This window comes from Polyodon spathula, chromosome 25 (genome assembly GCF_017654505.1).
Source record: "Polyodon spathula isolate WHYD16114869_AA chromosome 25, ASM1765450v1, whole genome shotgun sequence".
Classification (NCBI taxonomy): domain Eukaryota; kingdom Metazoa; phylum Chordata; class Actinopteri; order Acipenseriformes; family Polyodontidae; genus Polyodon; species Polyodon spathula.
Genome location: NC_054558.1, coordinates 13951737 through 14023825, shown reverse-complemented (window position 1 = coordinate 14023825; position 72089 = coordinate 13951737). Strand labels below are relative to the sequence as shown.

At 36.8% G+C, this 72089-nt stretch overlaps 1 protein-coding gene across 4 annotated transcripts; it reads left to right on the top strand.

The window, feature by feature from the left end:
* The first annotated feature begins 28279 nt into the window (after positions 1–28279).
* Positions 28280–61079, top strand: LOC121300291 (T-box transcription factor TBX5-like). 4 transcript variants are annotated; one of them, XM_041228796.1, is made up of 9 exons: positions 28280–28380; positions 33550–33716; positions 35227–35321; positions 37037–37156; positions 37656–37803; positions 43643–43795; positions 53814–53905; positions 54206–54429; positions 56949–61079. In XM_041228796.1, the coding sequence occupies exons 2-9, from the start codon at positions 33573–33575 to the stop codon at positions 57521–57523; spliced, it is 1551 nt and encodes a 516-aa protein (XP_041084730.1). In that variant the 5' UTR covers positions 28280–28380; positions 33550–33572; the 3' UTR covers positions 57524–61079. The 4 variants fall into 4 exon arrangements, with proteins under 4 accessions (XP_041084730.1, XP_041084734.1, XP_041084731.1 ...); XM_041228797.1 differs by lacking the exon at positions 28280–28380 and adding an exon at positions 30104–30169; XM_041228799.1 differs by lacking the exon at positions 28280–28380 and adding an exon at positions 30230–30383.
* Positions 61080–72089: the final 11010 nt, after the last annotated feature.

Here is a 72089-nt window from a genome sequence, read left to right as displayed (position 1 = left end):
ATTATACTCTCCCCTCCCAGGTTTCAGTGCCTGGTATTGGCTTTACATCTATTGGAGATGCTTGAATACTGAACACGGACATAAAATTTATAGTTGAATTTCAACAAGACAAATAATATATATGATAATACCAAGACATTTATTATTCCCTGTCATATATGGCTAAAAGTATATTACATGAAATGACGAGATTATGAAAAGCCCTATCATTTTCGGACCCTGTTCTCAGTTGGTATATGCGTTATTTATGTGCTGGTAGAAGATCTCACCACGTAAATATCGCTTAAACCAAGTTAGAATAGGGCCTGTCGTGAATAATTATCTGGCCTATCTACAACACTAACATAATAGTTTAATACATGAAGCAGTTAAACACAGCTGTTAGTTAATCAAGTGTCAAATAATTCTGATAGAGTAAATACTTATGAAATATTTTAAAAAGTAATCTATAAGCAAAATTAAGGTACATAAATATTTTGATCTCTTTCATTTGCTGAGCAAGCGAGCGAGCAACAGGGGTGGAGTGGGATGGAAATTTTAGAATCCGGAGTCTACCTTACGTTAGGCATGTAGGGTAGGGTGGGGTAAGGGGGCCCCTTAAGGAAAATTCCTTATTTGTCATATAAACTAATATACATTTCTCCCCTTTTTATGTTCTAAACAAACTTATATGCAACCTCCATATTTGAGCAGGAGTCTAGTGAAATCACCCATGGGGGCTTCTTACCCCCACATGCCACTCCAATATATGTTCAACCAAAAACACACGTCACTCAAACGTTTTAACAATTTTTTAAAAGATCTTTTATTAACAGCATTTTAATTCAAATAACACCAACAAGAAGGGCTATTTTTCAATATTCCTTCGTATATGATGACTCTCTGATGTTTTTTTCTTCTTTTCTTTTGTAGGTTCGAGGCATAGTGCTGATTCTGGAGGAGAAATATAAATACAATCAATGAGTAATGGTATAGCTTCTGAGTGCTACCATTGTGACACTGCTGTGACTATGAATTAAGTCTTTCAGCATCCATCTGAGATGTGGGAGAGTTTGAAACGCTCCTTTTTTAAAAAAAAAAAAAAAGTAAAAAGGTATAAAGATTTTAATCTTGGAGACTAAAATACCAAGATCACACATGGAAATGATTGATAATAATGATAATAATAATAATAATAATAATAATAATAATAATAATAATAATAATAATAATAATAATAATAATAAATCTAGGCTACTTAGTATTGAACAATCTCATTTATTACAATTCCGTAACTTTAACTTTGTTATTCTTCATTGTACAAAGTTATATCTATAGCTGCCCTTGACAAACTTAAATTAGGTCCTAGCTAGATAGTCACTTACCAATATGATACAAAGTGTCAGAATTTCTTTAAAAACCCTCCTAGCTTGCAATTTACTTCATCATGGGATAAGGGGGATGGGCTTTCACCCAAAAGGCAGACTTTTTGTTTTCATTGTTTTAAGGCCTATGGATACTTAGCACCTACAGAAACAGAACATTATATTTTATAATTTAATATACCCCTAATTGGAATATACCCCTTTGAACCTGCAAGCCTCACAGTGTTCACGCCATACAACCAAATAAAAGTAAAAAGTTTGAGAAATTCTCACATGTCTGTTGAGCTGCACCAACTGGCAGCAGGTGCATCTAGAGGCGTCAATCACCCGAAACTGATCATGGCTGATTACAGAGTTTTCTGTTAGCACCAGGACAAAAAGGCATTTTACCCCACGTAGCCTCTTACCCCATCATACTCTACATCTGACCTTTAAACCATGAGCAGAGTTGCTGCCTTTATTATAAATGCTTTCATGTTAAAAATGTACTGATGGTACGGCGCATTTGCGATATATAATATAATAATAAAGTCTGCTTTTTTTATTGGTCTGCATGTGTACCTGTGAACCCCTGTCTAAAAGGCATTGTCTGATCTGCCTGGCACTTGCAACATCTGCAACCTCCATCACTGGTGCTTCACGTTCAGCGTCTTCTTCCCTCAAACCCTGCAATCTTTCCTCTGTAATTTCAGCATCCATTATGGAGAGCTGTGGTGTGTAAAACACAAGCCAGAATGATACTGCTAACCTTCACATTTTGAGGATTCAAAATTCAATTACAGTACGGGCACATTTAAAGGTACGACTTCGGCTGGGATCGTGGGGTTGAGCAGCGGTCTCAGTATTCACCGCTTCCGTGGACACTCGTTGTCCCCTATCAACCAGCCTTTCAGACAGTTATACCGCTCAAACGCAGCTGCCACCAACGAATTAGCGACGATAAACAAGTCAAGAGAGGAGCAACGATAGTTTGCATACACATTTGTGATGTAGTTGTTTGCATCACAGATCACGCACTACTTGCACGTTGACAGGTCCCCTTACGATTTACGTAGAGGTGCCTATTCTGTGTTGGTGCGGGTACTTTAATGCTACACACAAACACTGTGCTCTCCACATGTTTCCTTCCAGGTCAGCCTGAAGCAGTTGGCGGGTGTCAGTGATTGTTTCTGTGTTGCTGCATACATTGTTTGCTAAATCACTACATTTGTATTTAAAAGAGGACACTCCCCAAGTTCAGCGCATGCCAAGTGCTGACGCTAACTTGCAGAGTGCGTGTTACTAAATCACATAGAGGAGAGCAAAGTCTGCTTATGTAATAATAAATAATAATAATATAATAATAATAAATAATAATAATAATAATAATAATAATAATAATATGTAGGTCTGTTTTTATTTCACAAACTTTTTTCTTTCTCTTTTTTTAAATGTAAGATGCGTCACGCTGTTGAATACACATCGTTCAAATGCGAAATACCTCAAAACTCATTGTAAACTAGTAAACACAAAACTAGCTGCAATTTCAAATTCCTCTGAAACAAAATTACACACACACACAAAACACATGAAACGAATACATGAACAAATGAACAAAACTGATATATACAACAATCATATTTCCCGAGTTCACAAAGGGATATATGTATGTTTGCACTGCGGTGGACATTGTTACATTTAGACTCCATTAATGTTGTCATTTGTGCACTGATAAGTCGATGCATTGATGTAATCATTTGTGTATTGATAAGTCGAACGGCTTGTCATTTTTACTTTCAAATCTACGTGCTTGTAAAGGCACGGACACAACATATATAAACGCTGCAGTTTGAGTTTATTTTTTTTTTTTGTTTTTTGTAGGCAACTTCATTTTATTATTAGACTCTTATTAGAACATGTCAGTTATTGTCGGGACTTTCTTTTTCTTTGATGTAACGAATAGAACATGTCTGTTACAGAAACAAACAAAAACAAAGTTTTTAAGAAATCAAAAAAACCTGATTTGTTTCACTACTATATATATATATATATATATATATATATATATATATATATATATATATATATATATATATATATATATATATATATAATAATGAACATGTTTTTAAAATCGTCTTTCTAAACGTGTTTGTTTCTAGCATATGTATATTTTTTTAAACAATCACGTTGAATATGCAACCTCGACAGGCTTGTCAGAAGCGTGATTACACAATACTTGCATTGTCTTCGTTTTGTTGGCTTTTTCGTTTTTGTCTCCCTTAAATCCATACCAGCCAAATGCTTCAGCATGCTAAGGAAAGCTGTGTCAATCAGAGGCATAGAGAGCCATGAGCATGCCTGGGAGCTGTCAGTGCAACCGCTGTCCTGTCAATAGATAAATATCACATCTCGCTTAGCAGTGTGCACTGACAAAATGCAGACACCGCGGTAGAGCTGTTGAGTCTTGCAGACCAGCGTGCGAACAGTGTCGCCCACAGGGAGAGACTGATGGCTAGGGTCTTAGCTAAGTTAACAGTTGCTGCTTCTAATGGCATCAACCCCCGTTATTTGACAGTGCAGGTCACCACTGAATTTTATTATTATTATTATTTTCATATTAAATGTGTCTATGGAAACTGACATTACAATCTGGTGTGGGATACAAGCCTGCCAGCGTTGTAAGTCTTTAGACTCCATTGTTTTCAGACAAGCAATGTGTCTGTGCGCGTAGCAACAGTGCGTATTATTATTATTATTATTATTATTATTAGTAGTAGTAGTTATTATTATTATTATTTAGTAGTAGTAGTAGTAGTAGTAGTAGTCACAGTTATGTGAATAGCCCGTTGTTTGAGCTCTGAGAAAACTTGAGAAAGCCTGCAGCTCACAGCCCTTAAAAATTGCCCTGGAGCCTTGGTAAAAGTAAGAGGAGACAATCCATTCACTTAACATTCATAATTGACTAAATCTTTACACACGGTTCCAGACACCTGAATTACCAATATTAATTAATGTATGTACCGTTTCTGCATGTAAGGAAAAGGCGTTTGAATCAACACCACTACATTTCCAGGAGCTCGACATATTAACAATGATAATCACATTGCTGAAGACGTCGCCATCTGTGAGACCAGTCAGTTCTATGGAACAAATACTGCTCAGAAACAAAGGGAACGTGAGTTCATCTTCAAACTATAGAACTTTGGAACCTCTTGAAATAAACACTGTATTCTGACATAATCATGACATCACCTGCAGTTTTTTTTATTTTTTTTTTTTAAATAACAAGTTTACTGCACAGTGTTTACTTTTTTCTACACAAGTGAAAAAGGGCGTTGTCGTAAACTTTATAATTGTATACCGCCTTTCAAACTTATATAAGCTGAAAGCACTTCTGTCTTTCCACGCAAAATATCATAACAATATAATGGTATGACTAAAGTTCTATAGCATACGTGTTTTATTTTAGTTTAGCTATGTTCCGAGTCTCGGAGAACCCATTTACACTTTACGATTTAAGGAAAGAGAGAAAGCCTCACCTAAAATAGGTGATCCTATTAAAAAAGTAGCACAAATCGTATCATGTATCCTGTATGAGGGTCACCACAGCTATTTTAATGTTATTATTATTATTATTATTATTATTATTATTATTATTATTATTATTATTATTATTATTATGCAGCTTTACAGGAACATTGATTTATTGCCTAATTGGCGTTCTGGTATTAGTATTATTCTGTTTTAGTTGTTCAGTAAATGAAAATGATTATATAGTAAAAACAATAACGGTTCAAGACAAAGCAGAAAAGAATCCTATTGCTTTTTTATGAGCGTTGGCTATATAATTATTTGACCTTGAAGAGCCTGAATTCAATCAAAGTTTATGGCACCGCCATAGCCTTACTTTATAATGGCAAAGTGCGGCAGTGTTTTTTTTTTTTTTTTTTTTTTTTTTTTTTTATTTAATCCACACTATAAAACAAAGTCTGTAGTTTTGCAAGACAAGTTATATGTTTATTAATTTTTATGTGTGCGTTGTGCGTGTGCGTGTGCGTGTGTGTGTGTGTGTGTGTGCGTGCGTGCAGGTATTACTATCAATGTGGGGACACAATTTAAGAAAATATTCCCCAAAAGATAGTAACTCCTGAAAAAACGACGTTGTGGGGACATCCCCACTTTGTAAAACACCTTTTTAAGAATTAAATATGCCTAAAAAAAAAAAAATGAAAAAAAAGTGGCAAAATATTTAGTTTGTTGTCGACTTTCAACCTGTGTGCAGTTTTGTCTAACTGGAGTTAGAAATAGTAAATAAAAATATAGTGAGAGTAAATGAGAAGTCCCCACAAGTATAGGAGTACAAACAAGTAAGTGTGTGTGTGTGTGTGTTTGGGGGTGTGTGTGTGTGTGTGTGTGTTGGGGACTACTGCTTTAATAAAGCAGAGGAAAGCAACACAAGCAAATATATGTTGTGTTGATGTAGCAGGTATCTGTAACACATACATTGTATTTTTCACAAGCAAGTACTTTTTCCGTTAAAATACAGGGTAACCATCATTTTGTTAATGAAAAAAAACAACAAAAAACTGTAGCTTTACAGAGAAAGTACTATAAAATTGCTTGCATTTCTCTAAATTAGAAAATAAGAAGAAGAAGAAGAAGAAGAAGAAGAAGAATCTATTACATATTGTAATGCCTTATAACTTTAGGGAGTATTTCAATGAAAAAAAAAATCTATCTTCCATAAAATTACAGAAAAAAAATACATTGTTGTTGCTATTTTGTATTGTGCTCGGTACATATGTTAAATGTGTTACATTGTAAAAGCCATAGCAACTGGCCCAGTCGCAGAACTTTGTTTAGTTGTCATGTTACCAGATCATGTCCCAGATGTGAATATATTCATTATTTAAAAACCTGAGTTTCAAATGATACCACCGCCATGACTGCCCTAAAGTTGACCCTCCTGAATGCAAAATATGACCATTTAACAGTTTAATGATTGCAGGCTAGCAGAACATTTATAATTAAAAGGGGAAAACGTGAATGGACGTTTTATTATAGTATAGAGTGTACTAAGCTTCAGATGGAGGGTAGCACGTTGCAGCTGTTGCCAAAAATAGTATGTTAACATTGGAGGAAAGATATGTTTTTTTTTTTTTATTATACATTAGAGGGTTGAATCATACTAAGGCTGGTGTTAAAAGAACTCGTTTGTTTATCAAAAATGTATCTGGGCTTTTAATTGCCCAATGGAAATTGAGGATTTTTTATTAGTTTTGTTATTTATTAAAGTATTTATGTCAGCTAACAGTTATTACAGTCTTACCCTTAAAAATATGTCCCAATTTGCTTGTTTATTTCACATATTTGAAGGTTAGGGGCATGCCTGAGAAATTCCCTTGTTGTTCCATGGAGCACCACCTCGCACAACCAGAACTCACTGTACTCACCTTCCATTCAGTCCATAGAGCACCACCTCTCATAACCAGAACACATTGTACTCACCTTCCATTCAGTCCATAGAGCACCATCTCTCACAACCAAAACACACTGTACTCACCTTCCATTCAGTCCATAGAGCACCATCTCTCACAACCAGAACACACTGTACTTACCTTCCATTCAATGGATAGAGCACCACCTGTCACAACCAGAACACACTGTACTCACCTTCCATTCAGTCCTGGGCCTCTCTTCAACAGACTGATACTACACTATTTTTTGTAACCATGTTGTATTTTTATTGTTGTTGTACAGATATATGGTGGACATACATTACATTGAACACTGAAAAAATATATATAGTAAATATGCCATATACTGGGAAACTAATTCCCCAGAGGGAAGAACTAAAGTTACCAACAGAAAATCAAGAACAGAAAATCTGATGAGACTGGAGAATGCGTTACAGAGCTAAGGAAACGGATTGTAACTATGGAGACACTCTAACACAAATGCTGACAGACAAGCTAGTTTGTGGCATAAATGGTGACAGAAACCAAAGAAGGTTGTTGTCTGAAACAGATTTAACATTTGAGAATGCACTGAGGGTTGCTCAAGCTAGTGGAAGAATCACTCTAAAGAAGTCTCCCGTGTCAGTTGCTGTTCCCACAGGTGACAGTAAACAAAATGTTTAGAAACAGAGAACATCAGGAAAAGCCAACAATCCAAGATTGCTACCAATGTGTAGGTAAGCATTGCCCACAGGAGTGCAGATTTAAAAATGAAAAATGCCATGACTGTAGAATGAAAGGACACATTGAGAAAGACTGCAGAAGTAAGACCAAAGAAACACAGGAATGGCAAATTCCAGGAAGAGGAAGACAGCAATACACCCGCAGTTCCAAAAGCACACATGGTGCTCATCACCTGAAGGAGGAGGAAGATAAAAAGGGTGCTGAGGAATATGAGACACACTGTGTATAGTATGAAGCAATCAGATATTCCAAAAGTAGCATATATTACTCTCATTTGGGACTGTGGCAGAGCAAAGCTCTGCCCTTTTTAAATTGGCAGGGATGGGGTTAATTTCCCCTACCTGCCTGGGTTTATTATGTTCAGGTGGCTGGGGTTGATTAAATGATTAACTTAATTACCGATCAATCAGCGCCCAGCCACCTGACAAAAGGAGGCCTCTGCTTCTCATTTGGGAGGAGGGAGCTGAGGAAGCAGGTTGGTGGTTGTGGGTTTTTGTGATTTGTGAATTCTACATCCAGTGAAGGCATTGCCCAGCTTGGAAACCTTTATTTTTGTAAGTTTGTTTTTTGTACTGTTTTTTTGTGTTTAAATCCCTTTATTTTGCCCTTGTGCACTTTTATTTTGTGTTTATAATAAAAGTATATTTTTTTGAACTGCAGACTGTCTCTGGGCCTCTATCCACTCACCAGCCTGTCACAGGGACTTTAATAGTAAACATGTGAAATTCAAGGTGGACATAGGGCACAGTGTAGATATTATGAATCAAGCAGAGTATTCAGAGTTGTGGAACAATGCAGAAGTTTACAAACTTGAGACGTGCGATTAACCCGAGGACCGATACAGGAGAAACTGTGGACATACTTGGAGTGGCCAAGTAACAGTTACCAACAGTTAACGAATTGCAACTAGTAGAAGTGATTGGTTTGGGACCCAACCTACTGGGCAGAGGCTGGATAGCTGAAGTGACTTTCGATTGGAGACCAGTCAATCAAATGACACAGTTACACCAACAGACACTGTAGGATGTGTTAGCTGTGCATGAAACAGTGTTCAAAGAAGAACTGGGTACTGGGAACCACAGCCAAAATATACGTTGAAAGAAATGCAACCCCACGGTTATTTAAGCCAACATCAGTTCCATATGTTATGAAATCAAATGTGAAGGCTGAGCTGAACGATCTTCTGAAAGAGAAGATCACTGAATCAGGGAAGTGCACCCACAGTGCCTGTACTGAAGCCCAATGGCTCAGTGAGAATATGTGGAAACTGTAAAGTAATTGTTAACAGTGTTATGTCTGAAACAGTATCCGATTCCCAGAAATAGTTTGCTGTCCTTGCAGGTGGAGAATGGTTCACGAAGTTGGACATGAGCTACGCCTACCAGCAAATTGTACTGGATGAGGACTCCAAGAAATATGTCACTTTTAAAACACACAAGGGTTTAATCAGATATAATCGTTTGTCTTTTGGCGTCTCATCAGCACTTGTCATTTTTCAACAGACAATGGAAGGGTTACTGCAATGGATCCAGCATGGGGCAGCGTATCTGGATGATATCCTGGTGACTGGCCTGACAGAAGGGGAGCATCATCAGAGCTTGAAAGAAGTGTTGGAAAGGTTTGAACAAGCAAGAATTTGTCTGAAAAGAAGTGCACTTTCCTAGGAAAAGAACTGGTGTCAAGTATATGTCACAGATCAGCACCCTGTAAAAGAGAAGGTACTGACAACTCAAGAGGCTTCTTCACCTGTTTGTCAGAATTAAAGGCTTACTTAGTACCGTTAAACTACTGCAACAAGTTTCTTCCCAACTTATTAACCCTCTTGATGCCCTGGCACCAACGTATCAATTCTCTTGATGCCCTGACACTAACTTATTAACACTCTTGATGCCCCAACACCATCTTATCAATCCTCTTAATGCCCTGACACCAACTTATTAACCTTCATGCCCTGAAATCAACTTACCAACCCTTTTGTTGCCCCATCATCAACTTAATCATCTTATGCCCTGAAATGAACTTATCAACCCTCTTGATGCCCAGACACCAGCTTATCAACCCTCTTGATGGCCCGACACCAACTTATCAACCATCTTGATGCCCCAACACCAACTTATCAACCTTCCTGATGCTCTGATATCAACTTATCTAACCTCTTGATGCCCAGACACCAGCTTATCAACCCTCTTGATGGCCCGACACCAACTTATCAACCATCTTGATGCCCCAACACCAACTTATCAACCTTCCTGATGCTCTGATATCAACTTATCAAACCTCTTGATGCCCTGACACCAACTTATCAACCCTCTAGATGCCCCGACACCAACTTACCAACTTTTGCAGAAGGATATGAAGTGGCATTGGGGGTCAGCGCAAGAGACAGCTTTTGAGGTCTCCAAAAAATTGCTGCAATCATCAGACATGTTAGTTCATTATGACGGAGATAAAGAAACTGAGATCTACACTTGATCTTCTACATCCCGATCTCAAAGACAATAGAAGGAAAAACAAGGAAAACCACAATATGCAAGTAAAAGCAATAGGAGATCCAGTCTACTCTCCTTGGTCATGGCTGAAAATGGATACCAGTGACTGTTCAAGAAGAAAATGGATCCGTTTCATATACAGTGTTGTTAGGAGATGGTAGAGTGGGGTGCCATCATGTAGACAAAATGCACAAGAAACATGAGGCAGTAGACAGAACTTCCCTGGAAGAGGCAGAGAACCCAGTTAAAGACACACCCTTGCAGGTCCATCTCAGTTCTGTTCTGCTTCCGAAAACACCAGATGGTGCTACAGGCACCGAAGAAAAACCTTCCAAGCCATCAATCACTGATGTTGTATCACAGCAGACAGCACCAGAAACAAGTGAAGTGACAACGGTGTCTGACACTTCATCACTTACAGGTAGTGTTTTACAGACTAGGTGTTCTGTATGGAACAGAAGACCTCCAACATATTTGGAAGTGAAGGTCTACCCTGATCTTCCCCAAAAAAGAAAGAGAAGCAGGACAAAAATGACTAATTTGTACTTGTTGTTATTACAAATTTTACTACTACTACTACGACTACTACTACTACTAATAATACTAATAATAATAATAATAATAATAATAATAATAATAATAATAACACCTTAAACGGGAGGAATATTATAGTGCAGTACATGAAGTGACCACTAGATGGAAGTGTATTGTGTTTTGGAGAGCCCCTTAATGTGATGTTACACTATGTAACACAATTTTTGTTCCTGGGTTGTAAGTGTTATTTCCTAATTGCTTATGTCTCAAATGTATAGAAAATGGCTATTATTCCCCACAAACTTTGCTTTTGTGACCAGGACAGTGATATTTTGAAATATCACTATTTCCAATGAGAAAACGGGAGCTTTTGTGTATTTTTGTTCACATAAAGTCAGAAAACAACATATGAATCCAAATTAACATGTATTTATACTAAAGTAATACTAAAATGACTACAAAAGATTTAGAAGTGAATAGTTTTGAGATTTACAATTATATTGTAAATTTACTGTATAATCGTAAATCTCAAAAAACTACTCACTTCTAAATCTTTTGTAGTCATTTTGAAAGTATTACTGAAATACTGAAAGTATTCAAACCCTGTGCTGTGGAAGCTCCCAGTTTGCACCGATGAAAGAAATTGCCCTAACGAGGACACAATTACCTTACCATTGGCCTCCGCCTGTGAACCATTAAAGTTGCTGTCACATTTTCTGGATAAAAACCCCACTGTTGAAGGATCATTGGTAAGGCTGTGAATCTGAAGGAAAATGAAGACCAAAGAGCAGTCTACAGAAGTTACAGATAAAGTAATACAAATGCATAGATTAGGGAAAGGGTACAAAATAATATCCAAGTGTTTGGATATCCCAGTGAGCACAGTTGGATCAATAATCAGGAAGTGTAAGCTGCATCACACCACCCAGGCACTGCCAAGAAAAGGCCGTCCCTCAAACCTCAGCGCTCAAACAAGAAGGAGACTTGTGAGAGAAGCCACAGAGAGGCCAACAATCACTTTGAAGGAGCTACAGAGTTCAGTAGCTGGGAGTGGAGTAATGGTACACCAGTCAACCATATCAAGAGCTCTGCATAACACTGACTTGTATGGGAGGGTGGCAAGAAAGAAGCCGTTACTCAAAAAATACCATCTGAAAGCATGTCTGGAGTTTGCCAGAAAGCATGAGAGTGACCCAGCTGCGATATGGGAAAAGGTTTTGTGGTCAGATGAGACCAAGATAGAGCTTTGGCCAAAACTCAAAGCGCTATGTGTGGCGCAACCCTAACACTGCCCTTGTCTTAAGACACACCATCCCTACAGTGAAGCATGGTGGTGGCAGCATCATGCTGTGGGGATGCTTCTCATCAGCAGGGACTGGGCATCTTGTTACAATTGAAGGAAGAATGGATGGAGCAAAATATAGGAAAATACTGCAAGAGATTCTACTTTAGACCACTAAAAAACTGAAGCTTTGGAGGATATTCACCTTTCAGCGGGACAATGATCCCAAGCACAAGGCCAAAGCAACATTGGAGTGGCTCAAGAACAAAAAGGTGATTGTCCTACAGTGGCTCAGTCAAAGTCCTGATCTCAATCCCATTGAGAATCAGTGGCACTATTTGAAAATTGCGGTCCACAAGCGTCGTCCAACCAACCTGAACAACCTGGAGCAAATCTAACAAGTAGCATGGGCCAAAATCACTCCAACACTGTTCGCAAAACTGGTACATACTTACCCCAAAAAAACTGTTATTGCAGCGAAAGGTGGCTCTACCAAATATTAATGTGTGGGGGTTGAATACTTATGCAAGCAAGATATTTCAGTTTTTTTATTTTAAAAAAAATCTTAAAAATATTTCCCAACATAAAACCAATGTCACCTTACAATAATTGATTCTGAGTTTAAGTGTTTTAAAATAAAATATTGAACAGAACGAAATTTCAATGTACCATTTGTAATTCAGTAATATGAGAGAATTGGTCAGGGGTCTGAATACTTTTGCAAGCCACTGTATATAGACAGACTAATTGTATCTGTATGTATATTGTATTAAAAAAAGCAAAAATCATAGTTGCATTTTCATCCTCCTGACTTGCCATTTCCCCCTTCCTCTGTGATTCTGAACAAATTTACCATGACAGTTCCATGATTTTTAGTACAAATTTCTGTGACAAAATCCTAGGCTTAACCTAATGCCCGAAGCCACCTGCATTGTCCCCTGGAGGTAACTATAGTTCTTCCTGAGGGGTCTTTACTTCCCACTATGATATGGGGTCTGTAGTACATATCTGTTTTATGAATCTCTCAATTAAATAACGTTTTTGAAGTCCATAGCGCAGAGTTATTAAAGTTATAATTTTTTGGCATAGAACCATGGGTAAAAGTGGCCAATGATCATTTTGACTGAAACTCCTCGGGCAAAATCAATCTTTTAGCAGGGGGTCGGGGTCCTCGGTTCTAGGGAGTACGTGCTCTCAGGCTGAGGTTGAGAACAACTGGGCTCAAAAAAGCAGTGAGGCTGTGGTAACTCTGTCCTAGGATTTTTAAGAAAAGATTTTCTTTCCTAAGCATGCCAGCTGAAGAGTTAAAAAGAAGATTCAGACTTGATACAGCACAATTATTAACCTGTGCAAGGATTTAAAGCCAGACAGCTAGAAGTCACATTACCAGTAAACATAAAGATCCAACTGGCGTGTTGGGTTTCTATGCGTCTGGATCATTCCAAATTTATTTTCTTTTTTTTTTCATATTTGATTTTTTAATTAATTTTATTTTCGTCGTCCCATCAAAACTCAACATCCGGCCCCTCTTCACCAAAAATAATAAGTATATGATTTCCATTACATGACAGTAGATGTTAAAAACTTCATGCTGATTTGAACTTGGTTCTCGCCAAGATAAGCACCAATTAAAACATACCTTTACAGTAAACTAATGTGATCCATCTGCATCTCAAGCCATTTGCGTTTCTTTCCATCTGATGATGTAGATATCCTTTTGCCTGGTGTTGAGGGCTGAAGTGTAATGCTGGCTCCAGGGATTAGCTTATTTTGCCTCCTGAGCACATCAGCATGATAACCGTCTGGATTGAGCTAATTAGGGTACATCTCTGGAGTCTTCAAGTGGGCACCTTCCATCCTCTGTGTTTCATTGACCAGCCAACGACACCTCAGGAGGGCTTGACAGTGATTCCGGCATCCCAGCATCACCCCCCTCCGTCCCCCACTCAGCCCAGCTTACTACCCATACATGAGCGTTGCTTTCTTTCTATTGTGTTTGAGATCCCCAGACAGAATCTTTCTGTCTCAACCACAGGCAATTGCTGCTCCTTTCTGTTGCTTCAGATAAGTTCTTCACTGTGCGAAGCAACTCTTGGCCACTGAACTTGACATCTCTGAGAAACTGGGTGTAGAGTGTGCCACAAATCCTCAACAGCATGACTTCACTGGGTAAACCTGGACTCTCCATCCTCGCTGTTCTGCTTCAGCAGCTAGTTGAGCATACTGAAGTTTCTTCCTCTCATATGCCTCATCCACAGCATCCTCCCATGGCACTGTTAACTCTACCAGATGAACAAGGTGAGCTGATCCAGACCACAAGACAATGTCTGGTCGAAGGTTAGTGATGGAAGGTTAGTGAATCTCAGGTGGAAAAATAAGCCGTTGACCAACATCTGCCAGCATTATCCAGTCTCTAGCTTCTAGTTGTCTTGGGCTAGGCTTAGTTTTAATACCTTTTCTAGGTGGTTGTCTCCTGGACGGGGGAATATTGTCTTTTGTGTGTGATGCTTTGATGGAACTGGTGGCAACTTACTGGTTATGTTGCGGTTGTCTTCCAATGCTAAGGCCAAACATCGCAGCATTTGGTCATGGTGCCAAGTAAACCAAAACAAGTATAATTTCAAATAGTCTAGGCCTATTATATATTTTAATACATATATATTTTTAATTTATCCTTTTTGTGTGAGTTGATAATCTGATTATATAAATTGAGACACTTTTACCTTGATATATTTACCTTTTTTTAGGTAAGGTACTTTTCTGTTATGTTTTCAGCAAATAAACATAATAAATGGGCAAGTATTTTCTAATGTTTTATAACTTTTGTTTTGCAGATTAGTAATGGTTGCCAAATAAAGAATGTTTAAGCATTCCTGTGAGGTCTATCCCACAAAGCCCCATGCACAGAACGCACATCCCAGGTGGACAGAATTCATTCTTCAGTGGTGGTCAGTGGAGTGCAGGGCTGGGTTCCATATATATAATGTGTGTGTATCTTACTGCACATTATTGGGTTCAATAAATGCAGAGGGAAAAGTGTGGAATGGCTTCTCCAAATGACTATGGATAAAGATATCACAAAGTTGATACCATTTCAAAATGCAAATACTATATTCAATGGATCATAATTCACCTCAGATTGTTAGTCCTGCTTTCGTCGCCAGGTTTGCACAACCCAGCCCCTTGGATGAAAAGCTATTCACTCGCTCTGTCCGTTTCAAACTCTGAAACAGGGGTTCTACTTCAGCATCCTAATGGTTGTAAGCGTGTCTACAAAATGAGGTGTCACACACCAGAAACAAACATTCTTAATGAAACATAGATGCAGCAGATTTGAAACACAATTGAGCTACATTTTAGTATTTTCATTCATTGATGTTTATTTGGTAAATAAAATCTTAAACATCCAGTAGTTGATGTAATTGTCGAATTATGTTATCTTATGGGTTACGGTTATAAAGTGTTCATTTTTTATTAAAACTCATGTGCTGAATTGAGTTTGTATATAATAGTATAATACCTATTTGTGGTATTTTGATAAGTACCGAAGCATCAAGCTAATGAAAGTAATTTGTTGAAAAACAAAATCAAGTATAACTTTCTTCAGACCAGCCTTATTATAGTGCCCTCTATTCATCAAAGTCAGTCCTAAAATTCCTTACTATAGATTGTTTTTCCACAATTCTCTGACTGCTTTTGATTCACCAAAGCTCGATTTCACCTTTCTGATTGCCGTGTGACATTGCTTCATTCGAAAACATAACAATTTTTCAGTCTGAAAAATGGCTTCTACCAAAGTTTGCCTTGTTTGCATTAACTGCAACAATCAGAAACTGCAGGTGGTTCGTAACATATTTTAGGAGAAAATAAGGACCGTTTTTACAGTTGCACGGTTCACATTATGATGATGATTAGTCATAGTAGTCGTAGAAGAAGAAGAAGAAGAAGAAGAAGAAGAAGAAGAAGAAGAAGAAGAAGAAGAAGAAGAAGAAGAAAATGAGGAAGGATGCAGGTGGGGGGGTGTATTTTGGCAGTTTCACATCCTTTATCTGCTCAATAAATTGCCCTTGATTTCCATATGGGAACACGTTTGTTTTCCAAATGTTGCTAGTACCTTCTCCCCCCATCTTTCCCACAAGGCTCTGCTTCGTAGATGCGCAGACCAGCAGCTATACGTTGCTGGTTTTGCCTGCCAACGCTTTTATGAACACTTTGAGATTTCAAAAACAGTGAGGAATAGTTTAACTGCATGTTTATACAAAGGAAGGGGGCATGTCTTTCATGGCATAGAAAGTATGTATTTCAGACAGTTTAGAAATCTAATGTCCAACCATCTGTTCCAAACAGTAAAGAATGTACCAGTATAACAGGCTACTCCAAAACTGTCCCCATAAAATTATTATTATTATTATTATTATTATTATTATTATTATTATTATTATTATTAGCACTTTCTTTAGCATAACCGTTGTTCGTTTACCTTACTCTATATCATTTTCCATTAATATTAGTCTTACCCTGATGCACTAATATATTTTGAACATGAATAATTTACTACGAACTTAGCCTAAGTTATGTAGACAACATATTACACGTGTGTCAGTTCTACAAACACAATTACACATCTTTTAAAATGTATGTTTTTGTATATTTAATTTGTTTGTGAGAAAAACACAACCGCCCAGTTGAATCTGTGCCATAAATAAATAAATAAATAAATAAACAAAATAAACTTTTAAAAAGGGAACATAATACAAAGCCCATCAATCAGTACTTTGAAACGTCTTTATCATAAACGAACCCACACCCATAAACTTACCTCAAACCAATACGATCACGAAGATATAATAAAACTACATTTAAATAAACACAATTAGGTTTTAAATTACAACGTCTGTTTTTATTTGTTTATTTATTTTTGGTCAGTCCCCGTTTGTAAAAATCACTTATCAAGTCGCTTCGTAACATTGCTACTTCGATGACCATGAGCGGCAGAGTATCGAACGTGCCCCATTGAACTGTGGTAAGTGTGGCGGAAAGTATGATAAATACTTGCATAGTTTATCGGGTTCACTTATATAGTGTGAGTCTTATACCTGTGGGTATTCTTTTTGTTGAACTCAGTACTTCTATGGAGGTATAGACGGTATCTATGACAGCGGTCAGTGCAGCTGTGTTATTTTATTATAGTTATTTAAAACGTTTTCAGAACAAACTACTAATTGTAGAGTATTTTCATTTCCCAGATAAAAACTAAAACAAACTTTAGGGGGTCGTTTCTATATTGCAAGCTCGCAAGTTAAAACACGATTGCTCTTTCGATTAGTGATCACCTGTTTCTATATTGCAGTCGAATCGAGGTGTCGTGTCATGGTGAGGTTAACAAATACTCACCCCATTATATGCCGTGTAGCTAAAAAATCTGGAACCGCTCAACGTGACACAAACATACATTTTGAATTGTCGTGAAAATCACGTTTGTGTAATCACTAATTATGTAAGAGACAGAAACTGTAGGGTTAATTGACCCACCAGCGCATATTCTATCAACCTTATGTAAAATATATGTAACGGGGTCGAAATGACCTACTATTTCACTTTTGTTTTGTTTTTATTTTGCACTTTTATTTATTTGAATATTTTGGTTTGTGCAAGTTTTCTTTGATAGCGCACTTTATGATTGATTTGTAAAACTTTATTGTTGCCGCCCCACTCATCACCTAAAGCTAATTAATTAATTACCCGGCAATTGAAAACAATACTCACCTGACTATAAATACCCCTTGATTTTAGTTTTCTGCGATGGCCGCTCACCGTTTGTCTTGTCTGTGCGTGTAGGAGAGAGGGGACCCGAGACGGAAAGAAATGCTAAACCTACTTCTTGGTTGTTGCTGCTGCTATGATGATGATGATGATGATGATGATGTAGTTGGGAATAATGTTTATTGATGTCTCCTGTGCACGCTCTAGCGTTTTGTGTTTTGTTTGTTTTTAAACCGTTATTAGGCTTCCAAGCCAAAGGCTGGGAAGCCTATTGTTAATTATTTATTTTTTATTTATCTTATTATTATCATTATTCCCAAAACATTAAACTGCTGCTGCTTCGAAGCTGTGTGACTGATCAGGTTCTGACTGGACAGGTAACAAGCTGGATACACTGGCTGTCGGATGCTGAACATTTTTTACAATTGGCGCCGTGACGCATTTTTTCGATAAAACCTTTCAAAATCTTCTTCTTGGGAACCAGTGAAGCGATTGATGAGAAATTTGGCATAAATCATCAGAATCCAAACCCACATCAAGTTTACGAAGCAAAAGATGCTGTGATAAATTTTAATGTCAAAATGGCTGCCACAAATCTTATCGAAACGCGCCCCTAACAACAAACTGCTGCTGTTTGAAAACTGTTTGTCCAACAAACTCCAGACTTGATAGTTATTGTCCCAGAAACAATGGGATACAAATATGTGAAAATTGTGTGTTTTATAAAACAAGATGGCCGCCAGGTGTACGTTTACTTCTGAAATGTAAAACTACCTCAGTTGACAAACGGTTTACTTGACTAACTCGAAACTTCACAAGCGTCATCCTTGACACTGTAATAATACATCTGACTTGTAAGAAACTTGCGTTGAACAAGATGGCTGCCTGATGCATTTTTGAAAAAAAAAAAAAAAAAAAAAAAACTTTCAAAATCTTCTGTAGAACAGTTGAAGTTGCTGATTTTAAACTTGGCACATTGAGAACTAAACACGCTTAGACAGGTACTGATACTGGGGTTTGGGAGCCGTAAAACTGCCTGGCAGTTCTAGTTATTATTATTTTATTATTATTATTTTCGGTTCCTTTTACTGTGATTTTAAACAAAAAATGTGCAGAGCACCTACGTGCTTTGATGATGAGTTGGTGCTAACTCTTTTAATTCTGTGCAATAAAACAATTGATAATGACTGTGTCCTGGTTGCTCTGTTCCCTGATCTGACCTCCGGGAAAAGAAAAGAAAAACTCAATGTAATGAGCCTAATTATAAGGGGGGATTGTGAGTTGTGTTAGGAGACAACATCGACAGGAAAATGAGTAGCTATAGCATCTGCCGAAACAGCAACACGAAGAAAGCATTCGGCTATAACAGTAGAGGTAGTGGTAGAAGAAGTAAGGACTTACACATTAACTTAAGAGGTTATCTTGTAAAATCAACAATATTGTTTTGTTTTTAGCCGTATTTTTATTTTCATCTACAGACAAACTCGGATGTAAGTAGAGTGTAACACTCCTACATGTATATCAAGCGAGGTTTCGTGTAAATGTATAAACAAGGCAGTTTATATTTTAGTACAACGACCAGGTAAGGAATTAAATTGAATGGACATAAAAAATTATTTTTTTGTAACAATTTAATTGTTTTAAAAGCAAGCAAATTGGTCGTTCTAAATGCAGCAATTGTAATATACGTTTTAAGAACATCACAATTTCACCTGAAAAACATTGTCGAAGATGCAGCAAAAACGCTCAAATGCATTTCATAGCCTAGTGAAAACGAACGTTTTTGCTGTGAGATAAGGTTGTAATTCGCTACATTTGTACTTAAGTGAGGACAGTACTCTCAGTCCAAGTCAAGCGCTGACGCTAACTTGCTAACACGTTGCTAAATCACATAGGTGGGCAAAGTTTGTTTGCTCACACGTGCGCCTGATTCTGGTGTGCTAAATGTCCACAAAAGTGTTTTACAATTGCTTTAGGGGGTTGCAAACATTGCTAATTATGGCCCTGATTGTTTAACATGTGTGTGTGTGTGTGTGTGTGTGTGTGTGTGTGTGTGTGTGTGTGTGTGTGTGTGTGCAAATTAAGCATATTCTCAAATAATTAAAATAAACATCGAGATGTGTTTACGGTTAGACTTTTTTCAGTTTATACATTTAAATCCGCAATATTTTCACATGTATTTACTATACCAGGGACGCGTGATTTAACATTATTATTATTATTATTATTATTATTATTATTATTATTATTATTTATTATTATTATTATTATTATTGTTATTATTTCAGAAGTAATAATAATAATACATTAAGCACAATGTATCATAATGTCAGTATATAATTTCTCAGTAGAAATAAAAGTGAGTCTAGAAGGGTTACTGTTATTAATCGAGCTTAATAAATGAAACGAGCTATTCAAGGTATGCATCTGCGCCAATTATTGTAATCCTAATGAAAAATACGTTTGTTGCACATTTTCCAAGGAAAGAAAAATGTTTTCAAACATGGGAACCTTAATACTTGTTTACAGGTCCAGCGAGATATTACTGTGGCTCGCAGGTCTAACAATAATTATTCATGGAATCCCAACAATATGTTAATTTGAGGGTTCTAGTTAGGGTTGTCTGAAGTCCGGCCGCATTGTGGGGTACACAGGCACGCGCTATGCATTCCATTCAAGTGAGACAGGACTTTTGAACAGCGCGCAGGACGTCCACAGGAACGTTCTTTCAACAAGGCATATAGGAAATTTCATTCGTGAAAGAGATGGCCCCATGTTGTTGCATTTAGGTGGATATTACATCTAGTTGGAAAAGGTCTTTCTTCAGAAACTACGATAACGTGCTTCGGTGTCGTTTTGTACTGGATTTACCAACGGACATTAGCTGTCTATCAATATTTATTTGTTTGAACGTTTTATGTATTGGAACCACTCGAGAAATCAATTTTACAGACCAGACTATTAACAAAAAAACAAAAAAACAGGCATTTCATGCAATTTCACAATCCTTGCAATACTATACTTTTACCAGAGTTTGGGGAATTGAATTGGTTTATAGATTTCGTTGCTCGCACAGATGTGTTCAAAGGAACGTGCAATATGTGCAATTATGTAAAGGCCACAGGAATGTGTGTATTTTGTGCAGTCTATAATTCATGTCCTTTCATTAAATAAAAAATAAATAAATAAAGAGGAATTAACGGTCCCCATAGTTATAACCCATAGTAAACTCCATCCCCTTGTTCCGGTTCCAGCGAATGCAGTGGCATTGGAACCATTTTTAAAGTGGGTGTGCTGAAATCCATTGAACAAAACTGTAACCCCTGCGTATGATGGAAGCCATGGAAAGCCAATGGGGTGCTGCCGCACCCCCAGCACCCCCAGTTCCAGCGCTCTAGAGCGAATGTAATACATTTCACCGCCTCATTAGGCAGCGAGAAAACTGCATTTTCAAGAGACTCAAACGAAGGTACAGTTTACAGTAACATTTAACAACTGATGCGCATGAAGTCACCATAAGTCATGATGTCAGATCAAGCCAAGCGCCAATGGTTACAGTCATCAAATTTGGGTTTGCGAGTTGACAATGGCAGTAAGCAAAAATCACCACTCGTCTATCAGAAAAAAAAGCTTAACAGATATTAAATGACTAGACCATAGACCATCATTTTTTTTCTTGAATGGGCTGAAATTCATCACATTCCGATATGCACAATGTTGTAAGCGCACATCGATTCTCACTGTAAAACCAAAGAACGTGTGACGCGTTTAATATCGAAATGGCACGTGTGTATAGTAACATAGAAACGTTCTATTCCTAGCTGTGTTTATACACAATTACATGTAACGCTGGTGTTTAGGCATTTGGAACTCTAAATAATTGTTAAACTTTATGTGTGCCGTTTTTGCTAAGTTTATATTTTAAACATCAGCCCTGTTATACACACGTTTTAAAAGTGTTACAAATCATAAACACGCCCAAGAGTTTACAAAATAAACACCACAAGGTGTTTAAATCCTAAACACATTTAGAATTATAAACGCAGTGACGTGTTTGAAAAGTGTTACAAATAACTGTTTTAAAGGAAAACACTCGGTCTTACAGCGAACACACTTGCAATCGATGAGAGTCGACGCGCTTAATTGAGTAGGCCTATAACCTGCTAAAGGGTGGTTGAACCAAATCTGGCGTAATCAATCATTTTTAATTGGCCTTTTCTTAAACACAAGTGTATTTTGGAAGTATTTAAACTCAACCCATGTGACCGAGTGTGCTGTACGACATTCTTTTAAACATTGTGTTGTGTTGCCAATCACACTAAAAACAATCAAACGTCTATATTCTATTTTTTTTTTTTTTTTGAGACACGTATTAAACTTCCATTAAATGGTTTTGTTTACCGACACTGAAACCTTGTATTTTATTTTAAAGCAAGAACGCTATCCTAATTTTAATGCATTGTGTAAAAGTAAACTCCGTGTAAATTAAGTTTTATTATTGTTCTACTTAAGTTGTACTAATTCTTTGCTGTACATAAAAAAAGAAAACAAAAACGTTAAAGCAAATCCGTGAAAGAAGACTAAGAGAACCGTGAAATGGTGAGCTTGATGTGTTGCTTGCACTCCTAGCTTTTTTTCTTTTGATTCAACATTTGTAATTATTCAAGCTGTTAAAAACACGGACCTGCCAAGTAATTCAAGTAATCATATTCTGTTACATCTGTATTCAACTTTTTCAGAATCGACTGTCGCAGTTAAGTGTGGCATATCTGTTATTGTCACTTATTCATATGAGTAATTCGAAGTACATCAGATTTTATTAGATTTTTGCAGTGTTCGTGTTGAATAATTGCACACAGTTTTTTGCATTTGTTATTTGTCCTCTAGGAACATACGCGGAATTAGAAGTTTATTCTGAATAGTGTTTTTGTCTACATTTATTTTATTCCACCCAGAAACGACGCTTCCTAAACAGTTTCCAAACGAGTAATTTTTAATGGAACTTATTGATTTAATTAGAGAAATATTTCCAATAATTAGATTGATTATTTGACTGTCCTATTTGTAATCCCTACTTTCTTCCTGCGACTAATGTCAGACTTAAATCGTAGTTTGTGTTTATCCCAAGAATTATAAAACGACAGTTTCGTTTAATTTAAGGCAAATGTTGATGTCCATTTCGACAAACTTACTTGTTAACTTAACGAAACATAAACAATAAGAAAGAAAGAAAGAAAGAAAGAAAGAAAGAAAGAAAGAAAGAAAGAAAGAAAGAAAGAAAGAAAGAAAGAGCACCCAAATGTCTTGTCTGAGTAAACCTGGTTTGTCTGCACTCCGGAATTACGAATAAGTTTCGTTGTTCAAATTGGGCAAGTACCCCAATTTAGCAGAGGCATAGCCTACCACAAGCACAGGTGCAAAACAAAAACACCTTGACAATTATGCAGTATAAACAGCCACATGGAAGGCAAGGATAACTAACAAACGCATGGCGGACAAACTCCGATGTGTACGGAGAGCCCGGCTAGAAACAAACAGAAATAACTTTACTGTTAGCAAAGTTACAAGGATTTGGCATGTTTTTATTTCGCTTTACCAAATTATGCCACCTTGTTGTTGTTATTATTATTATTATTATTATTATTATTATTATTATTATTATTGTTGTTGTTGTTGTTGTTGTTGTTGTTGTTGTTGTTGTTGTTGTTGTTGTTAGTAGTAGTAGTTGTAGTAGTAGTTTTGATTTACATGATATATTATAGCTACTGCATTATTGAGACTATTGGCAGGTTATAATGATAATGACAGTTAATATGTTATTGTTAATCTGAGTTTCTTAAGATGCATAGTAGGACCACGATGTTAGAAAACATGCCGGGCATGATGTAACAGAAAGAAATAAAAGACGTTTTCAGGGGTCGACTTGGTTATTCAGCTATGGACAAAAGTTTTGCATAACCCGGAATTTTATGATTGAGACATAATTAAAGCATCCATCAATACATAATTTTTATATTTTATTTAACATCATGTAATTCGTTATGTAATCCAATATGTTAACGTATCAATATTCAACAAGTGTCGTTCGACCTAATGAAGCAAACTATGTTAATTATATAAGGTGATGCCATAGCTGTCCTCACTGTGGAGTAGGTCATATACCTGGCTTAAACTAGCTGCTTCCAAAGTGATGTGTTTGTATGTACTAACCGTGTTGTTATCGTATGAAACGTCATGTTAAAATGCGATGAAATGATACCCGATGTAAATTAATGAAGTTTGTGTGAATTTCAACCTCGGTTTATTTGTGTTGTGAGCGCGGCGCTCTTGTATGTGTTCTGTTCTGTGACGAGTGTTTGTGCAGAGCGAGCCTGTCTGAGTTTTTGACTGAAGGCACGAAACGCACCATGCCTGGTAAAACTAAACGGGGACGAGAAAAACACAAACACTGTCGTGAAAACCTACAATGTAAAAGGCATGTCCATATCAAATACAATAACAGGTGAAGAACATTTCGATACACTTCAAAATACAGGTAGGCCTACTGATACATTAACAATATAATTAATAATAATAATAATAAATAAAAATACTATTAATAATAATAATAATAATAATAATAATAATAATAATAGTATATTATGGCTCATGTAACTATTGCATCCCAGAAGTATTGGTTTGTACCATTTGCTACAAAAATGCGATAGTAGGATTTAGTTCACATTACTTAAAGAGTTTGAAGTGATTCAAAGCGTTTACTTTTGTGAATGTATTTGAAACCTAGCGAGCTATTTATGAGTTTCTGCCTGACCACCCGTTAACGCCACCTTTTGGGGACGAGAAGAAAAGAACAAAACAAAATAACTCGGTTAAGGTCAAATGTTTTGCATCATCCTATCAAATGTATTAATTTCGCTTCATAAAGTCAAATGAAACCTGCTGAATAATGTTTAACATAACACATTGAATTACATAATAATGCTTTGTAGTTTTCCTATACTTAAAGAAAACTGACAAAAATTGAAAAATGTGACATTTTGAAATCTAACAAATCTAACATTCTGGTATAATACAGTTATTTATTTTGTATTTATTTATTTTGATTACACGATGTTAAATAAAATATCTAAATTATGTTCATATAGGTTTTTTTTTTTTTTTTTTTTTTTTTTTTTTTAATTATTCGTCTAGGATTTTCCTAAAATTAAAGTTTGCAGAACCCGGTATCGACATGTATGTGACATTTAACTGGTTATCCATTTTAGTTATGTGTGTGTGTGTATATATATATATATATATATATATATATATATAAATATATATATATATATACACACACACACACACACCCACACACACACACACACAATAAAGGTCATTGTCGTTTGAGTGAGCTGAAGACCCGTGTACTTAGTGACAGAAATCATTTGTTAAACACTTAAGATTTCGAATATGCTCCATTAAGATAGTACTTACTAAAATGTAATCCTTGTTCAAAACTAATTATCGTGCAGTACTTCGTTGGCTACGCCTCCAGGTATATTCGACGTACTAGAATTTATGTATTTGTGACCCCTTTTTCGTCACTCGTTTTTACACTAGGGGGGTGGGGGGGGGGGGGGGGGTGGGGGGGGGGGGGGGGGGGGGGGGGGGGTGGGGGGGGGGGGGGGGGGGGGGGGTGGGGGGGGGGGGGGGGGGGGCGGGGTGGGGGGGGGGGGGGGGGGGGGGGGGTGGGGTGGGGGGGGGGGGGGGAGGGGGGGGGGGGGGGGTGGGGTGGGGGGGGGGGGGACGGGGGGGGGGGGGGGGGGGGGGGGGGGGGTGGGGGGGGGGGGGGGGAGGGGGGGGGGGGGAGGGGGCGGGGGGGGGGGGGGGGGGGGGGGGGACTCGGGGGGGGGGGTGGGGGGGGGGGGGTGCTGCACTGGGCTTCATACCTGGGGGGGACAGTCACAAATAAACACGTCTCTTCACAAACCTTCTTCCGTAAGGAATACAAGATACTTAATATAGCTTAATACAGTTTAGTATTATTCATTTAAAGGTAGTACTTGTTTGGATTGGGGGGGGGTATATAAACTGCTTAAAATGTCATGTTGGCTTTCTTTACCTTGATTAGTAGCAACATCTAGTAGTGAAATGTGTATTTTTTTAAAGTCGGGGGGGGGGGGGGGGATATACACATATACAATACAAACATGATGAGGGGGGGGGGGGGCTTTAAACACGCTGCCTTTTGTCAAACATACATTTACTCTTAACTGTTTGAAATGTTGCAATTAAATAGACAAAGGATATTAGGGGGGGGGGGGGGGGGGGGGAGGGGGAGGGGGGGGGGGGGGGGGGGGGGGAGGGGGGGGGTGGGGGGGGGGGGGGGGGGGGGGGGGGGGGGGGGGGGGGGGGCGGGGGGGGGGGGGGGGTGGGGGGGAGTTGGGGGGGGGGGGGGGGGTGGGGGGGGAGGTCGGGGGGAGGGAGGGGGGGGGGTGTTTCAAAAGATATAGTGGATTATTTCACAGCGGCTCCCCTCCATTTGAATCGTTCGTAAGCTCTTGTTATTTAAGGTGGTCCGTGCCTTGCACTGGGCTTCAACCTTTCCAGAGACAGGTCACAGAATAAGGCACGTCTCTTCACAAACCTTCTTCCGTAAGGAATACAAGATACTTAATATAGCTTTATACAGTTTAGTATTATTCATTTAAAGGTAGAGTACTGTTGGATTTATATAAACTGCTTAAAATGTCATGTTGGCTTTCTTTACATTGATTAGTAGCAACATCTAGTAGTTGAATGAAAGTGTATTTTTTAAAGAGTAGTTTACTTTCTATAAGATATTAAAAATTTAAGGCATATTAACAGATCAATTTGATGAGGCAAGGCCTTTGCTTTAAAACAAAAACGCCTTGCCTTTTGTCAAACATACATTTACTTAACTGTTGAAGTTGCAATTATTTACTTAAAAATAGACAAAGGATTATTAGCTGTGCTTAAACGTTCATGTACATACATTTACTCTTAACTGTTTGAAATGTTGCAATTAAATAGACAAAGGATATTAGCTGTGCTTTGCTGTTCAACAGCGGCTAAATGTCCTTGCCCGCCTGGTATGTGCTTTCAGATAATATTCTGGAAAGTGACTGGAACTCGGCCTTTCTGAAGTGAAATCAAATGCCACTAGCCGTAGATTAGAACCTATTAAAGCACAGTACGGGTGTGCTTATTGTTCTGTGGTTGTGCTCATCCGGAACTCAGTCCTGCCACTTTTTCACATTGTCATCGGTCCTTTTATGAAAGCATCGCTGTATCACACTGTCCCTAAACCGAGGCTGGACGAACCTGATGCTGAGCGCATGTCCTCGTGTCAATGGAGCTCGCCGTCTAAATGGCGCGAGCAAAGAAACAAAGGAAAATAAAAGCTATACATTCTCGACCGGATAAAAATGCAAACCCAGCTTTTTGACATTTCATTTACCCGCTTATGCACTGCAACATAGAAAGACGTCGTCTGCACGCTTCAGAAAGGGGTAGGGCTTAATATGGGCAAAGTTCATTTTATTCAACCGGCATTCTCCTCAGCGCTACCACTGTATATATCAGTATATATATATTATATAATATATATATATATATATATATATATATATATATATATATATATAATATATATATATATAATATATATAAACATTAAAAGCGCTGATCGAGCGCTGATGAGCTCATTTAACTTGTAGTCTATTGCGAATCATATACAAGCCAATCCGTCTCAGTTTTATTATTTTCTAAAACAATAGGCCATTATAAATTGGAGGTCCACTTACCGACATTGTACTCCTGAGAGATTTTACCAGGAGTGTCTCATTCCTTGTTCATTATCTTTCAGACGTGCTCATTGTCTCTGTGGATAGCCGAAGTGTTTCTGTATTATCACATTTTCCAAACTATTCGAAGTAAAATGTAGATGTTCTCGAGGCGGCAGGACGTCACATGCATTTCACAGCGCATACTGTATCTCGCGGCTAGCTCCTGAGTTTGGGGTTGCCTCGGGCGGCTCGATTATTAGTTTATCTTGGCATGGGTTGGTTGGATTACATTTTTATCACTGCAAATAATTGGTTCCCAGACTTCAATGTGTGAACCACCAGGTTATCATGAACTATATATAGCAGAACCCGTTTGTCACGGAGGTGTCTGAGTATTCATTTGACAAGTTTTCAGCTTACAATGAGTAATAAAATACATTGAATAAGCAGGGCAGTTCACATTTAGAACAATACATGTATGGCATGGTAAGAAGTGGGCAGTTCATCAGGTTTGATTTGTATTTGTCTGCATTATATAGAGAACAAACTGTCTTGCTCACACTACTTCACACAAGCTAAATCAATGGTTTGCATCTTACTACAAGTTTAATTGGCGATTATTTCCTTTTATTATGGGAATCGTGGTTTTAATAGCGCACCCATATGGATTAAGTCTGTTTTTGATGCACTCAGGCATTACAAAAAGGCCAGTTGCGTGGTCGGTGACGTTTTCGAGTTCTATAGGCGGGAAGGTTGGTGAGATAGCAAATATTACCGTGGACAGATCTTATTTTATTGGAGTTTATGTTTGGAAATAACGAGCGATGTTTAATACAATCGAGAGCCGCAGATGAATTAAACGAGGGACGTTCTTGTATTTGCCACAGTTCTGATAGGACAACGTTGATTCATATATTTAGAAGGAGTGGAAGATTCCTACTGCGAAATACCACTGTCGACCATCCCTCGATAAAGGTAAGCGTAATAAGGTTTGTTAAAATAATAGTGTACAAAAACAAAACAAAACAAAAAAAAAAACTGAGATGTTCCCTGCATTATGACTTATTAAATGGAGATCGGTTTCTAAAACGTGATCATACAAAATCCATAATATTGATCGAACCAAAACAAACAAACAAAAAGCTTGAAATTAAGTATGGGATCATGATTTGATCAAATTATTAAAGATTGACAAACAATATTATCGATACTATAATCCAACCGCAATAGATATACTAAAATTATATTATATAAAAAAAAAAAATATACTTAATTAATATATATAATTATAAATTAAAATTATATATTATATATTATATATATATATATATATATAATATAATATATATATATATATATATATCTAATATTATATATTGGATAGTTATGTATCCTAACTTATGAATTACTTTTTGTTTTGTATGGTATAATATTATATTATAACTGATTATGTTTAATGTATATATATATATATATAATTATATTAAAATATATATATATATATATATATATATATATGATAAGCGAACCCATATAATCTATATATTATATTCTACAATATATACTATATCATATAAGATGATATTATTCCATATGCGCTTGGTCTGGAATACATGGAGGTTTATAAATATAGCTATGTGGATACCTGATATGTTTTTGTATGTATTCTACTATATAAGGTATACCTGAACTCTTGTGTAACAATGCTGTCACGTGAAATGTGTAAACCCACAGCTTAACCATCCAATGGACAGCTCACACAAATAAACTCTCACTTACTTCTAACTTTTTGTAAAAGCCTTTCTTGAAATGAAGGGCCGTGCTGGGGTCCTGGATGATCCAAACCATGTAATTTATTCCCTGTCTTATCAAAAATACATCCCAATCTGTTTTTCTTCAGCGGCTACAATGAGACAGCGCGGCTGTTTACCTCGCTTTGACCTATTCAACTTTACCCTCAAAATAATACATTTTACAGACGCAGAGCGAGGGCGCATCGAGATAAAACAAATCTCGCTGCCTTCCTGACTGCTTGATTATTTGAATATAGGAAAACCTCAAGATTTGTATATATAGTTAAAGCATTCCTGCAAGTGCCATGGAAGAAAACATCTTTCTGAAAAAAAAAAAAAAAAAAAAGGTCTGCGCTATTACCCTGCTGGTTTCGGCGAACGTCCACGAACGTTAAAGTGGACATGTGCGTATTATTGATATACTGTTAGCTAACGTCTTGGTACTAAATGGAATATTGTTCTTTGGTCTTTTTTCTTTGGGGTTAAAAAGATGTAGGCTACTGAAGTCGCGAGGATACAGTTTCTTTGTGGCATGTAGTTGTAGGCGCACTACGATGCATGTGTGAGAGAGATAGAGAAAGAGGGAGAGAGGGTAGAGGGGGAGGGAGAAAGGGAGAGGTTTTGTCTTGGTCTTGGTATGAAGAGAAGGCTTTGGACTGGATCACTGCGCTTTGGACATAGGCTCTCACCACTTCTCATCGCTCAGATTGTGTAGCTCCGTGTATACGTATGATGTGGTGTGTGTGTGTGTGTGTGTGTGAGAGAGAGAGAGAGAGAGAGAGAGAGAGAGAGAGAGAGAGAGAGAGAGAGAGAGAGAGAGAGAGAGAGAGAGAGAGAGAGAGAGATCTGCTTTTTTGGGACATTTCCCAGTCACCACAATCACCGGACACTGGTACATTGTCAAAATTTCCCAGTCACCACAATCACCGGACACTGGTACACGCAGAAGTAGGATCTCCCGTTCAGAACCGGTAAGGGGAACCTTATGATTTTCTCAGAATCCCTTCGTCTTGAAACCTGGAAGTGTTTGTGGAGAAGCACCGTGTGGCACTGCTGGATTTTTTTTTTTTTAAAGGAGAACTATTCATATTCCGCAGAGGATTTATACCGTTATTTATCCTCGCTCTTTATTCAAGGTAAATCCATTTACAGCGCTTAAGACGTACAGCCTTCCACGTGAGCATGGTCAGTGAAAGCGGTTCACAGGGATCATTGTTATTACAATCGAACCGCAGGGAATAGCAAGGCCTACTACATGATATTAGATTAATCTTATCCTTTTATTAACTTAAGAACACATGCTAAAAAATATTTTTTCATGATTTAGTACATTATTATTATTATTATTATTATTATTATTATTATTATTATTATTATTATTATTATTATTGTTGTTGTTGTTGTTGTTGTTGTTGTTGTTGTTGTTGTTGTTATTATTATTATTATTATTATTATTATTATTATTATTATTATTATTATTATTAGTATTATTAGTAGTAGTAGTAGTAGTAGTAGTAGTCGTGGTCTGCCTAATTATCTGCAATATATCAAATGTTTTATCTTTTGAAATCATTCCTCATATATTTTTATGAATGAACATAAGGCCTATTTAAAAGAAACGGTATTTGTTTATTATTGTGACTAACGCTTGGACTCCTGTTATACTTTGTTCCATAAATCACATGGATTTTTTAACATTTTTAATTATTTAAATTTGCTTATTGATCAGGAGTAACGTGGTATCATGGTTATGGTTGATTTCTTAATACAGTTTACATGCTGAGCAAAATGTATAGATTACTGCACAAAACCCTGACTGCTACTTGATCAATGCAAAACTTTTATACACTGTACATACACAATGAGCTTTAATACAGGTGAAGGCAGTGGACGATGAAGATAGTGAAATGCGTGCTTTTAGAGCAGGGGGTTAGTATTGCAACGGTTTAAAATGTGATTTTATTATGGCCTCTAGAATATATACAAATACATGGATTATGTATTAATTTATTTACTAAGCGCTCAGTATACAGATTGGCAATATTTTTGTGAAGTCAAAAAGAAAAATACATTTATTTTTTAATGACTTTTATGGCAGTACATAGTTACAGCAAATGTCTAAAACAAAATATAATTCAAGTAAGGATACATGTTTGACAATCTTGAAATGCAAATGTTATTCTAATATGTTATTATAACCTTGCCTGTGTTTCTTTAGTTGTTATATGCTTTTGTTGTGTATACGTTTCAGTGTAACTATGAATTTACTTTCATAAACTTATGTACTATTGTTTTGGTCATTTAAGCTTTAAAAAATATACAGAGGCCTACCGTTTTAACTTAGGGTGTGCTCTTTTTGGAATTCCAAAATTCTACCAAAACCTAGGTCAACTTCATGAGTACAATACAGCTATTCCTAAAAAAAAAACAGTTTTCTTAAATAACCCTTTTACAACATACCTTGGTATTATGGTAAAAGCAATGTCGTATCACAGTATAAAGGCAAAGCGAAAGTATGGCGTAGCCATGCTGGCGCACAGGCAAATAATGTAAGCATTGGTAAATAACAATAACACGCAGCAGTTTATAAAACTATAAGGGAAACGGCAAATTAAAAGAAGAAAATAAAAAAGAAATCCGTATTTTAGCAGGGACTACCTCTTTATTTTAATACCAGTGTGGGCCAGCTTTGTTTTTACTTCAGGTTTACAACTGAGCTCACTTGCCATGTTTTATTTTACTAAGCACTCGGAGAAACCAAATTGGGATATATGATTAAACTCAAGCTTTACATTATTAATATATCATGCATGACGGCACTATTACACCATCACTACTGGGATCGTTTTGCATAATAATACTGTAATGTCTTCTGTTGTATTATTAACATTTAATATAGGCCTGCTCGGTTAGCCTTGAAGTCTTATATTTCAAACAGTCTGTGCAATCTTTTTTTTTATTTTTTATTTTGAAAAGTAGATGTAACTCTTGCAGGTTCTGTTAATATCGTTTTAAGAAGTGTTAAGAAAGTATTGAGACAGTATTTGTTTTGCTTAAAACAGAACTAGTGAATATTTAGTTGAACGATCACTGAAAGACGCTTTGTTTTTGTAATGCTGGTTTACGTATTTTATATATGCTGTATTTTAAGGCATGTTTGTGGTTGTATTGTAGCCTTACACAGTTGTAACAGATAATGCATACTTTGCAGTAACATACTTAGGACCTTTTTGAAAAGACATTTTGCACTTTTGGTATAGGAAGACATTTAAACGGTTTGACAATACGTTCCATAATTTGTCGTGCTGCGTAACAGTATATTGCAAATAATTTCAATAAATACATACATTAATACATAGATAAATAAATGTCAGAAATAATACAGATAAGTTTTGGGGCAGGGGGAGGGGCCAGGGGAACAGAATAGATATTCGGGTATATAACACGTTTTTGAAACTGTAGGGTGTAGAACACAGTAAACAGTTATAATTAAAACTTCCAGAGATAGTTATTTAGAACACTTGTCTTTGGAATTAGACCACATGAGACTATTAAATGATATTGATGGGAGAGCCATTGTCATATTTCGTGCCCTAACATTTTCATTTATATTTAATCAGTTTGCGATTCAGGGTTATGTTACTTCTGGTTACAATTTAAATATTGTTCGATGTTTATTCATTCATGTATCAGTTTAACTAATGTATAAATATATGCGGTCTGATTAATACGGTATTGTATAGGAAGTTGTTGAAACCCTTCCTACCAAAACGTCTTCATTTTCAAGAATGTGTGTGTGTGTGTGTGTGTGTGTGTGTGTGTGTGTGTGTGTGTGTGTGTGTGTGTGTGTGTGTGTGTGTGTGTGTGTGTGTGTGTGTGTTCTTTAATGTTCATATTCAACAAACGTGGTCAGTAAGAGTAAACAATAATATTTTTAAAAAAACATGTCAGCAGAAATGAAACGTGAGTTTATGTGTGTGTGTGTTTTATTAATGTATCTATGTGTTTAATATTTAATTAATTAAGGGAAGAACAGTTACTTAATGGTCAATGGCATGCTACTACAGAAACAAATCAATTTTTTCGGTCGCTTTTTTTTTTTTTTTAAGATCACTTTCTAGGTTGTATCCTTTATTAGGCCACCCAGAAGCCTAGAATACTTGGATCAAACGGAATGTATATTTATTTTCGACTAAGCATAGACTGACATTAATAATATCCCACCACGTTTTATATTACATGGCACTCGTCCCCTGGAAAACGTTATTTTATTTTTGTAACCGATTCGAGGTTCAAGTATTAGTGCTGTGCTGTTGCTGTTAGATGTTTAGGATTTTGATTGTTTTCACAGCGGACTCGGCTGCAAGGCTCGTCATGGCGGATACCGAGGAAATCTTTGGGCTCCCAAGCACTCCGAGTGATTCAGAATCAAAGGAGCTGCAGGCTGAAAACAAACAAGAGACCCAGATAGGAACCTCCAGCATATCTCCCTCTCCCCAGACAACACACACGCAACAGGTGAGCAGCACTCGTAGGGTTTATAACTGAGAACAACGTGTATTATGGCGAGTCTTTGCGATGCACTACATAAAAAACATTGTACAAGTGGCAGGTGAGTGTCCTGGAATCTGATAATTCTGGTGCAGTAGATAAATACAATTAACCGCTGTGTTCTTCCACTTTACTGTCAGAGGTGTAATGTGTTATACTCCCCATTATTATTCATGTACATTACTGCATGCGATATACACGCTCACACCCATTATAAAATGATTGACAAAAAACAAACAAACAAACAAAACAACTTTTATTATTAGTTCAGTTAAAAATGGAAATAGAAATGCATTTTTTGTCTGGTCCATTTAAAAAAAAAAAGATATAATAAGATAACTTGGAGGCGTTTGTCTATTAATTGGTTAATTGACAATTCTTATAATGTGAAGCAAGTTTCTTTTGAACTTAATTTACATTATAGAAATTGTTCAGATCAGCTACCATCTCTGCTTGTAAAAGCCTTGAAAACGACAACGTTGTTGTTGTTGTTGTTGTTGTTGTTGTTGTTGTTGTTGTTGTTGTTGTTGTTTTGTTGTTGCTTTTTTTTTTTTTTTTTTTTGTCAGGAGTATTATTATTATTATAGGAGTAATATTATTTTCAGCGTGTGGAAAGTGATGGTCCGTTAATAAATGTATTGAAGCACACTGAGATAATGTGGTTTTCTTAGGCCCAAAATACGTTCTGCCGCAGTAAAGACGTGCATGGCCTAAAGAATGATGCATGGAGTGTACAGCGCATGCATAGGGTACCAAAAAACATAAAAGCGTTTTTCTTTTTTTTTTCTTTTGGTTTGAGGGACCGACTGAAGTAACTGGGATAGTTAATAAAGCCGATACCTTTATCATAACATAAACGGTCAATTTATACAGAAGTGTAATGTAATGCGCACACTTTTCTATACAATATGTTGTTCGTTTCATAGCAATATAATTAAGAATAGATTGAGGATGATTGTCCGGGTACTGGTAATGTCGTAGTTAATAGTAAATAACTAGGTTATCTATCTATCTATCTATCTATCTATCTATCTATCTATCTATCTATCTATCTATCTATCTATCTATCTATCTATCTATTATTACTATCGGCTGATTTCTGTTCTTGATATATACTGCGAGTTAGTTATTACACTGTAAGAGATTGGACGTACACTTAAAATAAAATTCCTATCTAGAAGTATAGTATGTAAAGAAGAAATGTATGCATGTATGTATGTATGTAGGTAGGTAGGTAGGTATGTGTAAATTGTACACGATTTTACACATACGCGACTGCATTTGTTATGTAGCATTCTTACACGTTTCTTTAATGCTACATAAACAAAATTACATACATAAAATCAATCGATCGATAAATGTGATGGTAGTCTACAAACGTATATTGCAAAGTGGGGGTTGAAAATGCATAGCTTTGGGTTTTAATGTTGTCATGCATATTTATTAACATAATAACAACAGTAATACTTTATTACAGGGAATGGAGGGAATCAAAGTTTACTTACACGAACGAGAGCTGTGGGTAAAATTCGATGACGTTGGGACAGAGATGATTATAACCAAGGCGGGAAGGTAAGTCATGCTCAATATGCACACGCTGAATTGTACAGGAATTGCATAGGAAGATCAATTGCATAGGATGTGTCATGGTGTATGTTAATGGAGAGTTAATCCAGTGGTTGAAATCATGTTTGGAGTTCATGTTTTTTAGCTTGATTTGAGGTATCGAGCCCTAAATAATAATAATAATAATAATAATAATAATAATAATAATAATAATAATAATAATAAATAATAATAATAATAATATACGTTATATTAAAACAAAATGAAAAGAAAAATGTAAAGTACAAACGGTTCATTTTATGTTTTTTTTTTAATTTTTTTTATTTTCTTTCTATATAAAGTATACAGGCTCCAAAGATATTAAAATGAAAAAACTTAAACAAAGGCTACACCAAAATGGAATACATTATTTATTTGTAATAAATAGGAAGTACGATTTTTAAGGCAACACATTTTACTATAATTGTGACCTGTGCTTAATGGAGGCCTGGCGTTGTGAATGATCACTTGAACGAGTCTTGCGAAATAGCGCAGTGGACAATTGATGCCATTTGCCTTTAAATGTTTAATGTTTAATGGGGAAACGTGATTTCTTATTGCTTTTAACGATTAATTGTTTTGTGTTACTATTTCCTCTATCCTACACAAAGGTGTATATTATGTTGAAAATACGTGTGTGTGTGTGTGTGTGTGTGTGTGTGTGTGTGTGTGTGTGTGTGTGTGTGTGTGTGTGTGTGTGTGTGTGTGTGTCGTCCTTAGAGCAATACGAAGACTGCGTTTTTTCCACCTGGTCAGCGTTAATTTGGAGGACCCAAACCCATTTTCCAGACTCTGGAGCTCTAAAGTTTGCAAAGTGGAGCCCCTGTCCTTTTGAAGTCAGTGTGATATTAGGTCTTGGCAAACGTCTCTTAAATAAAAAGGGTTTCTCTGTCTCAGATGCCAAATTGTATTGTGGTCAAAGAACATTAGTCAATGTAACAAAAATGTAAAAAAAAAAAAAAAAAAAAAGAAAAAAAAAGTCACTTGCCGAATGTAATTCTATATAATAGAAAACACATTTGACCTACACTACATGTGAACAGAACTCTTGAAAACTTTCAAACAAACCCTTCTCTTGCAGAGCGTTGGGGGAGGAGAACCCCTCCATAATACAATTCATTGGAAACACTTGTATTTTTTTTTTTTTTTTTTTATATTTGAATATAATATTTAAAATAGAACTTGAAAGCCATTTATACCTGGCATAAAAACAACACACGTATGGCAAACTACAATAAATACACGTTAAATAAAGAACACAAATGGAATACGGTTGGTTATATTCAAGTTATGCACGGTCAATATTGTTCAGCCTTTGTTTTCTATTGAATCATTTTTAATTGCAATAGTCGGCTAATATCAGACTATTGACTATACCGTTTTCAGACAAAACTTTGCCTTAAAGAACTTCATGTAGGTGCTCTAAATTATTATTATTATTATTATTATTATTATTATTATTATTATTATTATTATTATTATTATTATTATAGGGATTCTTTTTATTAAAATCTTGGATGCTGTTTGTTTCTCTTAATGTATGAAATACACTAAAGACCAGCGAAACTCATTATCAAAAGGCCTTTGTCAAATCAAAGTTTCTTAAACTGTTCTCATTTATTATTCTGCGGTATTTTGTTATATATCTCTATTTGTAGCTGTCTTGCATTGTGTTATTTTAGGCGCATGTTTCCAAGTTACAAAGTAAAGGTGACTGGCCTCAATCCAAAAACGAAATACATTCTCCTGATGGATGTAGTTCCAGCAGATGACCACCGCTACAAATTCGCTGATAACAAATGGTATGAACATCACTATATATAGCACAATTCCAATTAATGGAATACCATATAAATAAAGCAGAGAGATTGTGTGAGCTGTATGTATATGTGTTGAACCGCTTTGCTTTTAAGTCTTCAAATGGAATTGCACGTATTGTAAATAATCACTGTATAACGTTAGAACGTTGGGAGTTATATAAATATTATAATTAGTATTGCCCAGTTGAGATATAGACAGTCTGCACGCATACCATAGTTAAGTCTTTGAATTTAAATGAACAGTGTCAATGTTGAAAGCTATAGCATGAACTGTGGTTTAAGCTTTGCTATAGAAAGGGCCTTATTTAAAAAAAAAAAAAAAAAAAAAAAAAAAAAAAAACTACAATACAATCTCAGAAAGAATTTTTTTTCAATTATATTTAAAACGTAAATAACGTTTTTGTTTTAATAAATTGTTGTTATTTGGAGTTAAAGTTAACCTTTGATACAATGAATTCCGCTCATCTCTTGTGTGGCTCAGGTCCGTGACTGGCAAGGCAGAGCCCGCAATGCCCGGCAGGTTGTATGTGCACCCAGACTCGCCGGCTACGGGAGCGCATTGGATGAGGCAACTCGTCTCTTTCCAAAAACTGAAGCTCACCAACAACCACCTCGACCCGTTTGGACACGTAAGTATATTATGTTTATCATTTTTCATGATTGTAAACTAAGCTTTCTCATGGTTAATATGATGTATTTCTAAACTGTTCAATTCATGTTCAGTATCAATGTAGATGAGTCGTCCATTCAATCCAATTATTACTGTTGTTGTTGCTGTTGTTGTTGTTAATAATAATAATAATAATAATAATAATAATAATAATAATAATAATAATAATAATAATAATAATAATAATAATGAACAAGTAAAAGTTGAATATAGGCGGGAATGGTACCTTTATAACGAAATATTGCTTTTATATAATAATAATAATAATTATTATTATTATTATTATTATTATTATTATTATTATTATTATTATTTATTGTACTATTGTTTTTGTTTTTGTCTTTAGGACCATTTAACTCTTTCACGACTAAGCAACTTGTATTTCAGTCTTATTGTTTAGTTATTAATAACGTAGATTATTTTATTAGACTGCATTTTTGAGTGACGTTTTATTTTCTATACTACCAGAAAGGTCTGCTGTAGTGTTCGTGAGTGGAGTTAACGTTCCTAGCTCTGCACTGAAGAGCTAGAACAACAACAAATACCATCTTTTTCAATTGACAAAAATCGATATGTATCTCTTCAATAAGTGCACCTAAAAGATATGCCCTTGTTTCCATCGGTAACCACAGCACAGTGCTGTCCAAAGAACTACCCTGTAAAGCTGACGAATTACTTATGTTATGCCTCTGTATCTTCAGAACACGAAATATCACAACCTCTAAACAAATCCACGTGGTCTTTTAACAAAGCGAAGAATAAATGCGAGGCTTACATAAGGATTATTTCAAATAAACTGGAGACTTCTGAAGGGCCGTTGACTTGTGTGCCAACAAGACAAATCACAGTGTCACGTGTAACCACTGAACGTCTGGAAATATTTGATGAGGATTTTGAGAAGGGGGTGTGGCTTTTTTCAATGCTATTAATAGCATATGTAAGATATTAATAACCAACCTTTGCGCTGTCTGTCTGTTTTCTGCGGGTAATCGTCCAATATTTTGTCAAAAATTTCAGTATGTCAATATTTTGTCAGTATTTAAAAAAAATAAAATAATAATCAATTTGCAGGTTAGCAGTCAATGATTAAAAACAGAACTAGCAGAGTAACACCGCCAGTAGGGTAAGACGTGCGGGTTGTGAGGGCCTGCAACTGTACGCTAATAGCGTCTTCCTGTTGTGAACATAAGTACTGGGATATCGGTGAAGGTGTACATGCCATTACAATTACAATTTGAAATTGCATGTAAATGTTGTTAATATATAGTGACCTGATTAATGTGTACAGTACATGACAGACATGGGGGCAAAGATGATTCAAATACTGATGCAAGCAATAGGCCTACGGTGCATTTCAATCAGGCATTTAAAAATACATACGCCTGAATCTATGTTGACACCTGTTTGACACAGGCAGTCATTAAAAAACATGTTTAAAATAGTCAGTTGTTTATTTTTTATCAGTTACAAAACAAGTATATTCTTCTTCTTCTTCTTCTTCTTCTTCTTCTTCTTCTTCTTCTTCTTCTTCTTCTTCTTTCACTTTTAATCGATACACCAGGTTTTATTCATAAAATGTCTTATTACCATTTCTGTTATAAATTAAGTTTTTAATGTTAAAAACGTTTTTCTATGCATGTATGCCACAGTTTAATCTATATGAAAGTGTATTTAACCTCTATAATTCCTAAACTCATCGTGTGCTGTTGATTGCTTCATCTGAGTTGAGGAGTAAACTATATTCAGTTCAGTCCTGCAGCATTTTATGTGTGTTGCAGTGGATTTTGTCATTACCAATGACAAGTATGCAAAGAAATATTCAAACATTACAGTGTTTATTCTGTTTTTTAAATAAGTGAATCAGCTACAACAAACACAGATACAATATGTTGTAATGCTTTTTTAATAACATTGAATAAGTATTAAGAAAAATACCATTAACTTCTCATTAAAAATGCCATAGAGATGTGTAAGAATGAATGGCAATAATACTGACATTCTGTAACGATAATGTTGTTAAATAATATCGTTATATTGGGTATGGTGTCTAAGAAATCAACAATTAAACAATTTAAAGCTTGTATTGTAGCCTACTGTTGCATTTAAATAGAAACAGCGTTCTAGACAGAGAGCATGTGGAATTGTCGCTTTAACTGAGTGAGTTCCAAATGAAAGAACATTGTACAGCTTCATAGCGTATATTGAAAACTCAAGTGTTGCACTGACCACCTCTTGCCTCGTTCTTCTTGTAGGGCCAATTTTCCTTGGCCATTGCCAATGGCACACCGGAAACTGGCCTTATTAAAGGCCGGCAGCGTGTTGTTTAATCTATGACGTGCCAAATGTTAGTACGTTTCAGTTTTTCCAAGCCAGTTGCAATTTTCACGTTGCATCTCATTGTTTCTTCATCCCTGTTTAAAACTATTTGAACTGTCAGTGATGCTGCAAATCTTTGAATTGTTTATGTATTAAGTTCTTTCAACGTGGTCTTGCACACGCATTCTACATTTAATCACAAATGTATTTGGTCTATTTAGAAAACAACCTACTATTACAATGTATACCAATTTCTCTATCATTAAAAAGGCTATGGTTGAATTAAAACATAAATTCAGCAAAGTTGAATAACCACAAATAGCGTTTTATATATTCTTGTACTAAATCTTCGTTTGTGTAATACATGTCTGATGTGGATCATTCTAATAGCTTGTGTTTTTTTTTTTTTTTTTTTTTTTTTTTTCCGACAATAGCAGTAACATGGTCAGAGAAAATAGTGCCTTAAAGATATTATATTTTCGACTTGGATCTTGTAATCCATGACTCTCGTGCATGTAATGAGGTTACAAGACTGTCTAGTGTTGGTCTATACAATTCCCACATGTTTTAGGTCTGTATGGGGAAGGAAGGTGGGCTGCTTATTAAAATGAGATAATTAGGCAGCCGAGCACTGCTAATGTGGTGTCTATAAAGAGCGACCCTCGATCCAAAAATGACAAATAAAACATTGTACTATTTGAACAGGGTTCAGCTGATTGCTCCCTCGTGTGCTCCGGAGCACAAGGAGCCTTTATTTACACGTATATATATATATATATATATATATATATATATATATATATATATATATATATATATATATATAGAGAGAGAGAGAGAGAGAGAGAGAGAGAGAGAGAGAGAGAGAGAGAGAGAGAGAGAGAGAGAGAGAGAGAGAGAGAGAGAGAGAGAGAGAGAGAGAGAGTCACATTTTATGTTTCAGTCGTAAACGGAGCTGATCTCAATAGACTTTTCACTGTGAACTATTATAGTATGAACTGGAATTGAATGCATTTTCACTTCTGCTTATTAAGGTCGTTCCCATTTAGAGCCAATTGACCACTGCATACGTAGCAGGGTCGTTCATTTAGGGCCCTATTCTCACTTGGTTTACGCGCTATTTACGCGCTGAAAGAAGCGGGTAAACCGAGTGAGAGTCGGGTCGTAAAGGTAAGAAATACCGAAACAATAACCTATTATCAACAATACCTTTCCATACTATGTTTTTTTTTTTTTTTTTTTTTTTTTTTTGCTCAAACCTGTAAATAAACTTGACATACATTTGTCAAGGAAAATGTGTTTGAAAACAAATCCTGGACTTATACACTTTTGAGACGGCAACTAATTGAAATCTATTACTGTGTCTATATTCTTGTGTGTGTGTGTGTGTGTGTGTGTGTGTGTGTGTGTGTGTGTGTGTGTGTGTGTGTGTGTGTGTGTGTATATATATATATATATATATATATATATATATATATATATATATATATATATATATATATATATATATATATATAATTCTATTACTCTGTAAATTAGTCTATTTCTATCGTTACTGTTTAAACAATACAATAAAAGTTAAGTCTTAACTTGTATTGTATTGGTTAATTGCAGCATTTACAACTGTCACTGAAAAAAAAAACCTGCTCTGTAGTAGACCATACAATAATTAATAATTGCCAATCAATAGGTTTGGGCAAACCAGTTATCACAGGGGCGGAAGGGGGAGAGGAAGTGCAATTATGTGACAGAATAGGTCTTGTGAAAAAAGCTGGTTATTAATTGCATTGATCTTCCATGAAGCAAGGTCGATATGTAGTTTATCACACGAATAGAGTGGCAACAGTAAACAAGGCATCGGTAAACATCGGTGCTTAAAGGGTAATAGTGGGCCCTATTGAAAGAGAGGAAATCACACAAACGGGACGTAAATGAAGCAATTCGAGTTACTACAGGAATTTGAACAGCGTGGAGCTTTGACTGCTTTCTCTTCTTTTAAATACAATCCCAAAGCTACTCATACAAATCAGCATAGTAACACAAATGGGGGGGGGATACGTATGTATGTATGTATGTATGTATTTATTTAAATTAATTGTTACTAACCAAAACTTGCAGAGTTTCAAACTTTTGCTAACAGTATACAGGCTGTATTCTTCTTCTTCTTCTTCTTCTTCTTCTTCTTCTTCTTCTTCTTCTTCTTCTTCTTCTTCTTCTTCTTCTTCTTCTTCTTGTATAACACCGGTTGGTCCATTATTTATTTATTTTTACCTGGGCAATTGACTTCATCTGCATTGATGTCTTCTGCAACAATTAAAAGACTAGTTAGTGGTCAAATAGTTTACTTTAACTGAACAAACAGTAGCTTTGAAAAATGTCTTTGTAATGATATAAGATGCCTTGAAAGCGAGGGCCAATATCCTCCTACTGTGAGGAGGCGGCTAATGAAACGAGCCTTTAAAACATACTGATGCGCAGCCAACAACAAGTAACTTCTGAGAACAAACTGCGCTGCTAGTCTCTCAATTAGAGTCACTGTAATTAAATTAAAAGGCATTAGCTCGTTCACCGCTGATGTCTACGGCTGCCCGAGATGTCAAATCAATATAGCTTAGACCTGGGATGAGAGGGCCTCGCAAGACAAAATGACTTGTAGGGAATGTGGACAGCGGAGGTCTGGCGAGACTACCGCGTCTTTCTGTCGCCGAATTCTCCAGCAAACATAATGACGACATAATACACACGAGAGAGAGAGAGAGAGAGAGAGAGAGAGAGAGAGAGAGAGAGAGAGAGAGAGAGAGAGAGAGAGAGAGAGAGAGAGAGAGATTTTGCTCCAATGTAAAGTTAAACATATTTCTAATATTCAGTATTTAATATAACTTATTTAGTAGTGTCAACTCCCAGTCGATCAATGAAAACTGATTAATTACTAATTATTGCATAGAAATAGGTTAATCTATAATTGGATGTCCTTCTCTCTTATCCCTCCGTGAGTATTAGGCTTACTATTGAAAAATTCATTGTCAAGGCAAGGCTACCGTGTGTGTGTGTGTGTGTGCGTGTGTGTGTGTGTGTGTGCGTGTGTGTGTGTGTGTGTGTGTGTGTGTGTGTGTGTGTGTGTGTGTGTAAAAAAGCATCCTGCAGCTGTCAAGTTTTGCCTTCTTAGTACAGTTAGCTACACATACGACATCAAAGTGTTTCGATCTCTGTAGCTGTGAATAATTCAGTATATAAGCGATACCTGTGCAGAGGAGCCTGGACCTGAAGCACATCATATCATTAGTGTATAAATTATGTACGAATCACATCTTAAAAGAGAGGGAAAAAACAACCACAGGTCCAAAACAAATAGGAAAAAGTATTGCAAATGGCTGCATGGAGCGATACGATTTTGTTATTGATATCCGAATGCGTACGACTGTGCCATATTCGTTGTTTACTGCACTAACTCGGTTATATTTTACTTTTTTTTTTTTTTTTAGATTATATTAAACTCCATGCACAAATATCAACCAAGACTGCACATTGTGAAAGCAGACGAAAATAACGGATTCGGATCCAAAAACACGGCCTTTTGCACTCACGTCTTTCCTGAAACGGCCTTTATTGCTGTCACATCCTACCAAAACCACAAGGTAAGAACATGCTTCGAAACGTGTTTTAAACAGAACATGGAGAAATCAAGACGTGGCAGTTCATGTATTTAAACATCTTTATTGAGGTTAAATCGCTATTAAATATACATAGAAACACAATGACACATAAAAAAATGGATTGCACGTTGTAACACACTTTAAAATAATGACCGCTGATCAATGTACACGGCAATGGAGTTACTGTTAATTGTGATTTTCCATTCCAATGGATTTGTTGTACTTTTCATTCACTATAATACTCTACAATAGTATAGTTAATTTCATCTGTATCTAGAAACATTTGTTGAAGTCCTACGAAGTATGATTCTTATATATAATACAATACTATTGTTCTTAAAAAAAAAAATAGTGTTAAAACATAAAATGTAATATACGCATCTTTCTATTTTTATGGGTTCCAAATATTAAGTATCAAATTATGGATCCCCTAATATGGTTCTATTTAGAGTTGAACATTACAGGCTTGTTGTACAGTAAATAAGAATGGTTCTATATAAAAAAACTGAATACAATTGTGTTCCCTAGAATTGAGAGCATGGATTTAGAACATACTTTATACCCTCAGAAAAACAAAAAACAAAAAAACAAACAAACAACAACTATTGCACAAATAAACATTACCGATTACATAGTAAATGTGCTTAACATCTGCAAAAGATAGACGTTTCATTCTTAAACATGTGCTGTACCCTACGTACTATAATTACATATGCGAAGTAAACAGGACAGAGTATTAGTGGGTACTTTCGAAATCTGGTAGTTAAGTTGTTCTCACTAGCCATATATTTGATTTTACTGGGACAACAGTTAACAGTCCATTTTCCATATGTATGTTTCGGACAATAGATAGAGCTGTGAATTACAATTTAGTAAGCCTTAATTCACATATACCGCACTATGAAAAAGCCATCATTTATATCTGGAGCTCTTGACTGTCCCGGGGCAGCTTTAATCCAGAGCTGTTTGGTGGTTTAGCACATCGAATTAATAATGGCAGCATCACATGTAAACAGATCTACTTCAAGGCATTTTATATTAGTACAATACGTGTTTATTTTAATAGCAATTACACGCAAGGTAGAATTAGAGGAGCGCTTAGAAAAATCTAGCCTGTGAAACAGCTGTTAATTTTAGAGGCGGCATATTTTTTTTTCTCTCTTTTTTTCTTTATTTGAATTTAGTGCTATATCTACAGGGTGGCAATTTACACATATACATATACACATATATATATATATATATATACACACATATATATATATATATATATATATATATATATATATATATATATATATATATATATATATATATATATATATATATATATATATATATATATATATATATATATATATATATATATATATATACATATAATATATATATATATATATATATATATATATATATATATATATATATATATATATATGTATATATGTGTGTGTGTGTGTGTGTATGTATATATGTGTGTGTGTGTGTGTGTGTGTTTTGACTGAGGTAAGGTTGATGAAAACTATACACTTCGTACATTTGTGATATTTTAACCTATATAATGTAATTGATTCTCTACTAGAATCGATTACATTATATGGGTTATAATAGATAGATAGATAGATAGATAAATAGATAGATAGATTGTAAGGTTGATTGAATGCAGTAATCCTAAACACAGCCACATGTATCTTGAAGTAACCAGATTTCAGACAAAGCGATATAAATTCGACTCTTAGGACCCTATAAAATAAATAATAGCCGCAGAAATAGAAGACAGTTTAATACTTTTGCTTTGAAATCTCTGAAAGGTTGATTAATTTGCTTTCTAGAGTTGACTTCTTTTAGTTTGGTTAACGATGTGTCAAACATTGGAACACTGATATTGTATATTGATTTTATTTCATATAAATAATTTATCTCCGTACCCACCAAACGCCTTGTTTTCCCATCCGGAAAGAACACGTTTTACTCCGAGTATTTTTTTACTTTGTTTTAACGTTGTTTGCACTTAGCAGCCTATATATTTTATTTATAGCCGATACATTTTTAGTTTATATATTTCTTGAGGGTGTTCTCCTTGTGTTATTTGGTATTTTATCTTCTGTTCATTGGAAAATTGACATTACAAATATTGTATATAACAATCAATAACCTCGTCGGCGGTGACATTATTGTACATTAGTAATTGTTAATGAAAATATTTCGTTTTAGTGAGCAATAATTTTTAACTGGTCATTTGAATTAATACACTTACTTTTGTCTGTTACCTTTTATGTTTAAGGAAAAATAACTCAACAGATTGGATATTTTGTTAAATCATTATATATGTATTAAAATCTGAAGAAAATATATATTTAATAGGCCTATATAAACAGAAGGTGTAGGTAAAATGTTTTAAATACATTTTAATTATTTATTTTAGTTTGATAATTGACAATTGTTTTCAAAATATACTATGTATACAATATAAACAAACGTGTTTAAGACGAGTTCAAAATATTCTATTTTTATGAGAAAGTTCTTCGTACAATAAACAAACGCACACCGATCCTCAAAACTTGACTAATCTGTCAATTACGTATTTGCAGAGGCTTTCGTTCACAACAGTTTCTCTTGACAGCAACACATTTCGAGATGATTGATAAACTGCATTACTTTCACAATTCATTTTTTTCTTGGTTCAAATAACAAATTGCCAAGTCATATACAAACCAATTCAACTCAATAGTGTAAAGATCATACATATGCACATCTAAATTACCTAAGAATGAGCAAATTACTTTTTGTTTAAAGAAATATATGGGACTCCAACAGCATCGAAACAATAAAAGTTTAGTTTCATTGGAACGTCAACTTTACAACAAAGCACAGTTCATTGTAAAGTTGTTTTGTTCTACAGGTATGACTATCATTATGTTGAAAAGTAGAATGAACTCTATCAATCATTTAATGCGTGTTTCTTTTTTAGTTTATTCCAAACACCTACACGGGTTAATAAGCAAGGGGAGAAGGATGAGCATTTGACCAATAGTGACGGTCAAACAAAGACTATTTACTATGGAGGTAGTTGGACCTTTAATGGAATCGCCAGGGCATCTAAGGAGAAAATAACCCGTCTGTTGTCTTTTTCTACCCTGAATATGGAACCCCGTTGGATTGTGCTAATTTTAAAGTAATTGTTTTATACTTTGTTAATCATAACTTATACGAGCGCCATCTTTAAGATAATTTTAAATCATTGTTATATTGATCATATCTCATAAAGACAAGCAAAATACTGAAGACTGAAATTGTTTAAAGATGATGTTCAAATAGACAATAGAAAGGTACAGATCTTCCTGTATGGTAGTTCCAATGAAGGTAAAACAACTTCTGTCATAAATATATCATTTTGGCTGCCACCGGTTGACAACATGTTTATTTCTTTTCTTGAAAATTAGACAGCTGCTTTTCCCGTAAATAAAACTTAGAATCCAAGATCATCCGCAACGTGGCTTCTGCCCTAATTTGTTTATTACTATTGACTGCGATGTAATCCAGATTCACCGCAGTTCAAAAAGAAAATCTGTTTATTCTTGATTCAAATTGCTCCGTGTGTGTGTGTGTGTGTGTGTGTGTGTGTGTGTGTGTGTGTGTGTGTGTGTGTGTGTGTGTGTGTGTGTGTGTGTGTGTGTGTGTGTGTGTGTGTGTGTGTGTGTGTGTGTGTGTGTGTGTGTGTGTGTGTGTTTTGTGTGTCTTATAATAATTATTGTTCAAGGCTTGGGGACGGTAATAAAAGAGCGAGGTGAAACATACATGAACCGTGTACCTGTCAGTCAAAACGGTGTATTCCATTTAAAACAGGAAATGTAAACGTAAGCCATCCAAAGCAAATAAACAATGATATCCTCTCCTTCCGCGGAGGGCTTTTAGAATCAGGGGATTTCTTGGCAATTATTCTCATTAAGTTGTATAGCTTTGGGCTGGAAATCACCAAGATGTATTTGTAGTTTGTTGGGATATCCACAATGCTGCTTTTTTCTCTCAAATTCAGCTCAAGAACAAGGGTGTAATCGCTTCGAAAAGCTGTTACATTCCGGGTCAGGTTCCCAAGGGACAAAGAAGATCGTTCATGTTATTGTGCATTCTAAATCATCTATTATCATACATGTAAAATCTGCCCCAAAATAAAGCGCAATGTCGGAAATAATAGTTGTACGGGATACTTTTTTAGTCTGGTTTGTATTTTTTGTCTAAAATACCCCCTTCTGAAAGAAAACAGATCGATACAGCTAATAGCATTAACATCATATCACATTTGGATTTTCAAGTAGTAGCCTATTCACAGATGCCATTGTCAGCCTACATTTCCTTCTCAATCCTTGGTCCCCTGCATCAGTATTTCTATGAAAATTATTATTAAACAGTTAGGAGACGTTTTTATCCTAAACGACTCACAGAGACTAGGGAGTGAACAACTGCTGCTGCAGAGTCACTTAGAATAGGACCTCAGTTTTATGTGTCATCCGAAATTTGCTCCCCGTGCACTTATTTTCATACATTGAAATGGAAAAAAAAACCCAAAACAAAACAAAACGAAAATCATCCAGTGTGTAATGTGATATGATTAAGATATTTTGTTTTTACTGATTAGCATCAGTTCTGAAGAGATTATTTTTTGCAATGTATCTTTTATTGGGGAGACAGGGGGACGGGGAAGGGGACCGGGACGGGTACGACGTGTACCCTTCTTATTCTCATGTGCAGATATATAATTTATCAAGTGGTGCAATTATTATTATTATTATTATTATTATTATTATTATTATTATTATTATTATTATTATTATTATTATTATTATGACAGTTAGTCAAAGTAGCATTGATAAATACTGGTCAGGACGAATCAAATCTAATGCGGTACGTACATATTTCACAGCAGCATACATGCCCAAAGATGCTATCATTTGCCATTTCAGTGGTCGGGTCTTACATTTCTTGTGAGAAGAATTACAATCTGAAAGATGCGTATTTAATGAATTAATTAATCGATCACTCAATTAATTAACCAGCATTCTATATCCCATTACAGTAAGCTCTTCACTCTTTGTGTGTGTGTGTGTGTGTGTGTGTGTGTGTGTGTGTGTGTGTGTGTGTGTGTGTGTGTGTGTGTGTGTGTGTGTGTGTGTATTCAAGCAGATTATGTATCGTGTAAGCATGCATTGATGGAAGAATACACCTTGGGTGTAATCATGCAATACATTAAACTAATCCTGTTAAATGAGGTATATAGTAAGAAAAGGTTAAAAAGGTTAGGAGAATTAAACGCATTCAATCGTCTAAGTGCATTTTAAGATGATAGGCTTTTCATTTTAGTCAGGAGGTTCAATTTTCCTAATGTTTCGTGCATGGTCTTCCTCTATTGGTTAAGCACCAGTGGCACTTGTAATCGTTCGAGCCTTCACAGCCGAGATGTGTCCAACACAGTTCTCTCACTCAATTAACTGCACGCTATAACTGGAACACACTTCTATTCATGTCCAACATGCAAGTGTGAAACAGAGATAACCAAAAAAAAAAAAAAAAAAACAAACAGTGTGAGTGTGTGTGAGTGTGTGTGTGTGTGTGTGTGTGTGTGTGTATACGTATACACCAAGCATATTATTGTAACATATATTGCTCTGTTAGAATTTCGAATTTGGCAGCTTATAAAGTTAACAGCCCTTTTATGGTCATCAGCCCTCAGCCAGATCAGCTTAGGATATTTCCTCATAATGAATAAGAGCGCAAGTCAAATATAAAATTTTACTAGGCATGTTGCTTTATATATATATATATATATATATATATATATATATATATATATATATATATATATATATATATATATATATATATATATATATATATATATATATATGTGTATCCATATGAGCATCCTTAAAATTTTAATATTAGGAACAACTGTGGCTTGCTTGTTGATGACCTGATATCATACTATGACTACTATACTATGCTACTACTGTACTACTACTACTACTACTACTACTACTAATAATAATAATAATAATAATAATAATAATAATAATAATAATAATATTAAAGTGGGCTGAACCACAGTCCACGCTTTTAAAACAAATCAGTTAACCCGTATCATTAGAAAAATACCGTTTAAAAGGATTCACTTAAGTTTTAAAATGTCCACATCTGCAAAAGCGCGATTCTAGTACATTTTGAACAATTACAAATAAAGGGCGTTTCATTTGAAACTTATTGTTCTCCATAAAACCCTTTTAATCGATTTCCAATAGCAAGGAGAGCTGATGGGACAGTAAAGCAAAATAATGAGACAATATTGCATACCATCCAATAGTAATAGGATTACAGGTACAGTTCTCAGCAGGTTGAAAGAAATCCCAATGACTAAAAGTAGTAACCCATTCATAAGGTTTAATCAAGACCATGACGATATGGTTGTTTTCAGGGGGGGTTACGTGTAGTTTAGATTGGCTGTGTTTTTGGTAACTTGCTTGAAGGAAACGCCTGTGTTATGTCTTTATGTCACATGATAATTATTTTAGTTTGGCGAATACATTGTATGGACTTGGATTTGAATGCCTGTATTTATGCATGCACTGACTGGTTTCGCCAACCCCAACCTTGCATTCAAATAATATCCAACGAACCATCACTGTTTTTAATAAAAAGAACAACCGTGTATGTTTCTCATTTAAATATATCAATACAAACGAATTAAGTCGCGAATGCCTTTTCCACACTATTACACCTGGTACAAATCGACTATTTCCAATTGAACTCGATTTGCTCAACTAGCGGTTTGATCATTAAGCTAACCTTACAGCTTTAAGACATGTTTCATTACTTTATACTGTAATCTTTATTTTGATATCAAAGCCTACCCGAAAAGACTAACAGGTGGTCTAGATATTTAACCATTGATGATGTAAAGACATCTAGAAAACTTGATAGTAGTGGATAATAGCTCGATTTTTGTTAAATTCTTAAGGGTGTAGGCTACTTTACATTTGTGAGGGCATGTCTCTTATCAGAGCTTTTTGGTTTGTAATTTACCAACATTGTTAAAAGCAAAAATATTTCTGGTAATGTAATAAATACACTTTCACTCTGCTAAAGCACGTTAAACAAAACCAGGACCGTTCATACAATAACGTTTGTTTCCCATTTCACAAAATAGAGGCTATAGTAAATTACTGGATTAAAACGTTTTGAGAGTAGTCGAGTATCTTTGCATAGAATGTGTGAACCAATTTAAATGATCTTGTATAATATGCACATGAACAAGGAGTTAAAATACATCTAATTATATTCATAACACGCAGGTTAAGATTTAAACATTAACGATTAAAGTACAGTACAGCCATAAAACACTGAGTCTATAGATGTGAATACTTCTCATACCAAGCCCTGCAGCAGGCCACGTTCCCTCATATAAGTGACATCACAGCCAGATACTTAGGAGACTGTAATGTTTTTTTGTGGGTCACATGTTGTGATTTCAGCTTTTCAAGCGCAGTTTGAACTAAAACACCTTAAATTGTTAGGTATTAGGAAGACACAGCAACCATATATGAACGCTGTCTTTACAATATCTGTGTATCTTAAACTGGAATCACGTTGACTGGAATTTTAAGCAGTAAGCTAACTAATAAAAATAAAAAATGGTTTTGACAAACGTTTATGAATCAATAATGCGTCCATTATTCAACTGTATGATGTTGGCTAATTCGATTGCCTCCACTGTCGACTATTTACAGTGGACCTATGCCGTGTATTGTATTAAGGTGTAGCATTTTTGCAGACTTGTCATTAAATCAGAACTTCATATTTATATGTCTTCTTATTAAAACAATTCAACGTGTAGATTTATTTAGCAAGACATTTTAAATTAAAAAAAAAAAAAAAAAATGAAACAAAAACGCCCACAACGTATTGCCAACATTGAAATGTCCAAAACCATAATCCGTGTAGACAGGAGAAAACTACAGACTCGGTTTATATTGCTGGCTGTCTCTTTTACACAATTAAATACACATTTTTTTTTTAATTTTATTTCAGCACACTGGACAGTTTTGGCTGTGTTTCTTCGATGGAAATTGTAGATAACCCAAAGAAAGTGGGATTTTTTTTATTTGAAAACACGGAGAGAATCAGACATTCTTACATTTGGTTTTACGGTTTAAAACGGGTGTAATTTACATTTGTGAGGGCATGCCCCTCCGCAAAGCTTTTCGGTTTGTAATTTACCAACATTTTTAAAAAGCAAAAACATATTCTATGAAACTACAAAACTATGAGCGTGCACGCAATAACGTTTTTCACATTTCACAAAACAGGGGCTATAATAAATGACTGCACTAAAAAGTTTTGAGAGTAGTCCAGCATATTTGCATATAATCAATTGACTAATGCCAATGATCTTTTGGAACATGAACAAGGAGTTAAAACGAATCTAATTATATTCCTAACACGTATAGGCTATTTCAGGGCAGTGAACTTTTTCGCGGATTCCATTTCGGATGCGGGTCAGAAAATTACCTTTTCTGGTCCTGCGCGGGTATGAATCACCAAAAACGTTTCGTGTGGCCTTTCAGTGTACTCGTATGTAACCCTTTCCCAAATAACGATTGAGACTGTAAACGTATTTCACCATTGCAGGAGGCGGTTGGGGAGTCAGATCGCTAATCAGTGTTCTCGGTTTGTTTTTCCGCTTGTTTGACACATTATTTTATCTTGCAGAAATGGAGATCTCCAGTACAAGGGATGGCGAGCCCTAATAATAGTTGATAATAGTTGATAAATAGCTCGCGAGGTAAATCAAAAGTGTGGAATTCCTTTGGAGCCTTGGCGAATGAAGTTAACGAACGTGCGATTGGATTCTTTGTTTGTAAAACCTGTCATCATGTTTACCTGTATGAACCACAAAATAGGTACTTCATATCTGATAAAGCACATGTGTAGCTCCTTTTCAACTGGTGACAGGAAAGGAAGAGACAGGTATTTTATAGTAAAGCAGAGACAGTTAAGAAATATCACTCTGTGGAGAATGGAGATTTCTGTGTGACTTAGAGCGTGTGTCAGTCGACGTAGGCAGTCGCTAAAGGGATTGCAATTTAAAAAAAAAAAAAAAAAAAAGTGGGTGACATATTGTGATTTCAGCTTGATAAATGGACTGAACTTCAGCAACTTTAGTTATTAGGTACTTGACACAGCAACCCTCTATAACGTCGACCTTAAATAGCTGCGTATCTAAACTGCAAACAGGTTGAATGGAATTTTAAGTCTTACAGTGGGCCTACGGCATGTATTGTATTAAGGTGTAGAACATTTGCCGACTTGTGTCATTAAATAAGTATTTTATATTAGCTTATATTTCTTATTAGTAAAACAATTCAAAGTGTAGATTTATTTAATAAGACATTTTACATTAAAATATGAAACAAAACCGCCCACAAAATATGAAATAAAAATGCCAACATTGAAATATCCAAAACCACAATCCGTGTAGACAGGAGAAAACAAAAGACTCGGTTATTGCTGGCTGTCTCTTATACAATTAAATACACATGACTTCATTTCAGGACATTTTGACCGCATCTCTTTGCTGGAAATAGTAGATAACCGGGTGTAGGCTATTTTACATTATTAAGGGCATGCCTCTTCTCAAAGCTTTTTGGTTTGTAATTTACCAACATTTTAAAAAGAAAACAAAACATATTCTGGTAATGTAATAAACACAATTTCAGAGTGTTAAAGCAAGTTGAAACTACGATATAAATGTTATTGTTTATATGGACCGCTGAATCTTTAATGGTTCTTCTTCTTCTTCTTCTTCTTCTTCTTCTTCTTCTTCTTCTTCTTCTTCTTCTTCTTCTTCTTCTTCTTCTTCTTCTTCTTCTTCTTCTTCTTCTTATTATTATTATTATTATTATTATTATTATTATTTATTATTATTATTATTATTATCTTTGTTTCATAGATCACACAGCTAAAGATTGAGAACAATCCGTTCGCAAAAGGTTTTCGTGGAAGCGATGATATGGAATTGCACAGGATGTCAAGAATGCCAAGGTAAGCAGCACACTGGGCAGTGCTGAGGAATAGCCCTTGTAAACAGACCGATTATGACATTAGTCTAAACATAACTGGGTACAACAGATTGTCATGCGGCACATCTTTGCACTGTACAGTTCCATAATCTAAAGCTTCCCTCGCCTTCCCTCACGATAATCAAAGACTTGGTTTCTACAGGTGTGTGTTAGCTGTGTGTTTTTTTGCTGTGTTTTTTTTTTAAATGAAGCAATGTCATGGATTATTATTAAATTGTGCAGAATGGCAGGAATGCTGTATACTGTTATGTATTGTTTTCAGTAAGGAGTACCCAGTGGTCCCTCGCAGCACAGTCAGACAGAGAGTGGGCACCAATCAAAGCCCTTTCGGGGGTGATGTGAGGGGTCTGCCCACTCCCTCTAACCTGGGCTCCCAGTACCAGTGTGAAAATGGAGTCTCCAGCACCTCCCAGGACCTGCTGTCCCAAAGCAGCCCCTACCTCCTATCCCATGAGCACAGCCAGATCTACCATTGCAAGAGGAAAGGTAATGGCTGAAATGAGCTTTAGCAGAAAAATGTCATAGCTGCATAACTTCTAGCATGTAAGATTGTACATCAATTGATGAAACAACGTTTTGGGTTACCAGTATGCTAGACCTTACAAATGGATTGAGACCCTTCTTCCAGTGTTTTTTTTCTTTTGAAGAGAATTGGTAGATATCTCTCTCTCTCTCTCGGCCCTATATATATATATATATATATATATATATATATATATATATATATATATATATATATATATATATATATATATATAAAGATGCTTATATTATATATAAAGATGCTATGAACTAAAACTTTTAAATCAGTATGTAATTTAAAAATGACCCAAGAGTTATAGTATTTAAGACTAGAAGTAAGGGTTTAATAGAACATTATAAATATACTAATTAATACAGATAGTAAATTTTGAAATCCAAAGAGAAATTTTGCCCAGCACTTACAACACAGTAATGGCATGGTTGATTTTAACTTAAAAGACAATCCTTTGGCATTGCCTCACTGCTAATAACGTATTAGACTGTATAGGGCATGATCCCATTGCTATTAACTTATAAGATTGTACATGGCTTGACTCTGATAGTTGTAAGAATGCACATGGCATTACTCCAATACTATAGAGTATAGTCTGTTTTGTTTTTTATGACATAGTTAATTGGTTTTGTTGAGTAAAGACTTGTCATTTAGAGGCCTAGCATAAGTTCATTAATCTCTGCCACTCCATGGAAATGACTTGAGCAGGATGCTGTTGGCATCTCATGTAGTGGTGCAGCATGACTGTTTGGTTCTTGCTGCAGTCAGCAGACTCTTCCCAACAATCAAAGGAAACACATAATTTGGGGTTAGTGAAACCACCCATAGAGACAGCAGGTCAGGAAGTTGATGGGGGTCACTGCACTTAGACAAATCAATCCATAATCCTGTCTCAATCGAGATTTCAAAGTTGGCAAAACAAGGAACAAAATGTAGCTAACCCCCCAGCCCTGGAATCCAAGGCCAGTGAAGAAGCACCAGTCGCAGCTCCTTGATCTCCTGGTAGGAACAAGGTCTGGGTCAGGGGTCTCTCTTCTCTGTTCTATTCACTGCGGGTCACATTTCTAGCTGCTGTATGTGGAACAGTCTGTGCCTGACTCCTGCCTTTCATTGAAACAGTGATACAGTACTAATCCCCCACCAGATACATACAAGCCAGATTTAAACCAAATATGAAAGAATTCTGAATTGCTAGTGTACTGTGCAAATGAGTATATTATAATTAGTAGTAAATGTTTACATCTGTATAAACAACAGGAGTTTGCAGCCTTATAATCTTGAGCGATAATGTTCCTCCTTTATTAAAAAATAAAACTTCAGACTTCCTGTTTTACACGTTCAGATTTTTTTTTTACATTTCATACAATGTTTTTTTTTTGTTTATTAAAATGTGCTATGCTCTTTTATTTTATAGAATCACAACAATCCCTCTATATAATCAGCCTTATAATGTTTGCTTGGGTATATATTACATCTTATACGACTCAATTTTATTTACTGTAGTTTATGATATTATTAAAAATGTTATACAATATGCAGTGAAGAATCCCTAAATTATGTTTTCTTTTCAGTTCTTGTCACTTTATCTTGGAATTATCCATACACTAAGAGAATTGTAGTTTATATCCTATAGTAAAGAATGTGAAGATTAATTAAATTCAATAACCTCCCCCCATATGTCAACATTCAAGAGTAATGATATGTAAATATGTATCCTTAAATTGCTTTGTATTCAGTTTTACAATATGTATTTGTTTATTTATTTCATTGCTCAACCGTTTGTGAATGCAAATTTAAATGAATTCAGAACTTCATTATGAAAGATTAAGGGCTGAGTGATTAAGTCAGAAACTTGTTGGTTACTGGTCTACAGAGTTGTATAGCTGAATAGTGCCACCTATAGGAGAAAGGCCTCACCACAGGAAGGTAACTAGTTTAACATGGTAAAATATTTCTGAACTATTAGGAGATACCACTTATGAAGAATTCTAACAACGCCCTTAGCCATGAGACATTCAATGGTAGAAATACTGAAAGAAACATAATGCATTTCAACAAGGAGTCGGTGCAAGACATGAAGGAAGAGTTCTAGTCAAAACTTTTGTCAAATTTATTAAGTTACTTTTAGTATTAGTGACATTGATAAAGACTACTTCTTGAAATGTTTGTATAACTTTTTAAGGTTAATTTAAATACCACTAAAGTAATGATTTGAGTTGTTACAGTTGTATTAAATATAAGCCTTCCCCAAACCGCTATGTGTACATTTAAAAGACAACATCAGTCTTTTGTTAACATATTCCTATAATAATAGCCTGTCTAAATTTGATTCAATGAAACTATGAATGCTGGTCACCTAGCTCAAGTGTATTTAAAACTAGAGCTCAAAGTAAGCATCTCGGTGAATCTGAAAACCTGGTTACCCATTTAATCACAAACTTAACTGGGTGTCGTTTTGGTCTCTCTGCAGTAGAGGAAGAGTGTCAGCCAGGAGAACACACTTACAAGAAAGCGTACCTTGAGAGCTCTCCCAGCGATGAGGACTCCTACTACCGAGCAGGGGGCTACTCCCACCCACCTGCCTCCTATAGGACTGAGTCGGCACAGCGTCAGGCCTGCATGTATGCCAGCTCATCACAAGCGGCAGAGCCTGTGCCTAGTCTGGAGGACATAAGCTGCAACACCTGGGCCGCTGTGTCACCCTACAGTGGATGCCCAGTGACTGCCATACAGCCGATGGAAAGGCTGCCATACCAGCACTTCTCTGCCCACTTCACTTCCGGTCCACTCATGCCCAGGCTTAGCGGAGTGGCCAGCCATGGCTCTCCCCAGATCACAGACACCCACGGCATGTACCAGAGCTCCGTGCCCCACCAGTCCATCGCTCGGCAGTGCGTTCCCCAGACGGGCATCCAGTCCTCCAGCAGTGGGCTCCAAGGCAGTGAGTACCTGTACTCTCACGGCATGCCACGCAATCTCTCCCCCCACCAGTATCACACCGTCCACGGAGTCAGCATCGTGCCAGAGTGGAATGAGACCAGCTAATCAGAAAGGAGGAAGGGGGAAGGAGGGCAAGACAAACAGGGTGCAATCAAATGACGTTAATCAATGTTTGCATTTCATAAGAACAAAGCTGCCTTCAAAATGGATGCACAACGCTGCTTAAATGGCCTCTGAAGATCTGCTTTGGTTTCTACTATGTTTTCAATACACCCCCCTTTTGAGACTCCATATAAAGGTGCTCCTTTCTAGGAAGGACAGAGGTTAAATAGGAGCCACAAAAACAATTTTAAGAAGGAAATCAAAAGATGTCAGATGAAAGCTTTGCTTTGCCATCCAACGAACGCAGGTTGATTGGAAGCGAAAAACTTTTACCTGCAGATAAAAGGAGTTGGCAAAAGATCTAAAATCTGAGACATGCAACTTTAAATGGCCAAATGGTATTCAGCTCACTTCTGTTTGTGTTTTCATTGTAATCTTTTTGCATTTTTTTTCTGTGAACTGGTACACTCCGTTCACACTGTTAAGTTGCAAAGCTCTTAATTCAATCAAACAAATGTGGCAAACTGGTCCTAGAATGTTTTGGCACTACATAGCTTTTATTTACTGGCATCTGTGTATGCAACACACAGGGGCCAAGTCAATTTCAGGTACAATAAATGCATTGTGGTACTATCTTATTGATCCAAACAGCTACAGATCTTAGAACTGTGAGAAATGCTCTAGTGCAGAACTCTTTCCAACATATTTTGTAATATTTAGTGATGTTACTTTTTAGGAAACACCAGTTGGACTATAAAAGTTAAAGAATGGCGTTAGCTCTACAACTGTTAATATCTATAAAATAGACCTCAATGCATCAGAGAAAGGATAGATTATTTTGGTACTAAATAGGTTAATTGCACTTTTTCACAGTAGTGGCACAAAGTGTCAAGTTACTTTATAGCTAATCTCTGGTCTAATGTAAATTAAATAGTGCCGTGCACAGGAAATAAAGTTAATGTGTGATTGACTCTACCCTATGATTGCCAATTGCTACAGTTGAGCATGCTTGCACCAGTATTATTAAGCGATAAGTCAGCCGTTTACATTGTACTCACTATACATCTACCTACACATTGAGTTAGCTACAGTAAACCTGTATAGATTCATGGGATTTTTAAAGAAATATATAGAAATAAAATATTATCTTTTGCAGAATTAAAGGGATCACATTGTTCAAGTCAATCCTACATTGTAAGCAAGACAAAGGTTGAAATGTTATAGCAGAAATGTTTGTCTTATTATTTTTTGTTCACATTCTCTAAAAAAAACTCACAAAGCCCTTAAAAAGTTTACCGTGGTATAACCCACCATGATAAAAGCCTAGGGAAACACAGTAAAAACACGAAAAACCACCAAGATGTCCACTGAAGATATATTATTGATATTCAAGTCTAGTGTGATCATCGAACTTATGTGGTAAAAGCATAACAACAATGGTAAACTATGATAAACCAATGTACACACATGGGGTACACAGCAGTGAAAATTGCAAAAATCTTATAGGGAATGAAATACTGGCATTAGTGTCACTCCAAAGAAAGCTTTAAGTCTGCTTTAGACAGCTCTGTTTTTATAAACAGTGTCACCGAACAGGCCGTTTTTTGTCCTGTAGCATTTTTGAACCCCCTGGAAAACAAAATGAAATAGACTGACGTGTTTCACAAGCAAAGATTTTAGTTCTGAGAAGAAAAAAAGAATAATAAGAAAAAGGAACAGCTGAAATGGCTCATCCACTTAAAACAACCCAGCAGTACATATAAACAGCGTGATGCTGATGGATTTTCTAGTGTTCTTGCAGCTGGTTTTTTTCTACTCCTTTATTGTCTGCTCTTGCACAGCTGATTTCTTTTCCATATTTCGCTGGAATTTCTTCCAGTCTAAACAAAACCAGATATGTTTTTCAAGCTAGCCACTCCAAGGGTTAGAGATTGGCATCTCTGTTATGAAATTCAACATCCAAACCTGTAATCAAAAGCACTTGAACACTGAAAGAAAAATGTCTGACTATATATCAAATGGAAAACAAAATCTATCACACAGTTTACCAGTGTGCATGGAAGGTGTTGAATGATGACACAGGCCCTCGGTTGCCAACGCCTGGTTGCATTCACACATATAATGCCTGGTCACCGTATCGCATACCAGGTTGGGCCACTGTTTTCTCTTAATCACAGCCTTGACACAATGTAGCATCCATAAGGTGCTAGATGATGTCTCAAGGGATCCGTTCAATCTTTAAAACATCACGCAATTACCAAGCTAGCTAGAGGATCATAATGACATATGCATCTTTCAAGTTCATCCCTGTGAAAAGATACCTGATGTCAAGCTCCTCAAACCATTTGTGCACAATTCTGACACGGTGGATAGGTGTATTATTGAAAGTAACCATCACCTTCAGGGTAAAGCATTGGGTGAACTTGATCCAGAACCATAATTAAGTAAACTGCTTGTCTCCATACCAGGGTAATGCCTAAAGACAATTGTGTTGACAGGTCATTCTAACATGGCCAGGCAGTTTAAGTTTCTGATTCATTAGTTGCAGGAGCTGTCCAATTGTCCTGAACTACTGAATCTAAAGTGCAGAACATAGCATTTTCACCTTTTAGTGGATGTAAAAAATAAAATAAAAAAATGCTTGACTGGTTTCACAAATCCCGTTTAGCACTAATCTTGGACTACCTTACCAAAAATAAAATTCAGGTTAAACTTGATTGAAACAAACCCCTGATGAATCAATAAGAGATGGAGCAGGGTGGAATTCAATTGCAGTCAGACCTGTCTTACTAGCCAGTTCAACCGAAAAATAACAAAAAAGGGAGGCATCTGAAAACAGCAACTCAAGAGTCAGTGGCTAACGGTTCATTCAGATTTCACTCAACTGATTTCCGTATATTTAGTCCAGTAATGTGTTTCTAATTCTATGATACTCTAACCTACTCACCATGCCTTTCTGTATTGAATACCTGTCGTAAAGAGCATATTAAAATAACAAACAAAAAAAACAACAACTATCCTGGCATTGTACTATCAACTGAATATCATATACAATCACAGGGAATGTCTGTTTTATTCTGAGGAGTTCCTTAAATATCATGCCTGACAAATAATAACAGCGATAAGTGTGTTTAAAGAGATCTGCATAGTACAGCCTCGGTTTCTCTCAAATACCTTTATATGTTCCCTTTTTTTAAAAAAACATTTCTAGTTTTGCTTGTTTTTTTAAGAGTTATTGTAAGGAGAAAGGGTAATTGAAAAAAAAAACACAAAAAAATTAAATTATGTATCAAGCAATAAGTATTGTTTATTGAAAAACGAAATGCAACAGTTGTTTGTATTAATTATTAGTATTGTTCTTGTTCATAGTATTTATTGTTCTAGCATTATACAAATCAATTGTTTCTAGTTTGTTGGAAATCATATATTGTTAGATTTTTTAAAGAACAGAAAAGGAGTGGAAACAAATATGTTATAGAAGTCTGGTTAAAATGTAATTGTTGTATAAAGAGATGGATTACTTTGTTGTTTTTGGTGTAAATAAACACAAATGTATATACAGAACTGCAATAAATTTAAAGAAAATTTTGGACTATTCACATTTTGGACTGTTTTATTAATGTTTTTATTTTTCTGCTACTGCCTTCAAACATGATTACGCAGGCAATACGACAATCCAATGGAACAACACTATCAGACATGCATATCAATTAAACAAAGAATTAAAATGTAGACACAAAAATGTTTGGATGTTTCATGTTATAATGTTAAAAAGACAAATACTTCTCATCTAAACATGAATATGTTAGCCCTAGCCAGGCCACACACTTTGAGATAGTGTCTTCACATTTGGTATACAGCTGTCTTGTATGATTCTCTCATTCACCTTTAATTACTGGTGTCGTTCAATACAAATTAACCCATTTGGGGTCACTTTTATATTTTACCATATTTCAGAAATAGTACACATAGCTAACAAAACTATTTAATTAAATCTTATATAATATACAGTGCCATCACTTCATAGAGCTGACAGTTTCCTGCATGAAAGATGCACACATTATAGTATGTTAAGCATGGTATAAGCACAATATATATATATATATATATATATATATTATATATATATATATATATATATATATATATATATATATAAGGGGTATATAGGATTGTAAACAGTAACACTGCCCAACGTATCTCACAGTCATTTCCACAGAACACTTCCCGTTTATGGAATGCAGTCGAAACGCATCAGTTCCTTCTAAGAGTTTGAGTCCTTGTAGGAAAAACAATTCTGAATGTTTCATTTTTTAAGATTTGACAATTTAATTTCTGCAAATATCACCTCTGGTTGCTCCATTACAGGTGAAACAACTTCAATGTAAATATTAAATTTTTTGTCCGTCACTATAGGGTAAATTCCCATTATAAATCTTTTTTTTCTATTAAACAATGTTTTAAAATTGTTATGCTGACAATGTAAATCTAGTCATATTTGTGCATGTGAGGGCATCCAGGAGACTAGCCTTACAGTGTCTCATGAAGACTTAGTTATCAAGGAACATTCTTACCAAGTGCACTTGTTAAGGCATTTGAGAAGCATGTATAGTTCTCCTCAGATCTGACTCTATCGGACTGTGTCTGTGATCTCGGTGAGTCAGAGTTCACGAGTTCATGTGATGAATCAGCAGACACAACAAACAGCAGCCCAGCCCCAGCCCTATGCTTCAAAGAAATGAGACACAAATCACTTGCTTCACTGTGCAACTCAGTTTTATTAATCTAATGCAGGCAAATATTCTCAATATGTTGCCAATTTGATTTTATAGGCATTTATAAAAATAGCTTTGATATTAACCCACACCCCCCCACCCCCCTTTTTTTTAGCAATTTCTATGAAAAAATGGGAAATCACTGGATTTTGTATTATTGAATAGTTATTGTGCAATGTAATAATGATACTGATTACTGCTGCTAATCTAGTCCCTTTTCTGTCTAAGAAACTTCATCTTCCCTACTTCATTTCCACTTTCCATCTCGCTCTCTCTATCCTCCATCTGCAAACCAGACCCTTCCTGTATGAAAACATTACATACACAGCCCTAAGAAACAGCATCAATTATAAAGTCTCCATCTGCCTACATTTACTATGTTCAAACATACTAACTGATATGTGTCTTTTCATTGTGTCCCCAGGTCTTTCTACCTATCCTGTGAAGGGTACGGTAAGCAATAAAGGTGAAAGGCAAACTTTTTCCGACTCGTCCCCACACAGGGGAACCCCAAGTGACCGCCCTTTTTCCCTTAAATCTTCCCCCCCCCGCCTCCCCCCCGACCCCCCCGTATTTCCTCATCCATCCAACCGTTCCCACCATACTTCTCTTTTTTTTTCCCCCTCCCCCCTCCCCCCTTTCCCTTCCCCCCTCCCCCCCCCCCCCCCCCCCCCCTTCCCCCCCCCCCCCCCCCCCCCCCCCCCTAGTTATTGTGCCCCCCCCCCCCCCCCCCCCCCCCGCCCCCCCCCCCCCCCCCCCCCCCCCCCGGGCGCCGCGGCCCCCCCCCCCCCCCTCCCCCCCCCCCCTCCCCCCCCCCCCCCCCCCCCCCCCCCTCCCCCCCCCCGCTCCCCCCCCCCCCCCCCCCCCCCCCCCCCCCCCCCCCCTTCCCCCCCCTCCTCCCCCCCCCCCTCATGGTAGTTTCCCTTAGGGATACTTGTCAGGAAGATTAGATATACCCTTTGATTTCCCCCTCTGGAAATCTTTTAATGTATAGGTAAAAATGAAAATCACTTTTATCATGAGAAGTATCCAGTTTTCCCCCCCCCCCCCCCCCTTTTTTCCCCCCCCCCCCCCCCCTCAACAGTGCATGGTAATTGTTCTATGTATGTGTGTGTGTGTAATTAATATATGTATATATAATATATATATATATATATATATATATATATATATATATATATATATATATATATATAACGATACTGCCTACGCCATTTTTTGTTCCAATCAATGATCATGAAAAAGAGTCTTCTGACAATCTATATGAGATAACTACGCATTTTACAAAAGTCTAATTTCTTTGCTGATCCTGGCTGGAGTTTTTTTTTTTTTTTTTAATCAACAGTGCTGGAGTTTTTTTTTTTTTTTGATCAAATTACATGTTGTCACTCATTCACATATGAAAGGAATACCATTTAGTCTTCCTTAATATAAGCATTAGCCTTTGTGAAATATGCAGATAAGTTTTCAGATTCTCAGGAGATGCTTTCTTATCATCGATGCTGAAAAACTGCTGAGACTAAGCAGGAAATGTCATCATGCAATGAACACTTAACTTAGAAAATATTGTATATTCTACATAGCACTGCAAATTACCTTTATAGCTTTGTATCATGGTGAAGTGCACAGCATGATAGACTACTGAATGAAAATATACTATATTAATCAATGAGATACTTGATGTTTATTGTAATGAGCTACATCCAGCACAGAATACATCCATACTAGAATAGAACCCACCCAAGTTAAATCTCCTGGCTGATAATGGCAGCTATCTCAAGGGTTATTCCTATAGTCATTTTCCCATGCTTCACCTATTGTTATTCTATGATTTACCCATGAGTTACCACAGTCTACCATGTTTTTTATATGCTTTACCATGTGTCTGTGCTCTGTAATGCTTACACTATGCTTTACAACACTTTGCTATTCTTTTACTGTGGGAAACTTTTATAAGGGAAAGCAGCTATAAGTTTTGTAGTGCATGAGGGGTAATGTGTGCCAATTTCAAACATAAAAATAAATACTAAATGCTACAGTGCAGTTTAACTGATTATGCTCAGTAGATCACAACAAAAAGAAGCCAGAAAAATGTATTGCCTGCTATTGCCTCCCAGGCCTGCTTAATAGAAGGAGGTGCTTTGATCTTTGACAGGCCACTTGGGAGACGGGCTCTGGCAGCTTAAGACCTGAAACTTGAATGTTTCTTCTACAGACAAGATGCAAGGGGAGGGGGAGGGGGTACAATTCTTTCTTTACAGCAAGCAGCTGACCACATTTATTACTCAGTAGGCACTGGGATCAGAATTAGATTAGCTTGGTTTAGTGTCTTAACCCCTGAGAGACATACAATCCTCACAGGCTTTCTTCACAAAGCCAGGAGCTCCTAAGCATTGCAACAAATCTACTTTCATTTAATTTCCTCAGATCTAGAGGGTTGTTGCACAATACAAATTAGTACTTTTATGGTCTTCCTCCATGCCTGCTGCATACAAATCTAGAATTGTGCTTCAGCTTAAAAATATGATAACATTACACTTATAAAAGTTCACCATAGTAAAAGCTTAGCAAGCTGTATAAAAAGCACAGTGAAACCATGGTAAAGCATAGGCATTTTAAAGCCTAGAATGGTATGGTAAACCATGGTAAATTATGGTAAATGCACTTTCTAATCATGGGAAAAGCTGCACAATTACCATACAGGAGAAAACAATAGAACACTGTGATGTAATTGTTTTTTCTCACCAACTGACAACAAATCCATATTTGGCATTGAAAAGGTGATATATGATAACTGCTACATGCTTTCTTGAAGATTATCAGTAGAGTTAGGGACCCAGAAACATTTTCATTTGGACTCAGAAAAGACATTATTTTCTATCCCTTAGCTTCATAGAACCTGATTAACCCTAATCTTGTATTAATAATGTTACTTAGCAGCCTATTAGTGCTTAACAGGGTGTAAAAACAGTGCTTAAACTCACTTTCTGTGTCAACTGTTGTACTATTTTTGCTTCCAGTAGACGTTTGTGATATCATTTTGTAATTTCTTTGATGACATGATGTTAAACAAAAGATACAATTTATGTTCTTACAGATTTTTTTTGTTTTTTGTTTTTTTAAATGACGTCTGAATCCTAAACTTCTAGGTGCAGAAAAACTTTTGTCCAGAGCTGTATATTTACTAAGCATATGATTGTTAGCTGTAGTTTTGTGCTGGTGGTAAAGCTAAGGTGTTGGTTTTGATCAGCCCATACCCTGCCAGCGAAAACATCAAGACCCAACTTAACCTAAGTTTTGAGATCAGTCCGTCAGCTGCTAGGAACTAGACGAGCCCTCTCGTTCAGAAATGTTCTTATGTTGGAATTTAATAGATCAGTATACAGCATTGGGGAATCCATTGATCACCTCTTCAGGGTTATCCAGGGAATACCCCTGAAAACAGGTGACTGCGACAATCCATGAGGATTCTCCAGTGCTGTAAAATCCAACATTATTGAGAAAGCAATGTTTAATGGTAATCTCTTATATCATACCCCAGTAGTCAAAATATCTATTATTATTATTATTATTAGAAGATGTGCCTTCTTTTATTTATTTATTTATTTTTGTTGATTTAAAAGACAAATTGTGACACTTCAGAATCTCATCTTTAACGTAAATTTAAATCTGAAAATGTACAACTGTTTGAATTATTTATTCCATTCGCTTTTATTGAAAGGAGTTCAAGTGGTCTCTGTATTTTATGATCCTGATAAACCTCTCTACGATCACTGCTAATTGCTCCCATTATCTGGTAGTCTAACAGAAAGCCAGATGATTAGCTAAACATGGATCTGTGTACCCCTCTCACTCTCTGGAGATACCTCTCATAAAACACTCCTGCAGTGTTCCTTCCATTCTTGGCTATGGTGTAGAGTTTTGTAAGCTTAAGAGATGATCTGATGACCTAAGCTTAAAGGTTCCTCCTCAAGCAGTAAAGATGTGGTTTTATGAGTCCAGCTGTCTAAGGACTGGTGTTTTCTGTACTGAAATCAGCTCTTGACATGGTGAAGCTTCATGTTTACAAGGTGTTCTGAGGAAAGAGCAGCAGCACATCACAGGAGGATATCTTGAATTAGACAGCATTAGAGGATCTTTCAGCCAGTCAGAGGGCACGTTACACCTGCTGTATTCCACGACACATCACAGAAAAACCATTCATGACATCACCCGTTTCAAGTTGAGTTTTTACGATACTTTATTCCACAATAGCAGCATGCTTAACAATGCCTGCTTTAACAATTCAACTGGAATTCAATTTGAAACAGTGACATCACAACTGGCCACCTATATCACCCATAATGGTATTTTCTTCATCAACCTCGTCCCTCTTTTAAATGGAAATAACAACAGACTAAATAAAGATTGATTATAAGTAGAACACATATAGATAAATTTAACTTGTAAATGAACAATAAAGCAGTATATAAGTATATAACAGAGATACAGAACCGCAAGCACCTGTGTACAGGTTACATGGACACTCACAGCTCATAAACAGAGTGCAGCTTCCAGACTCGCTCCACTCATTTCTTCTCATAACAATATTTCCCTCATGCACACAATGGTGCCTCCTATCCCTTCCAAACATTTGCTATGGTGCAATGCTTACCTCTGCTTTACTATGCTCTCACTATGCTTTATTACCCTTTGCTATGCTTTTACCATGGTACACTTGTATAAGGGATAACCCTATATCAGCTTTGTCACAAAGACGGCTGGAGTGGGTGACGTCAGACCAGAGCCAGGAAATAAGCAATAGAGAAAGATGGAGTTTGGTGGAGCTGAGCGAATGCTTTCGCTCAGCATTTAATAAATGCTTTCGCTCAGCATTTAATAAATAAACAGAACAGAAAATAAAAAGGTTGTAACAAACAAAAATACAAGGACACGGCACATTCGCCAAAACAAAAGAGATAAACAAAATGGACTAACACTACACAAAACACGGTGAGCAGATATTTTAAATAAGATTATTCCTATCACAATTATTACCTCCATCTCCAAACACGTTCTCCACACACCGAACACAAAACCCTGAGTGGGTGAAAACATGCTGCTTTTATGAGCTGTACCGAGACTCGACTGTTAATCAACCATTAAATTGGAGTCGCAGTACAACTGCACATAAATTAATAAAGTGCAATTCCCTGTGCTCACACATTACTTTTTACTTGCACGTGAAGTGCTGTACAATCCCTTGCCTAAATACAATTATACATTTTTAAACACACGTTAAACACAGACCTATTTATATCCCGTGTACCAATGCCTATACACCAACATTTAACACACCACACGCAACATATACAAAAAATACACACAGGGGCGGGAACTTTGTCACATATACCCCCCCCCCCCCCCCCCCCCCCCCCCGCCCCCCCCTTGTGCAAAGCACACATGGCCTCAATAGCCACCTCCCCCCTTAAAAGCCCAAAAGTCCAGCTGGAGGCTTCAAGGGGCCCACAGGTCGTAAGGCTGTCAGCAGCAATGCTGACAGTGGGGTGGCATACTCCTGCCACTCTTCTGCTGCTGGTGGCAATGCCGGCAGCTTCCCAGCTGACAGGGGAAATGCCATCAGCAGAGACATTAATAGTCCCCAGTCTGGCTCCTCCAGCCGGGGTAGTCCTGGCAGCGGAAAAGCTGCTTGGGGGGTGGTCTCCTGACCTCTCCCCTTCTTCATAGCTGGCACCTCCCCTTGGTGGGGCTTCGACCATAGTACTTCCAGCAACGAAAGTGCTGCAGTGGTTGGTGATCTTCAGACTTCCTACCCCTGGTTCCGGCCACTGTACTTCCTGCTGCGATGCAGAGCAACAGGCAACCCCAGGCAATGCGGAGCGGCTGGCAACCCCAGACGATGCAGTTCCAGGAACCCCAGGAGATGCTGAGCAGCTAACAATCCCAGGCGATGCGGAGCGGCTGGCAACCCCAGGCGATGCAGAGCGACAGGCAACCCCAGGCAATGCGGAGCAACAGGCAACCCCAGGCAATGCGGAGCGACAGGCAGGAATCCTTGGACGAAGCGTGGCAGGCATCCTTGGGAGAAGCGAGGCAAGCATCCTTGGGCGAAGCGAGGCAGGGAGTCAGGACGAGCTGGGGTGCCGGTGTTGGCCCTCTTCTCAGCCACTGCGGCCGGGCGGTTCTTCCCCATGCTTCCCTCAGCAGCCTATGCAAGAGCTGCTGAGGACCACCAGCATCTAGTCCTGGTCCTTCTGGTGAAGGGAGAGGCAGCTCCTGCTCCTCTCCCCCTGATGATGATGGAGGCAGAGGCAGCTCCAGCTCCTCTCCTCGTGATGGTGGGGGAAGTGATACCATCAGGCATTCATCCTCTGCTGGTGGTGGAAGTGATACCAGCAGGCATTCATCCTCTGCTGGTGGGGGAAGTGATACCAGCAGGTATTCATCCTCTGCTGGTGGAAAGGGACCCAACAGGTATTTACCCTCTGCTGGTGGACAGGGACCCAGCAGGCATTCACCCTCTGCTGGTGGACAGGGACCCAGCAAGCATTCACCCTCTGCTGTTGGACAGGAACCCAGCAGGCATTCACCCTCTGCTGGTGGACAGGGACCCAGCAGGCACTCACCCTCTGCTGGTGGAGGAGACAGAGGCAGCTTCCGCTGCTCTGATCCTGGCGGTAGAGGTGGGGGAGGCAGAGGCAGCTCCTGCTGCTCTGCTCCTGCCTGTGGAGGTAGCGGAGGCAGAGGCAGCTCCTGCTGCTCTGCTCCTGCCGATGTAGGTGGCAGAAGCGTGTAGTTTCCTGGCAGCGGAGGTGGGAGCGGTGTGTAGTCTCCTGGCGGCGGAGGTGGGAGTGGCGTGTAGTCTAACCTTATTACAGGGGACTGGTGCGACTCTCCCTCACTTGCAGGGGAAGGTGATGGAGGCAGAGGAAGCATCTGCTCCTCTTCTCCAGGTGGTGACAGTAGGGGAAGTGATCCCAGCAGGCACTCACCCTCTGCTGGTGGAGATGGGAACAGCTCCCTCTTGGGCTTTGGATCCCCGCTGTCCCCCCGCTTGGGTGCTGGAGATCCTGCTACCTGGGCTGCTGTTCTATTTATAGCTGGCTCCAGGTAGCAGAGGACCAACTCCACACCTTCCTCCAGGGAGTTTGGGGTGTGTTCCCTTTCGTATGCCTCCCATTGCTCCTTTTCCATCAGCCACAGGACCCGGATGGCTATGGGAAGGGACTGTGCCTCCAGCCCAGCATTGTCCCAGATCCAGTCCCTCAGCCTGACGGCGTCTTCTGACATTTTTTTTTGTTTTTGTTGGGGGTTTTTTTGTTTTTTTTAAACAAGAAATTGCTGTTCCTGCTCTGGTCTGGGTCTAGGGGGCGCTGGTAAGCCCAGGGTCTGATAACACATGTCACAAAGACAGCTGGAGTGGGTGACTTCAGACCAGAACCAGGAAATAAGCAATAGAGAGAGATGGAGTTTGGTGGAGCTGAGCGATTGCTTTCGCTCAACATTTAATGAATAAACAGAACAGAAAATAAAAAGGTTGTAACAAACAAAAATACAAGGACACGGCACATTCGCCAAAACAAAAGAGATAAACAAAATGGACTAACACTACACAAAACACGGTGAGCAGATATTTTCAATACAATTATTCCTATCACAATTATTACCTCCATCTCCAATCATGTTCTCCACTCACCGAACACACAACCCTGAGTGGGTGAAAACATGCAGCTTTTATGCAGCTGTACCAAGACTCGATTGCTAATCAATCATTAAACTGGAGTCGCAGTACAACTGCATGTGACTTAATAAAGTGCAATTCCCTGTGCTCACATATTACTTTTTACTTGCACGTGAAGTGCTGTACAATCCCATGCCTAAATACAATTACACATTTTTAAACACACGTGAAACACAGACCCATTTATATCCCGTGTACCAATGCCTATACACCAACATTTAACACACCACACACAACACATACAGAAAATACACACAAGGGCAGGCTCTTTGTCACAAGCTTACAAATGAGTAAAATTAAAATAATACTTTTTTATTCTATTCCTATGAGCCATGTAAGACAAAGACCCACTTTTAGTTTTACTGTTTATAAAACAACAACCTAATTCTCTGTGTAAAAAAGTCCCTCCTATTTTCTGTTCTAATGCCCCTTTAACTAATCTCATTTTCTGAACCCTGGTCCTTGTTTCTTTTTTCAGGTCGCCTGGTCAACATTGTCAATACCTTTTAGAATTTTGAATGCTTGAATCAGATTGTCGTGTAGTCTTCTTTGTTCAAGACTGAATAGATTCAATTCTTTAAGCCTGTCTTCATATGACATGCCTTTTAAACCAGGGATGATTTTGGTCGCTCTTCTTTCCACTCTTTCTAGACCAGCAATATCCTTTTTGTAGTGAGATGATCAGAACTGAACACAATATTCTAGATGAGGTCTTACTAATGCATTGGAAATATTACGTCCCTTGATTTCAACACTTTTTACTATATATCCAAGCATTTTGTTGTTCTTTTTTATAGCTTCCCCACATTGTCGAGATGAAGACATTTCTGAGTCAACATAAACTCCAAAATTTTTTTAAATGTTTCAATGTTTCCCACATGGTATTTATAAGGGAAATTTTTATCGCCTGTGTGCAATACCTTACACTTTTTTATATTAAATGTCATTTGCCATGTGTCTGCCCAGTTCTGAATGATGTGTAGATCATTCTGAATGACCTTTGCTGTTGCAACAGTGTTTGCCACCACTCCTATTTTTGTGTCATCTGCAAATTTAACAAGTTTGCTTACTATAACAGAATCTAAGTCATTAATGTAGAAGAGCAGAAGACCTAATGCTGATCCCTGTGGTATTCTACTGGTTATCTCGCTCCATTTTGAGGTTTCTCTTCTAATCAGTACTTTCTGTTTTCTACATGTTAACCACTCCCTAATCCATGTGCATGCATTTCCTTGAATCCCTGCTGGGTTCAGTATGAGAATTAATCATTTATGCAGGACTTTGTCAAAAGCTTTCTGGAAATCTTCATAAACTATGTCATATGCTTTGCGATTATCCATTCTCGATGTTGCATCCTCAAAAAAATCAAGCAGATAAGTTAGACACGGTCCCCCTTTCCTAAAACCATGCTGACTGTCTCCCAGGATATTGTTACTATATAGGTAATTTTCCATTTTGGATCTTATTATAGTTTCCCTAAGTTTACTTATAATAAAAGTCAGGCTTATTGGTCTTTAGTTTCCTGGTTCGGTTTTCTCTCCCTTTTTGTGGATCGGTATTACGTTTGAAAATTTCCAGTCTCTGGTACAACCCCTTTCTCAAAAGACTGTTTCATGATCTTGGTTAGCGGTTTGTAAATAACTTCTTTCATTTCTTTGAGAGCTATAGGGATGATATCATCCAGGCCAAGGGATTTGTTAATTTTAAGAGCTCCTAGTCCCTGTAACAGTTATGCCTCTGTTATACTAAAGTTACTTAAAACTTGATAGGAACAGGTTGACATGTGGGCCATGTTGTCTCTATCCTCCTTTGTAAAAAACTTGTGAAAAGTAATCATTTAATATATTTGCTATTTTTTCACTTCATCTATGATGTTCTATTTGAATCTCTTAGATAGTTTAGTTCCTCCTTCAATGTTCTTTTGCTGTTATAATATTGGAAAAAAGTTTTGTAATTAGTTTTAGCCTCCTTGGCAATTGTGATGAGTCAAAGGGATTTTGGTCTGTGATTCAGCCTCCCGACAGTAGATGGCATCAAACCAACTTGGGACTTC

Excerpts from the sequence above, each read along its gene's own strand:
- LOC121300291 (XM_041228796.1), top strand. The coding sequence starts at position 33,573 with ATGGCGGATACCGAGGAAATCTTTGGGCTCCCAAGCACTCCGAGTGAT. Across the intron at positions 33,717-35,226 it reads AGACAACACACACGCAACAG|GGAATGGAGGGAATCAAAGT; the intron begins GTGAGCAGCACT and ends ACTTTATTACAG. Across the intron at positions 43,796-53,813 it reads CATCCTACCAAAACCACAAG|ATCACACAGCTAAAGATTGA; the intron begins GTAAGAACATGC and ends TTTGTTTCATAG.